Below are 70994 nucleotides of genomic sequence, written 5' to 3' on the forward strand. Positions count from 1 at the left end.
TCCAGTGATAGAGGGTCAGACTGCTTAGAGCTCAGGATCAGATGGTGATGCTACCCTGTTTCAGATCGCTCACCGCGCCTCTACTCCCGACTCATCTGCTCCAGCCTCACTTTTGTGCGGTAGAACATTATAAACATATTCTAGGCACAAGGGGTGAAGTGGGCTAAGTGTAGGGTTTAACTATTACAAAGAATTTTAGAATTAGCCCAATTCACCCCCTTCTCTTGGGCATCTCGATCCTTTCACCCTCATGACACTTGTCTTCATTGATACCCACATGAACAACATGTGTGCTGCACACCCAGCTCTATGGCATCCTCCTCCTTAGTGGCGGTGCAGCTTCAGCCTCCCCGACGAGGAGCTCGAGGTCATCGTCCTCATCTTCGCACGCAAACGTGACAACCACGACGACAAAGAAGAGGGCCTCCTCAAGTGCTCCCATGGGGTTAACTTCAAATGTGATGAAATGGTTTATGTTAAATGTTTATTCTTTGAATGATATTTCACATGATAAATATATTTGACTGGTCCCCAAAATGGTTTTCTTTGGCCATATACAACCAACTTTCCCCTTTTATTTTAGAATGTACTAGCAAATGTGCCCCTGCGTTGCAACGGGAGAGGAAAAAAACTATCAAATCAAACGTTAATGTTAATGTAAATCGAAAACAAAATATACATGTCTATATATATTTTTTCTCAGTATATAAAATTTGAAAAGCTATATTTTATTTTATGATGACCAAGCATGCATAATATATAATAAGTTAATATTGACAATAATATGGTAATATCTAGTAAAGTTTGTATCGAATTAAAATACAACCTTAAATCTTAATAGATGTTTTCTTCCGTTACAAGGTACAAAAATATTTATATGTAAATATATTGTAAGTTTAATTGTCATACTATTAATGTCTGGTGAGCTAGATATCTAGTTTCATGAATTCATTTGAGGATCCATAAAAATATTTAATTTTAATATCTGATTAGAATATCCCTCTATTAATTTCTACATGGCAGTCCTTATCAAGCATTACACTGGTACATGCGTGCAACACGGGATACATTTATTTTGATTAAATTATTAGATGACAAACTAATCAAGATTTCAGTCCACAACTTGATTAGTTGGACTATTGACTAATCAATATTTTAATAATAATAAGTTTTATTTTTAATCAAAATTATATAGTGATGGATATTTATATATTGAGAAAATGTAAAAATTTCAAAGACTCATAATACCATATTTATTATTTATTTTATAAGAAAAAGGAAACAGACAAGAACAAAATAAATCTCGTTGGGCATCCTGAACCGAGGCGGGCACGTGATGACCATGTGCCTTACCCGCTGCTCGAGCCGTCGAGGTCCTCGCGACGCATCTTGATGGATGCCACCGCCGGCGGTGCTGGGAACGCCGCCTCCACCCTCGCCTTCGCCGCGGCCGCATCCAGGGCCGTCGAGGAGGCGTGCGCCCGCTATTGCCCGACCTGTTGCCGGACTATGACGACGAGGATCTCGAGGAGCGCTCGTATGAGGCGGCCGAGAAGGTCATTGTGTCCATGTTGGATGGCCAGACGGGCTGCACACGGAGAACGGCGACGACGTGGCGCTCTGCTCCTCCACGGAGTCGGCCCTGCCGCCCTTCTCGTGGCGGAGCGAAAGCTCTGGATTTTCACGGGGCCTAGACGGTCAGGAAATAGAAATGCATTCGAGTTTTGGTGCGCCCACGTGGACACCGCGGGCTCGCCGCGGGCCGCTTCTCCTTCGCGCTCGGCGTGCCTCTCTCCGCGCGGTCAGGCCTCTCCACTAGGAACTTCGTGCACGCGTCCCTCCTGCTGCTGCGCTGTGGCTACCTCGCGCTCCTCTTCACGGCGCCCTACAGCAAAACATACGCCACCACCGCGCTGCCTTTGTGCCCTTCTAAGCCTTATTGACATCCTCCTAGTAGTTCTATAGGATCACTAGGATCATAGATCTAGCCGGTAGAGTGATTCCATTCGGGATAAAAGACGCAGTACATCCTAATACATGTCGAACTAGAGAGACAGAGAGGGAAGGGAGAAGGTGTTGAACCTGACACTGCAGGGGGGGAGGATTTAGAGGACTCCATCACGTTCGTCGGTGTAGTCTACACACGAGCAGGGACGGCCGGTGAAGAGAGCGGTGAAGATGTCGACGTCGATGGAGCGGGCGGCGCGGCTGGTGGCTTCCCATCACTGGCTACGCCCCTCTCTAGATCGGGTTAGGGTTCAGGTGTCGGTGGGGAGCTCGGCTCAGGCGAACCTCATGATCAGAGCCGTCGGTCCCCACCTCTTTTTATAGCACAGTGTGACAGGGGCCCTCCAGCCATGGTGGGCTGGGCGCCCCCGATTAGGGCGTGAATCAAAGGCCCAACTGGGCCGTTGGGTCCAGTTAGGATTAGAGATCAATCTAACAATCTCCCCCTTGATCTCCTTCCATCTTTCATTTTTATATCATTTACTTTTGTTCATTCCATTACAGATTAGCGCATAGAGCATGTCTCATCGTCACGGTCCATTGCCGATAGATTTAATAACTACAACACACCGCTCTATTTTGAAATAGATACTTATCTTTAGGCCTTCTTTTGTCCAGGAATTATAGTCTTTCCCTTAAACCCATGCCGGCTACATGTTCTCTGAACACGTTGGGTGGTAAGCCTTTTGTAAGCGGATCCACGAGCATCTTTTTGGTACTTATATGCTCAAGACTTATGATATGATCCCGAACTTTATCTTTCACAACATAATACTTTATGTCAATGTGTTTGGCAGCACCACTTGACTTATTATTGTGAGCATACTATATTGCCAGATTATTATCGCAGTATAACTTAAGTGGTCTATAGATGTTGTCAACCACCTTCAAACTGGGTATGAACTTCTTTAGCCAGTTCACCTGCCCCATTGCCTCATAACACGCTACAAACTCGGCATACATTGTGGACGATGTAGTGACAGTTTGCTTTGAGCTTTTCCATGAAATAGCTCCCCCTGCGAGAGTGAATACATATTCAAGCATGGATTTTCTATCATCTCCTGCATAATCAGAATATGAATATCCCACTATATGGAGTGAATCAGATCTTCTATACATCACCATGAGGCCTTTCGTTCCTTGCAAATAACGCAAGACTTTCTTTACTAATTTCCAGTGTTCTGTTCCAGGATTGCTCTAGAATCTTCCAAGTAACCCAGTAACAAATGCCAAGTCAGGGCGTGTACATACTTGAGCATATTGCAAGCTTCCGACAGCTGAAGCATATGGAACCGCTTTCATTTGATCGATCTCATATTGGTTCCTGGAGCATTGAAAATGCCCATATCTGTCGCCCTTGACTATAGGAGCAGGTGAGGGACTACATTTGTGCATACTAAATTTCTTTAAGATTTTTTCTATGTATGCCTTTTGTGACAGTCCTAATACCCCTTTACTTCTATCTCGGTGAATCTCGATCCCTAGAACGAATGAAGCTTCACCAAGATCTTTCATATCAAATTTTGAGGATAAAAACTTCTTTGTCTCCAGTAGGAGACTGAGATCACAACTAGCAAGTAAGATGTCATCCACATACAGGACAAGGAAGATAAACTTTCCATTCTTAAACTTTGCATAGACATAATTATCCTCAACATTCTCTTTAAACCCAAAATTCCTTATTGTCTGATCAAACTTCAAGTACCACTGTCTTGAAGCTTATTTTAATCCATAAATGGATTTCTTTAGGAGGCATCCCATTTGATCTTTTCCTTCCACGACAAAACTTTTCGGTTGTGCCATGTAAACATTTTCCTTCAAGTCACCGTTGAGAAATGCCGTATTTACATCCATCTGATGTAATTCTAAATCGTAATGTGCCACTAATGCCATTATAATTCTAAAGGAATCTTTGCATGAGACTGGAGAAAAGGTCTCATTGTAATCAATCCCTTCTCTTTGCGTAAAGCCTTTTGCCATGAGTCGTGCTTTATATCTCTCTATATTCCCTTGAGAGTCAAGTTTTGTTTTATAGACCCATTTACAGCCTACTGTTTTGGTTCTTTTAGAAATTATTTCCAAGTCCCAAACTTTATTGGCATTCATAGATTTCATTTCATCTTCCATGGCCTCAAGCCACTTTAATGAATGATCACTTCTCATGGCTTCTTCAAATGAGGTGGGATCATCCTCCATTTGAAATTCCTCAGTATTGTATACTTCATAGTCAGCAGGAATAGCTGATTTTCTAACTCTTTGAGACCTTCTAGGGGCCTCCACATTTGGCACATCTTCTATTTGAGGCTGTTGTTGCTCCTCCTTGTGTGTGGCAATAGGTTCTATAGGATCCTAAAGAACAGGTTCCTCATCATCATTCATTGTTGCCACAGGCGGAATAACAACAGGTGCTGGCACTACAGTATCTTGTACTGTTGGTGCAGCGATAGCATGTAGTGAGAAAAATGGCTCATGAATCATTGCAGTGGGCGCATACACCGCTTCTCTTCAAGGTCAATTTCTCGAGCTACTATGCTCCCCCTCATCATTTTATCCTCTAGGAAGACAGCGTGTCTTGTTTTTACAAACTTTATATGTCTGTCTGGACAGTAGAAACGAAAACCTTTTGACTTTTCTGGGTAGCCAATGAAATAGCAACTTACTGTTTTGGGATCTAGTTTCCTAATGTTTGGGTTAAATACTTTAGCCTCAGCAGGACTCCCCCCCACACGTAAGTAGTTTAGTGATGGTACTCTCCCTATCCACAACTCATACGATGTTTTGGGCACCGACTTACTTGGTACTCTATTGAGAATATGAATGGCGGTTTTTAACACCTCCATCCACAGGCTCAACGGTAAGGTGGAGTAACTTATCATACTGTGCACCATATCCATCAGGGTACGATTGTGCCTTTTAGCTACTCCATTCTGCTGAGATTCGCTCGGTGTAGAATACTGGGCTACTATGCCATTCTCCTGTAAGAACCTTGCAAAAGGTCCAGGAACTTGGCCATATGGGGTATGCCGACCATAGTACTCCCCCCACGGTCGGACCTGACTATCTTAATCTTTAAATTGTGTTGGTTTTCAACTTCTGCCTTAAATATCTTAAATTTATCCAATGCTTCTATTCTTTCTTTGATTGGATAAATGTAGCCATAACGGGAGTAATCATCTATGAATGTTATGAATGAATCATAACCATCCACACTCTTTACAGGAAATGGACCACAGATGTCTGTGTGAATAATCTGTAAAATTCATGCACTTCGTTTGGCATCTTTCTTAATTTTCTTTACATACTTTCCTTTTATGCATTCTCTGCATTGTTCTAAATCTGAGAGCTCTAATGGAGGAAGAATATCATTCTTAACTAGTCTTTCTATTCTCCCCCTCGAAATATGGCATAAACGATAGTGCCATAATTTTGACATCGCATCGTGAGCTCTCTTTCGTTTTCTGTTTACATCCGCAGACGAGGATACATTCACATTATCGCACGCAATGTTCCCATCATCGCATACAATATTTACATCATCACGTAGCGATAATAAATAAAGCTCATTTTGTAAGATAGCAAGACCAACACATGCATTATTAAATGTTATCTTACATTTGCCATTTCCAAAATGGCAATCATATCCATCATTGTCCAAGCATGAAACACTAATCAAGTTTCTCTGTAACGAGGGAACATAAAGAACATCTCTAAGTATAACTATGAAGCCATCAACAAGCTCTAGAGAAAGATTGCCAATGGCTTCAACATCTGCTCGGACTCCATTTGTAACTTTAACGTGTCTTTCGCTTCTTTTCGTAGTCCTCGTCGAATGGAATCCCTGTAAAGAATTAGCAACATGAACAGTTGCACCTGAGTCAATCCACCAAGTAGATTTTAAATATTGTACATACAGGGATTCATTTATGAACGTAATAATGTTCTCACATTTCTTTGCCATGATCATCTTTAAGTAATCGAGACAATCTTTCTTATAATGTTCCGTCTTCTTACAATAGAGACACTGGTCTTTCTCTACTATGAACTTGTTCTGCTGAGGCTGATGCAGCATGGGACCCTTTTCCTTTGACTTTGAGGAGAAGTTAGTATTATTATTCTCTTTCTTATTGTCTTTCAGATAATTGATAGTGCCACCATTGGCAGCTTTCATTCTCTCCTCCTCTTGCACACACATAGCCATGAGCCTTTCCATGTCCCATTTCTCGGGCTGTATGTTGTAGTTGACAACAAAAGTGTCAAACTCTTTTGACAAGGAAGCAAAAATCAAATGGATAAGGAACTCTTCCTTGAGAGCCAAATCTATTGGCTTTAGCTTGGATGCCAAATTGCTCATCCTTAGTATGTGCTCTCTTATGCCACCATTACCTGAGTACCTCTCTGTCACCAGCTGCTTTATCAGCTGGGTAGCATATGTCTTTAAAGAGCCAGTGAACTGACTCTTTATTCTTTCGAGGTACTCGGTGATGGTGTCACACTCTGGGATTGAGTCCACAATTACAGGCTCAATCGTGTTCTTTATCACAGCTAAACATTTTTTATTGGCAGTGACCCACTTCCTATCCTCAATGTCATAGGACATTCTTTGGGATGCAAAATCCCTCTCTTTGGTTGCCCAAGCGGCATCAGCCTCGTTTGTCTCCCTCACTAGTGCCACAGGCTCAGTGGGACACGGTGAGGTGACTACCCAGTCCACCTCAGCCAAGATAAAGGCCAGGTCAATCTTTTTCTTCCACTCCGTATAGTTATCACCTTTGAGAGTGGGGATCTCTTTGATACAACCTATCAAGTTATATTTGCCTGAAAACACAATTCATATAGAGTGAGAACATAAATAATAACAATAACAATTGTATGCCTTAGTTCCAACGTTGGTCAAAATTAAAACATACAATTGTCCTCTACACTAATTCTACATCACCGTTGGGCAGAAATAAAATTAATGCATGACAAAACATCATAATATTGCCATTAATCAATGTTGGTTAGAATAATAACAATATTATAATCAATTAAAACATATCCATTTTCAAAATTAAATTCTCCCGTTGGTTCGAATTTAATAATGAAAATAACATCTTTAAATATATAGCGGAAAAATAATCTCAATTTAGTGAATTTTACCCATAGGAAAATTCTCTTTTCTATTTTCTTTAAGCCATTAATCAATTTCTAGGAAATAAACATTTACTGGAAAAAGAAAAAGAAAAACTGATTCATTTCAGCACCCAGCCGGCAAAACGGCCCGACCCAACTTCTCTCCGCGCGTGCTGCTCGCACCCAGGCCACAACCTGGGCCTAGGCCGGCAAAGCCGTGCGGCGTGCTCGCCCGCCTGGGCCGCGGAAAGGCCCGCTCGATCTGAGCCGTCCGTGCCGATCCGACGGCCGAGCGACGATATCGCACGAACAAAATCGTGGTCGCGGCCGTCTGACCCGAAACCCTAGCTCATTCTATTCTTTCCTCTCTCTCTCTCTCTTCGCCGCGCACTTGTCTCTCCTCAGCACAGCAGCACCGAGCAGCCGAGCGAAGAGCAAAACGACGACGAGAGCGAGCAGAGAGCCCCGGCGCCGGCGCCAGCCCCCTCGCCGACGTGTGCGCTCCCCAGCGGGTGAGCACGCCGTCGTCGAGCGGCCTGGCCACGGCGTCTCTTTGGCCAGAGCCCGGCAGCAGCGCCCCCGGCTTGGCCTTCTTCTCCCCACGCGCCGGTGAGGCAGCAACGAGGTAGGCCTCCCCTTCCCTAACATCCCCCTCTGATTTGCTTGTTTGTTTCTGTTCTCAGATTCAACCGATTGGGGATACAGATTGAAGTTAGGGTTAGGGTTCCACTGTTTATCTTCCCATGAAGTCTTCACGGGTTTAGGGTTCGACTCTTACCTTCTTAAGGCCGAAATCCTCTTTTTCTTCTCCTTTCCTTAACCCAGTTAGGATTAGGGTTCAACCAAACCATCTGTTCTTCTTAGACCCGCATTGGATCTAACCTTCTACTTTCTTTTCTAATCGATTTACCCGTTCTAGATCTAATAACCCTAGAAACCGATGGCTCTGGTACCATTGTTAGTTCTATAGGATCACTAGGATCATAGATCTAGCCGGTAGAGTGATTCTATTCGGGATAAAAGGCGCAGTACATCATAATACATGTAGAACTAGAGAGATAGAGAGGGAAGGGAGAAGGTGTTGAACCTGACACTGCAGAGGGGGAGGGTTCAGAGGACGCCATCACGTTCGTCGGTGTAGTCTGCACACGGGTAGGGACGGCCGGTGAAGAGGGCGGTGAAGATGTCGACGTCGATGGAGCGGGCGGCGTGGCTGGTAGCTTCCCGTCACTGGTTGCGCCCCTCTGTAGATCGGGTTAGGGTTTAGGTGTCGGTGGGGAGCTCGGCTCAGGCGAAGCTCATGATCAGAGCCGTCGACCCCCACCTCTTTTTATAGCGCAGTGTGACAGGAGCCCTTCAGCCATGGTGGGCTGGTGCCCCCGATCAGGACACAAATCAAAGGCCCAACTGGGCCGTTGGGTCCAGTTAGGATTACAGATCAATCTAACACCTCCGCCACGCGGCGCTTCGCGGTCAGCCACGGCCTCGCAGTGCAGGCCATCGCGCTCTGCATCGCCCAAGGATGCCTTCTGCCCACGCTGCCTGCGGGACGGCGGCCTGGGACGGAAGATGCAGCAGCAGCGCCAGGAGAGCTGAACGCAAGTGAATGGGCCAGGCGCCAGCGAGTGGGCTGGACGGTTGGTCTAGATTAGAATGGACCAGACGAAAAATGGTCTAGAAAAAAAAAGGCCGAAATTTTGCCTTTTATTTATATGTATATAGATATGCTTTGGATTGATTGCCATAAAGTAATCAGCTAATAAGCAACACCATGACAAGAAATAATGGAATGAAAATAACCATAGGGAGTGTTATTAAAAATATAGGCACCACAATATTACTTAGTTTGGAACACATATTCTAGTTAGTGTTTTGAATTGCAGGCTGTAGCGATTGAGTAGAGCTTCTCACGAAATGCTGTAGGCCCCTTTAGTAGAAAGTTGTGATAAACTAACGAGAGCCGCTATAACTTGTTATTTAATATACGTGATCCTAGTACTACCAAACTAAATTGGCATGGAATTAAAAATTTTAGGACCATTTGTTTTATCGGTGTTTTAAATTGCAGGTTATACCATCTAGCGAAGGGTTTGCTCAGGCGCTATAGTATTACTATAGCCTGCTATTTAGTACTTTCTTGGTTCTAAATTATAATACATTTTGACTTTTCTAGATACTTGCATTTGCTATACACAAGTACTATATGTAGATACGTAGTAAAGATAATGTATCTATAAAAATCAAAATGTCTCGTAATCGTAATTTAGGATGGATTTAGTACAACGATATTGTTATGGCTGCCGCTATAACTTGCTATTTGAAACACTGTTTTTTTAACCATTTTGTGGTTCGAGATAGCACATCCACATCCCGCTTTCTGCTATACTCAATCCTGAGCGCTCATGCGGCAGCGAACGGACGGGTACTGCGATGTGGTGCACACAAACAGAAGATTCTCAAACCTGAAGCGAAACGACTCTGTCCCCCATAGCCCACCCAAGCTTGCGGACCCAAATGGCATCCACCTCGCCGGAACCCGCCGCCGCCGGCGAAACAAACGATCCCATCCGTATCCGTCGCCTAGAGCTTTCCGACCACGAGAGGGGCTTCGTTGCCCTTCTCTCCCAGCTCTCCGCCTGTCCGGACCTCACCGCATCCGAATTCGCCACGCGCTTCGCCGAGCTCGCGGCGCAGGGCGACGACCACGTCATCCTCGTGGCCGAGGATCCCTCCGCCTCGGACCGGCTGATCCTCGCGACAGGGTGCCTTTTCGTGGAGCGTAAGTTCCTGCGAGGCGGCGGCAAGGTGGGGCACGTGGAGGACGTGGTGGTCGATGCCGCCGCGCGCGGCAGGGGTCTCGGGCTCCGCATCGTGCGCCGCCTCGTGGAGATCGCCAGGGACGCCGGCTGCTACAAGGTCATCCTCGACTGCACCCCCGAGCTGCGTGCCTACTATGCCAAGTGCGGATTCGTGGAGAAGGGTGTTCAGATGGCCGTCTACTTCTGAGTTCTGATCAACTGATCCAGAGGTATATTACTATGCATTGGTATTACTCCTCTGATTAAGTGCTGAACGAAATGCTGTAGTTGTTCATTGGCAAATAAACTGGCATCTATAGTTTTTAGTAGTGTGTCTTAGGTGGATCAAGATTTAAGCCTAAGACTCAAATGCATTTGAACTAAAAGCACAAACACTCCGAACAGTAAGGGCATAACATTTCTTAGCTGTAGTCAGCTTGGTTTGCTGCAGGTAGCTCTGTCTGAAGAGCTACACTAGTTGGTGTTGGAAGATGACCTTCGGCACTAAGCTTGTGTTTTGGGTTCAAATCGAACCAGTTGAGATGTTTGGTGCAGTAGTCACATGTAGTTTCTTATATATGCTCTTTATTTGCAGGCAATAATTGTTAAACAGTTTTGACCAATAATTGTTATGGCACTACTATTTGTTTGTAACGAACAGTGACGCTAAAAGGCTTCGTTCGGTTACCTAAGAATAATTCTCAGCCACACAATTCCTTCATTAATTTACATAGTGTGGGAATCATTCCTAGCCGTTCCAGGCCGGAAAACACCCCCCTTGCGTGGGAATTATTCCTGGCCGTTCCAGGCCGAGAACGGGCTATCCGAACACCCCCTCAAACAAACAGTTGAGTTATTAGGACGAATGGAGATGATACCGATTGCACAAACCCGCCCTTTCGTGCATCAAGAACTCGAAACACAGATGACCACGATAGGGGTTGTACAAGCACAGATTGACAGACAGCCAGGCAAAGTAGTCAAAATTTCAGGCACTTGAAAGGAGCAAAGTCTCGAATCTTCTATCACATAAGTCATCGGCAGTAGATAACAATAATCTGAAGCAGCATTCTTAAATTTGCTCTCACGGAATGCATTAAGTGCTAGATGATTGAATCCATCGAGGACTTAATCCTCATCCTCAACAACCTTAGTTCCCAAACCTTTCAGACCCTCCGGAGGGATCTCAGCAACTGTGACCAGAGAGTAGAGTTCCTCCTTCGCGTCTTCCTCGTCGTTCCTCTTGCGGGCAACTCTGACACGTACTCTCCTTGGCACACTCCGGATACCACTGCTCCAGATGTGCTTGTTGAGCTTCACATCGATCCTGACATCAGTAGTACCCATGGCCTTCTGGGCGAACTTCCTGATCTCCTTAATGGCATTTGGGGCCTTCTTCTTGAAGGTGCTGTATACAATTGTAGATTGATTAGTGATCATTAAACTGACAGATCAATTTAAGCCTGATTTGCAATACAGCATATGATAAAATTTTGAGTGTCCAAAAGAAATTCAATAAATAAGAAATGAAACATCAAGATATTGTACTTCTGCAATATGCATGTAGCACCCAAATGGAACACATGACAGCATGTAAAGGCAACATGTGTAACGATGAATGACGTCTTTCTACCGGACATGTAACTGTATCAACCACAGCATTGCATTTGACAGATACCTGACTATGTCCGGACAATACATTGCAGCCATATTATTGGGTCACATAGTATTTCTAACCTATAGCGGACAAAATTATACAAGAGCAATATAGAGCACTCTTAAATTGATGTAGCACTCAGATGTAACACATGACAGCAAGTGAAGGCAACATGAGTAACGATGAGTGACATCTGTGTACCAGTCATGTAACTGTATCAACCACAAGATTGTATAAGACAGATACCTGACTATGACCGGACAACCCAAAACATATTACTGTATCATACATCTTTAAATAAATACTATGACCCAATGAGACTATCATGGGAGAAAAATATACTGCCCAAATGGAACACATAGTAGCATTACGAGAAGCAATATGTGTAACGATGAGCAGATTACATATCCCGGGCATGTAACTGTGTTCAGCCAAAGAAATAAGGCAGACACCTGACTATACCCGCGTAGCACCTAATCGAACGGCACCCACAAACAAAATGACATATGCCACTACTCACAGAGCAAATCAAGAAGTCAAACGCGAGATAAATGTGGGATCAGATACAAGAGCAAGATCAACTATAAGCTATTCCCGCTCGGTCAGGTGATCCCGACTGTACTCTAGCTGGTAAAGGATACTTGATCCAATCAGGTGTATCAACCATTCGCAAGCCCACATAGTGCTCACAGGCCGCAACCCTCCGCGCCAGCATCTCACATACAAGCCCAGCACAGCTATAGAACAACGCTATGCTCTCCAACACGCGGATCTACCGGATCTACTCTGCTGCTACCGCAAAGCTTCGGAATGGAAGAGAAGCTTGGGGGCAATTACCATCCGTGGAGGCGCTTGTGGAGGTTGATGGTGTACTCACGGGTCACCACCTCATCCTTGCGGGTGCCGGCGCCGCGCTTCCTCTCCGACATCTCCGCTCCGCCGCCGGCGCCGCGTCCGCCTTTCTTCTTTGCTCGGGCTCGAGGGAGGTTGCGGCGTGAGATAGACCCTAATTGCGGCCGCCAGAGTCGCCCTTTTATAGCGACGCGAGTTAGGGCTACCTAATGTTTCGGGCCTCCCCGCGCACATACATGCCCAACCCATGTGTACTGAATTAGGCCCATTTAGGTAAGGTCCCGATCTCTATTTTCATTTATTTTTTCGAATCGTCTCTACTAGACTCCTAGTGTTATGTTGACTACTTGCGACGTGCGAGCTATTATCGGTAAAGAGTTGGCTGTCCCATCTGTTTCGTTTCTTGAGACGTTGGCTTCGGTGGCTGGTTGATCGTGATTTTCAGATTTTCAGTTTGGCTTTGATAAAGCAGTTCAGTTCCAGATAGCTGCCGAGTTGCCATCAACCGAGCAAGAGGCCTTTAAAAAAAACGAGCAAGAGCAACACAATAACTGTAACACAAACACGATCAGATTTTTGTGCATTATAATCATCTGGAACGGGGAACTATGCAAACTGACTAACCGAATTGCGACTCCTCCGAAGCCAAACAGAAAGCGCAGCGTGTGTTGTGATCCTGGAAGGTACTGATAACATTCGACAGACGAAACGACTACTATAAAATATCATCGAAGCCAAGTCAAGTCTCGGTCTTCAGAATCGGAAAAAATAAAAGGTCACGATCTTCAGAATCAGAAAATAAAAGGTTATTGATTAGCTCATGACCGCAAACGGCAATACCCTAATCACATCAGCACATACGGAGATACCAGAGAGCCTCAGGCAATAGCCTAATCACATATTCATATCTGCAGATACCAGAGAGCCTCACTCCGCCCAAGCCAAAGGCAGCATTGAAGCATTGACCATTACAATTTACAACCGCAGATATTACTTTATTTTACCACTGTTTATCGCACAAAACTAGTTCACAAATGTTGATAACAGTGGCCAATCATGTAATGTAATAGAAGTTGATACATATCACTGTGAAAACGAAGCAGCAGTCCCTGTGATAATAAAGCAGTGGTCCAAATTTCAGATCACCGCCTCGTGAAAAATTGTAGCCAGGGTCAAATATGGCTAATAATAAATTCTAAACAAGCATAGACCGCACAGATTTCATAATCTGAAAGATGTTGCAACCATAAAGTTCAGGGGGAACAAACAAGTGAAAACCAGTTGACTACAGTGCTAAGAAGCCAGCATGTTGTTTCACAATTTCCTGCCAAATGAATAAGATTATAAAAGCAGCCTAAACCATTCCAGATTTCTGAACTAGCAGTTGCCCACAACCACGTTGTTACTTTGTAGTAAAGATTAAAGAACTACGCTCTGAAAGATGGTGAATAAAAACATTTAAAGTATCTTCACGATCTATGGAGTAAGATAAACAGCAAGAAGAAAGTTGGAGCTTCAGGTAAAGATACATCATACATGGGGATGCAGTAGCTTGGTCTATGAAGTACAAATGTGGTTGCAAGACGGCATCAAAGTGATATCCATGCTGGCAGAGAGATTCCATACTTATTAAAGACTTTACATGATTGAAAACACAGACCTAATGAAATTTGTTCGAAATTAAGAGCATCACATAATGGATTAGTTGGAAGAGGTATTATTATAGTTACTTAAGCTATGACTGGCATAGTGGCTTAAATCAATTCTCAATTTATGCCAACTGAGTAGATTAACTGAAGTAGTTGAACCCCACTACTCATCCACAATAGTACAAGCACAAGCAGCCTATAATATCTAAGTTCATAACCCCAGGAATCCACGGCTCCAGGAAGCAACAGAAGGCTAATCTTATGGTAGTTAATAGATACATGACTTAGAAAAACATGGAGAAACTTATGATATGTTACAACTGTAGATTTGTAATGTTACAATATGTTACAACTGTAGATTATATGTCATGCCATTCTCACCAATAAACCAAATGCACAAAGGAGACAACTACTGTGCGCAGCTTCAAGAAGGACACATTGCTTTACTTTCTGGTTTCTCCAGACATGGCCTTGAATAGATCAAAGCACCAATATTCATATAGCTTATGCAATATCTCAAATTTACAAGAGCAAGCATAAAGTTGGAGGGGGAGGGGGAGGGGGAGGTTGTCAAAATGGTTCCACAGATAAAAGAATTACCGAAGTCTATGACAAAAAGCTATGCGGGGTATCTACCATTAAACAGTACGTACCCAGCTTCAAGAATGGCACAGTGCTAGACCTTCTGTTTTCTATAGACATGGCCTTGAATAGATCAAAGCCCTGACATTTATAGCTTATGCAATATCTCAAATTTACAAGAGCAAGCACAAAGTGTTGGAGGGGGGAGGACGAGGTTGCCAAAATGGTTCCACAGACATAAGAATTACCAAAGCCTATGACAAAGCTACGCGGGGTATCTACCATTAAATAGATATGGAACTCAAATGGTGCAATTCAACTGTCAAGAAAAAGCATTGTATTTCACGATGTCATATACTATTCTTACCAATCAACCAAGGGGACAGTCTGAACAACAGAACTAGGTACCAGCTTCAAAAATCAACAGATCAATGACCTCGCCTTTTCTATGAATAGCGACACCTATTAAATCTAATCAAAATCAAAGCATGAGCATTAACCATTCAGTCAACCAAAATAGCACAATAAACACCAGTGATTTCATGGCAGAATATAATCTTTTTGAAATTATTGGCAGATTAGAATTTGGCAAGGTGCATGATCAAAATCAGGGGGGTTTAAAACGGTTCCACAGACAACAGAAGGAGTAAGTCTATGGCCACAAGCTTTATTCTATTCCGAATTCAGATCATCATTTCATCATACACAAGAAATAAAGAAAAGTAAAACAAGCGCCTAGCAGGCGGGGTTCGATTTGTCCGTGCGCACACAGCACAGATCGAGGAACCCTTGGATCCGTTCGGATCAAGTAAGGATGCGCAAACCAGATCAGATTACGGAGGGCGCGGCGCCGGCGGACTCGGCCTCGAGGTACCGGCAGATACGCTCGACGACCTCCCTCCCCTTGGCGCTATTCTGCAGGAACCTCTCGGCGCACCGGGTCTCGACCTTCTCGGCGACGGCGGCGAGGGCCGCGAGCGGGCGGCACCGGATCGTGGTCTCCTGCCTGAACTGCGTCCAGTCGTCGGGCCGGTCCGGGTGTGGCCTGTAGGAGGCGCGCTCCTCGACCTCGATGAGGCCCCGGAGGCTGACGTTGCGCACGACGACGTCCATGGCGCGGCGCTGGGCGTCCACGAGCGAGGTCTCGACGCAGTGGCAGAGCGCGGCGCCGTTCGGGGACGCCGCGGCGGACGGGAGGATGCGGCGGAGGATGAAAGGGAGCGGCGGGGACCGCACGGTGATGGAGCGCGCGGCGTGGAGGCGGCCCGTGTCGGAGTCGAGGCGGCGGTGGAGGGTGTGGACGTCGGCGACGTGGGAGAGCGCCGTGCGGGAGGCCGGGTCCGTGAACTTGCGCCACGCCGCCGCCGTCACCCGGTCCCACGGGTGCCTGTACACATGCTCCTGCGTGTACACCACCATGGCGATGGGCTTGGCCCTGTGGGGTCGGGAGGTTTTGGTTCGATTTGATTGACCTCTTCTTTCTTTCTTGCGGCGAGGGTTTGAGGTTGAAGAGGAGAAGAAGGTAGGAAAGGGGGAAGTGGAGGAGGAGAGGTGGTTTTTGTAGGACCGAGGCCGAGCCGTGCGGCCGCCGCTGGATTGGGGAGGAAGGCAGCCCGAACCTGCCGGCGAGCGTGGAGCTTTTTGAGAAATAGACCATCACGGCAAGTGGGCTTCGGTGACAACGGCGCTTCGTCAGTTTATGATTAGGAACGCGACTCATCCGCTAAAATATCATCCGATGTTTTTAGGCTCTTTTTATTTCTCTTCTGCCCCTGCCCCTTATATTTTCTTTCACTGGCCTCGTGCCTGGACGGAACGGAGGTAGTCGGAGAACGGATCGAGCGGGGCGCGGTCCTCCTGTCCCACTCCGACGCGAGCAGCCCCCACGGCGAGCGCCGCCCACGGCAAGCAGGCCCCCACGCCCCCCTGTCAGCTCCCCACAGTGCTGCCCCTCCCCGCGCTCCCTCTCCTGTTCTAGACTGTTGTGGCTGCTTCTTCTGCAAGCTAGACTCATCCATGACCTTCCCCAATGGACTGCAGATAGAGTGACCTCATTCGGTATGATTTCTCTTTATTTCAGTGTTTGTATTTCTCTAACTGAGTTTGAGAAATTAATACAGTGACCTCGTCCAATAGGTTTCTAACACTATAATTTTTCCTAATTTCTCCAGGCTCCATGAGGAGTCTGACGTTAGTGTAGATGCAGCAGAAGAAATTAGAGATGTTGGTAGCAATAATAAGCCTGTAGAATAGGAAGCATATGATGTCTTTGGCAGTTCACAGGCTGTAGAATGTTATGGAGGTGTTGATTGGGACAGACTGTAGATTGCTGATACAGTTAATGAAGAGGGTGAGGGTGTGCTATATATAATTGATGAGGATCAGTTGTTCTGTCTTCTAGGTTTGAGAACTGATGATAATCAGCATGATAGGCCTAGTGAGGCTCAGGCTCAGGCTGCTGCTGAGAGGGACAACACAGCTAAAAATAGAACTGCTGACATTGATATTAACACAACTAGTGCTGCAATTCCTGTTGATGATCTTGTACCGAAGGAAAGACTCTATGCTTATGATCCTAACAAGCCTTGTATGGATATTGGCACTGTGTATCCTATCCAAACATGAAGCAGTTTAGATGGGCTATGAAACAATTTGCAATAAATGAGGTGTTTGAATTTCACTTAGTCAAAACAGATAAGAAGAGGTACATTGTTGATTGCGCTGATGTTGATTGCCCATGGCATATTAATGGGTGAACACAACCTGATGGGATGACCGTTGTCGGTGTTTTGAGTAAACACCAACGAGTAAATTTGTATTATTACGCGTTGGGCCTGGATGGTGTGCTAAACGACACAAGATTTATACTGGTTCGGGCAGAATGTCCCTACGTCCAGTTTGCGGCTACTGCTTGTGTTATTAGCACGGAAAGGTTCGTAGTAGGAGGTTACAAACGGGAGAGAGAGGGACCATACCCTGTCAGTACTTTCCTGTAGACGTGCAGGGTATGGTCCTCGGTATTACGGTTGACTTGAGTGTTCGGCCTTATCTACGCGCGTAGTTATGAAGGAGCAGCGCATAGACGTCGGGCGAGGCGGAGTCTGCCCCCGGACGTCGGGTGAGACGGAGCCTGTCCCCGAACATCGGGTGAGGCGGAGCCTGTCCCCGAACGTCAGGCGAGGCGGAGCCTGCCCCGGACGTCAAGCGAGGCGGAGTCAGCCCGCGGATGTCGGGCGAGGCGGAGCCAGCCCTCGGACATCGCGCGAGGCGGAGTCTACCCTCAGATGTCGGGCGAGGCAGAGTCTGCCCTCAGACATCGGACGAGGCGGAGTCTGCCCTCAGATGTCGGGCAAGATGGAGCCAGCCCCCGGATGTCGGGCGAGGCGGAGTCTGCCCTCGGTCGTTAGGCAAGAGGTGTAGTCGCATTCTTATATGTTCGGAAGTATCAACGTTTGATGGTTATTAGCTCCTCTTTTTTGGGTACCCCAGTATTCGGTCCCTGACAGTAGCCCCTGAGCCCCCGGGTGATTCGAGTAGAATTGCCTGGGGGATTTTTGACTTACCAGCAGGTGCGCGCGAGCGCACCTGGTGGGTGTAGCCCCCGAGCCTACGGAGGAGTAGGATACTCCTTCGGAGGGTTTTCTAAAAGAGAGGATTCCGAGAACCCTGGCCCTCCATTATCGCCCACGGCGTGCCCTGAAGATGTAATTTCTTCTTCGCCGAGGTCAAACCCTCCGCTTGTATGGTCCTGAGATTTGGTGGTAATTTAGCCGGATAGCTTAATTAGGATCCTCACATCCCATTCACGGGGATCCGGTCAGAGTCAGCCCAGCTGAGACTCGATCGCGGGCCGAGACTCTCATGAAGCTTGTGCGCCTGAGTTTTGGCCAATCGTGGGCCCATCCTTCTGTCGTAAGGGTGCCTTGGGACGACTATCGAAGCGGTTGATGGGCTAGCCCTAAAACTCCTGGGCCCAACCAGGCTAGAGGAACGCTTTTTGACCTATACCCTTTTGCCAGTAAAGAGTCTTGGTCTACCCCAAGGGGGCGAAACATCCGGTGCGATTTTAGAGGGAAATGATAGGGATTAGGGACCCATATCCCATGTGGTGACGTGGTGGTGAATCATGGTAGGCACGGAGATCTAGGCGGACGGTTGCCTTCCTCGCATCCGTCGCCCCTATAAAACCAAAGGGTTCACCCCCGGGGTTTCACACATTGCCTCCTTACCTTTGCATCTACAACCTCCGCCGCCAATCACCTAAGCCTCCTGCATCCGCATCTCAGCCGTCGTCAAGTTTGCATCCACCCACCCCAATCATTCAATGGAGCCATGGTGCAAATCTGATATCACCCTTCAGCGCCTAAAGGGCCTCGTTCGCAGTGGCCTTCTTTGCGCGCGGACTACCACCGAGGAGTGGTGGCTGCCCGGCGATGAGGACACGCCGTCGCTGCCCAATGGGTATGTCGTATCCTTCGCTCACTTTCACGAGCGGGGATTCGCCACCCCCGCCCATAAGTTTCTTCGGGGCTTGCTGCACTACTACAAAGTGGAGCTGCGGCATCTTAATTCCAACGGAATCCAACACATTATAGCGTTCGTCGCCCTATGTGAGGGGTTCCTGGGGATTAGTCCCCACTTTGACCTGTGGTCGTACTTCTTTGCCGTCACCCTCCTGAAGAAGCGAGAGAAGAAGCAGGAGCTAAACATGGTGATGGAATGCGCCAATATTCAACTACACAACAACCGAGTCAGCGAGTACCCGCCAATGCGTCTATCGACCTCCAACAAAGTGTGGCATTCACATTGGTTCTACATCAAGAACGATGCGAACGCCCCTTTGCCAGAGTTCATCGGGTGCCTCATCGAAGAGGTCCTAGAATCATGGAGGAGGTGGGGAGTCCCGAAGAAAGACAAGAAGAAGATCTAGGACCATCTCGCCACCATTTGAATTCTAAAGGAGAGGGGCGTGAAGGGGTTGGGGATCATAGGCGTCTATCATGCATGGAGGGTGGCGCCGCTGATGAGGCACGCGCTTCCCCTGCACATGATGGCGCCTGGGGCGTCACTCGATGGGACGTCGCTCGTCGAGGGATCACTCTCCCCCTCTGAAGTGGCGCAGTGTATCAAGGAGGCGATGGAGCCTCCGCGGGATGATGCTGGCGCTATCCTTGACTTTGTATATCCGGTGCGGGGCATCCTCCAATGCGGCCAAAACTAGGATACATTGTTTTCGTAAGTTTTCCTTCCTCGTGCCTCCTTTTTAATTGAACTCCCGACCTCTTAACGCTGATATTGAGATAGGGGGACTAGCCAAAGAAGCTCATTCTTATGGATCTTCTGGCTCCGCTGCCGAAGGATCCGACCTTGACGGTGGCCAACCGCATCGTGTCCGAGCGGTAGCGGAAGGCGAAGGAGGAAAAGAGGAGGAAGAAGCAGCAGGAACTGTGTGTGTGGGAGCACAGGGAGGATACACTGATGAAGAAGAAGAAGAGGTAATTGCCGACACCGAGTGGGGTGACCTAGAGAGCGAGGATGCACTGACCGGTATCCTATCATCCATGCATTGACTCTTCTCATTTCATGCGGGGAGTGAGTCCGTAAGGATGGTGGAGGCAGGCCGAACCATTGGCCCATCCTTAGAACAAGTAAGGACAGGTGGATCAGCCGCTGAGCCCGAGGTGTCAGCGGAGGGGAGCAGCCCCGTCGTCGTGCCTCAAGAGTCAGTGGGGGTGGGCGGATCTGCCGTCGCTCCTGAGGTGCTAGCGAGGGTGGGTGGACCTGCCACCGCGCTCGAGGTGCTGAGGGAGGGGGATGGCTCCGTGCCTCCGTGCCCCCGAGCGCAAGGGAGGCGAGCCCCTCGGCCTAGGAGCAGGGGGCGGGCTCCAAATGGCCCCGTCCCGAGGAGGCAGAGTAAGGACCTAGGGGACGGTGCTGATGTAAATTATTGACTTCTCTGTTTTCTCTATTTTCAGCGTGACTCATGCCTTCTGTTTTCTTGTAGCGTTCTAAGATGAGGCCACTCTTTGGTGCCGGTGCCCAAGAAGAGTGTTGCCATCTAGGCGAGACGTCAGTCATCGCTCAACGTTACTCTTACTTTGGGCAGGAGCGGAGCCAATGTCACAGCCTCATCGGCCGGTCAGGCGCCGCTCGTGGTGGTGCTCGTGCCCTCGATGGGACAAACGATCACCAGGGCTAAGGGAACCTCCTCAGAGGTCACCGAGCAAACAACGACGAAAGCAATTCCACTGTTGATGTTGGAGCGAACGGAGCTATCGCTCGCACTCGTGGCACCGATAGCTGTGGGCATGACATCGTCGGTCAAGGCCCCTCCAACGTAGATGGAGGTGGCAGCGACTATGACAAGCTAGGGCTCAGGCGGACGCAGCTGTGGTGGTGCCCGAGGAAGCGGCGAGATCAGTGCCACCGGCGACCTAGATGATGGCACCCGACATGGGCCAGACGGAGGGAGACATGGCTAAAGGGTCCTTGGGTGTTGTGGCGGTGGTGGAGGGGACCAACGAGGGGTCACCCTTGGCCCTAACATTGGGGTGTAGCCGCTCACCCATGCGGGGTGAGTCACTACTCCAGTGGATGGATCCTCAAGACCCAACGTCGATACTCTTCTCGCTCGATGATGCTACCGAGAGCATAGAGCGAGAGAGTCTCAACGAAGGGATCTCAGGCATGATGGAAGTCCTGAACTAGGCTAGGGGCGTCCTACGCGATGTCATCATTCCTACTAGCCGAGTATCCACTTAATCACTCCTCTTGCTTTCTTTTTTTTCATGTATTTTTGTTTTTGACATTGATCTTCTCTTTAGTCCCTTATCGCTCGTAGCCGAGAGAAATCCTGGTTCCTTTGTGAGCAGAAGGTAAAATGGGACCGCCTCATCGAAGAGGCCTGGCTGCATGGAGATGTGAGCGCCTAGCTTGCTGTTGCCCAACAGCGGGTGGCTGAGCTGACTCCCCTGGTCGAGGAGGTGGCCGAGCTCCAGCAGCGGGAGGTAGAGGCCCGTCGGGACGCAGAGGATGTCGAGAAGGCATTCCAAGATCTATCGGCGAGGGCATAGCAGGATGAGGAGGAGGCCACTAGAGTCCGAAAAGAGCAGGATGAGCTACTCCAGAGGGATGCCGAGGCGCACTAGTGGGTCCTCGACCTCTTGGTCGAGGTGGAGAAGGAGCAGGAGCTCAAGATGGGAGCCGAGGAGAGGTCCACGGCCCTGCAACAGAGGGCGAGCCTGGATGCCAAGGCGATAGCCTGGCTATGTAAGGATTGAGATGAGCTATGCCAGACTAAGAAGAGGATCTGCTCGGAGCGTGGCGCGGCCCGCAAGGAGTGCAACTAGGTCATCCAAGAGCGCAATGAGGCGCGGCAGAGGGTTAGCTCCCTCTGGGCTGATCTTAGAACCATGGTAGCCTAAAGGCTTGAGGCCGAGAGCGTCTCCGCCGGGCTAGTCATGGAGCTTGCCGAGACGCGGGGGATTCTTCAAGTGGAGAGCGATGAGCATGACCTCCTGTGCACTGCCATCGGGGTGGTCTTCGATGACCTAGAGGTGGCGCGGCCGGAGGGAACCAGCTCGCTTGTGGCCTCTGCTGCCGTAGATATCACGGCACGGGTGCGCCAGCTCGAGAGGGAAGCTCTTCGCTCTAGGATTACCCAAGCCTTCACCATCGCCCGCTCCCACTACACCAACAGTATCTACTTGGAGACAATGAGCCTTAGCTTCACGCCTGGCTATGAAGCCTCTGAGTTGGATGAAATAGAGAAGGCGGTGGCTCCTATCGCGTAGAACCTGGTGACAAGGCTGAAGATATAATTCTCCCTCAGAGGGGGTAGTTAGACAAATAGGCTAGATATGCATTTTTGTAACCTGTGGACAAGTGCAGATCCTTATATATCATGAAAACAATTTCATAACTTGTTTTATTTGATTGAACTTGTTTTTCTTCCCTTTTTATGTGCGGAAGAAAGGCTCACGCATTCTACCCCCTCCGTTTGTTAGGGCTCGAGGCATAAGAGGAAAAAACTTCAAATCATGCTGGTGAGCAATGATACCGTAGCCATCGAGGCGTAGGTTTTTTACGGTTCAACTAGGCACGCATAGTTTATTCATTTCTGCAAACTTTGCTGCTAGGCTTAACGTGAGGAAGAGGTCTAATGCGACGATTATTTTAGAAAAGGTATACTTATACCTTTATCAGCCCCCGAGTGAGATTCGCCCCTTTGCCGCTGCTGGGGTTGGATGTCACTAAAAATCGAGGGGAGGACAACGAAACTTAGGAGAATGCATCTCTTGTATTCGCATGTACCCTCGCCCTAGGATCTTAGCTATTATTCTACGACCGTGCGTTAGGTCTCCTTGTAAGTCCGATCTTCCTCGAGCCCCCACGCGTGGCGGGGATTCGGTCAAGGGTAGGCTCATTTTTGTGACTGTTGCCCCATCCATGGTTTTCACAACCAGAGGGGTTGAGTTAATGCCACCTGCCTTGATGGCTCAAGTGACGTGCTTGGCGAGCTCGCTAGCGGGCATGTTCGAACGGGATCTGGTTCCATCACTTGTGATAGGATCGACAAAGCCCTCGGGGGGCATTCCGTTGCTCCTTAACCTGTCTTCCAACAGATTTTCCCTCAATGGGGATTCTATGGGCTCGGCTAGAGGCTAGGATCGAACGAGAAGGTTGAGACGGCCTTGTTCACTTCTAAGCGGGACGGGCACAGGCTACTGAGGCTCATCTACGTTTTCCCCCTAGCTCTTTGTTCGACATGAGGCGGCCTCAGGGCTTCTGTGACTTGGCCTTCGAACCTTGGCCTCTCGATCTAGGATTGTGTGGCTCGAGCCCCCAAGCCTCGTGGGGTACGGTAGGGGTCGGCCGTCAATCATGCATCACCCCATCCTCAGTTTCTACAACCAGAGGGGCTGAGCTAACGACACTTGCCTCGATGGCTTGAGTGTCGCACTCGATGAGCTCGCTAACGGGCATGTTCGAGTAGAATCTGGGTCCGTCATCCACTGACGGGGTCAGTAGAGCCCTCATGTGGTGTTCCACTACTTCTTAACCCACCCCCAGCAGATGCCCGAGTCGTTCGATAGGCTCGGGTGGCCCGTTGGCCTCTCCTCGATGGAGATTCTATGGGTTGGCTCGAGGTTAGAATCGAACGAGAAGGGTCAAGATGTCCCTGTCCGCTTCTGAGCGGGGTCAGGCAAGGCCACTAGGGATCATCTTGGTTTTTCTCTCCTGGCTCTGTTTGACATGAGGCGGCCTCGAGCCCTTCACAGGCCGGCCTTCGAACCTCAGTCAATCGCCGTTCACATCGAATGAGATGACTACTACTTCATGACGCGACGCAAAGCATTGTGATGCGGCAATCGCATGTGCAATGCTCGAATGTTCGAGATGATTGAATAGATGAATGTATAAATGATCATAGTTTAAGAAAAAGTAGGGTCGATAATGTTACCTCGATGGCATGAGTGACGGGTTCTGGGAGCTCTTTACCAGATATGTCTATGCAGGGTTTGGGTCCGACGTCTGGCATACAGTGCATGAGACTCCCATTCCTCCGTATCTATCATTTGGCAGCGGCACAAGCCATTCAATCAATTTGGGTGACCTAATAACCTCTTTCTAATGTAGATTCTATAGGTAGGCCCCTCCAAATCCTTCTCGTGAAGGTGGAGGTTAAGGTTTGGAGTGCGGAGACAAGGGCTCTAATTGTGCTGGTGGATAAAAATGCTGTGGTAGTTGGGGTGTAGGGTCTTAGCGGTCCAACCAGGCTTACTCAAAGTTTGTACCCGCACACCATGCCTCTAGTTTTTAAATGTAAGGAGGGGTCAGGCAAAGAGAATGTCTAGCGAATAGACACCCTCACCAGCCCCTGAGCAATTCCTAACCCTCTACCGTCGCTAGGGTCAGAAGCTCGGTAATGGAATTAATACATAAAGTAAGCAAGTGAGAATTCTTATCTTTCGGCAGTGGTGTTGAGCCATCCGATCGACCTGGGCACTGGTTTTACCTCGATGGTAAGAGTGATGGGTTCGGCAGTGGCCAAGCCATCTAGTCGACTTGTGTTTCCTATTGAGACAAGATTTTTCTATGGGAGTAGAGGATGAGAGTATCTCACGCAAGAATTTAGTTGGGTAGATAAGCCAAACAACGAACTTATGCAAAAATGGACAAGTTCTCAAATTTCGTTACAGCAAATAGCTTTTTAGCTCTTCCCTCCCTTCTTTCTATAGAAAGGTTTAGCGTGTTCTGACCCTTTCTGTTGTTAAGGCCATAAAAGCTCAGAGTGCGGGCGAGCCAGTTCTGATCACGCTGGTGAGCAAAGGCGCCATAGCCGCTGGGGCATAGGTTTCACATAGTCTAACCAGTTATACTCAGAGCTTGTTCCCAAAAACCTAGCTCCTAGGCATTAACATGAGAAAGAGAGGTTGGCACAGAGAATGTTTGCAAGGTAAATACACTCATATCAACCCTTGGGTGAGACCTGACCCCTCGCCATTGCAAGGGTTGGATGTCACAAAGGATAGGGATTTCGATAACGAAACATATAAGAGAAAGTATGCGTTTCTTTAGGGATAAAAGTGACGTAGCTGCTCAATGTTCCAGGCATTAGTGAAGACCTCATCGTTGATGGTTTTTAGTTTGTAGGTGCCTGGTCGAAGTATCTCTGCGGCAATGTATGGTCCTTCCCATGGTGGGGAGAGCTTGTGGTGGTCCTTGTTGCTCTATACGAGGTAGAGGACTAGGTCTCCGACGTTGATGGCTTGGCCCCACACCCGTCGACAGTGGTACCTTTGCAATGCCTGTTGGTACTTGGCCGAATGGAGGAGGGCGACGTCGCATGCTTCGTCCAGCTGGTCCATGGCATCCTCAAGGGATGCCTTGGCTCCCTGTTCATCGTATGCCCTGATCCTTGGTGCTCCATAGTCGAGGTTGGTTGGGAGGACAGCCTTAGAACTATAGATCATGAAGAAGGGCTTGTAACCGGTGGCTCGACTAGGGGTTGTCCTCAGGCTCCAGAGTATTAAAGGAAGTTCGGTGACCCAACGCGCACCGAATTTGTTCAATCAGTTGAAGATCCTAGGCTTAAGGCCCTATAGGACCATGCCATTTGTGCGCTCAACCTGCCTGTTCGTTCGGGGATGTGCGACTGTGGCCCAATCGACCCGGATGTCGTATTCATCGTAGAATCAAAGGAACTTCTTTCCGTTGAATTGCGTGCCGTTGTCCGTGATGATGGAGTTTGGGACTCCAAAGCGATGGACGATGTCAAGGAAGAACAGCACGGCCTACTCGGATTTGATCACGGAGATTGGTCAAGCTTCTATCCACTTTGTAATTTTGTCTATGGTGACAAGCAAGTGGGTGTAGCCCCCAGGTGCCTTTTTGAGTGGTCCCACCAGATCGAGTTCCCAGACCATGAACGACCAGGTGATGGGGATTGTTTGGAGTGCCTAGGCCAAAAGGTGAGTCTACCGAGCGTAGTATTGGCACCCTTCGCAGGTGTGTATGATTTGCTTGGCATCGACTACCGTTATAGGCCAATAGAAGCCCTATCAGAACATGTTTCTGACCAGGGTTCTGGGTGCGGCATGGTGACCATAGACCCCACCGTGGATATCGCTCAGCAAATGCTTCCCCTATTTGAAGGGGATGTAGCGCTGCAGGATCCCGGTGTGGCCTCACTTGTAGAGTTCGCCCACCACAAGAACAAAAGACTTGGCACAATGTGCAAGATGTTGGGCCTCTGTCCTATCTATCGGTAGTGTGTCATGGAGGAGGTAGTCGAGGTAGATCATTCTCTAGTTGACCAAAGGGTCAGGTTCTATCGCTGGATCTTCTTTGAGCTCCATGACTTCAGAGTCAGATGTAGCCGACGGTTGTTCAACCCCTGGGCTAGGATTGGATGGACCATCACCGCCCTGTTCTGACTCCTCATAGTGAACCATGGGCTTATGTTGGTCACTGGTGAAGACACCCATTAGCATCGACTCTCGGCCGAATGTAGCTTTTGCATGCATGTTAGCTGCCTAATTGAAACGCCTCAGGATGTGATTGAGTTCAAGTTCATTGAACTTGTCTTCCAAACGGTAGACTTCTTGGCAATACGCGATCATCTTGATGTCATGGCAACTTGACTCCTTCATGACTTAGTCGACGACTAGCTAGGAATCCCCTCAAACGTTGAGGCATCGGACGCCTAGCTTGATGGCAATGCGTAGGTCATTGATGAGCGCCTCATATTCGGCCACATTGTTATAGGGGGAGAAATGGAGATGGACCATGTACCTCATACGTACCCCGAGGGGTGACATGAAGACCAGCCCTGCGCCGATGCCCTTCTTCATCAGGGATCCATCAAAGTACATTGTCCAATACTCTTGATCAACGACTGCTGGTGGCATTTGACCTCGGTCCATTCCGTGATGAAATCAGCCAACACTTGAGACTTGATGGCTGTCTAAGAGGCATACGCAATGCCCTGACCCATCAGCTCAAGCGCCCATTTCATGTCCTTCCTATGGCATCCTAGTTTTGAATGACCTCACTGAGGGGGAAGGACATCACGACGGTCACTGGATGTGACTCAAAGTAGTGGCATAGCTTTCTCTTGGTGATCAGGACAGCATATAGAAGCTTCTAGATTTGGGGATAGCGGGGTTTTGAGTCGAACAGGACTTCGCTAATGAAGTACACAGGGCACTGTATTTTGAAGGCGTGCCCCTCTTCCTCCCGCTCCACTACTAGGACGGCACTGACCACTTGCGTGGTGGCCGCGATGTAGAGAAGAAGGGGTTCTCCCTTGATGGGAGGAACCAGGATCAGAGCCTTTGTCAGGAGCTGTTTAACCATGTCAAGTGCTTCCTAGGCCTCAGATGTCCATTTGAAGTGATCGCCCTTCTTTAGAATTCAATAAAGGGGGAGACCTCATTTGTCGAGGCATGAGATGAAGCGGCTGAGTGTGGTGAGGCATCCTGTAACCCACTGTACCCCCTTTATGTTCTAAATTAGGCCCATCCTTGTGATGGCTAAGATTTTCTCTAGGTTGGCTTCGATGCCACGCTCGAAGATGATGAAACCGAGCAGCATGCCCCTCGGGACCTTGAAAACACACTTCTCGGGATTGAGTTTGATGCCGTTCGCTCGAAGTTTTACAAAGGTCCACTCAAGATCAGCTATGAGGTGGTCAGCTAGTTTGGATTTGACCATGATGTCGTCATCATAGGCCTCAACGGTCCACCCGACAAGGTCCCCAAAGCACTTGAGCATATAGCGCTGGTATGTGGCCCCAATGTTCTTTAGACCGAACGACATTGTAACGTAGCAGAACGATCCGAAGGGGGTGATAAAAGATGTCGCGAGCTGCTCAGACTCTTTCATCGCAATTTGATGGTACCTGAAGTATGCATCAAGGAAGCAGAGGGTTTCACACCCCGAGGTAGAATCAACTATCTGGTCTATGCACGACAAAGGAAATGGATCCTTTGGGCACGCTTTGTTGAGACCCATATAGTCAACACACATCCTCCATTTCCCACTCTTTTTTCATACAAGAATGAGATTGGCCAACCACTCTGGGTGGTGCACCTCCTTGATGAATCCGGCCACCAAAAGCTTTGTGATCTCTATCCTGATGGTCCTATGTTTCCCCTCGTTGAAGTGATGTAGGCGCTGTTGCACCGGCTTGGAGCCTAAATAGATCTTCAATGTGTGCTCAACGACTTCCCCTGGGATGCCTGGTATGTCCGAGGGTTTCCACGCAAAAATGTCTTTGTTGGCATGGAGGAAGTCAACGAGCTCGTTTTCCTATTTAGAGGAAAGCATGGTGCTAATGTGCACCACCTTGCCGTCAGGGCTGTCGGGGTCTATGAGGACCTCTTTAGAGCCCTCTGTAGGCTCGAAAGACCTAGGCGACTTCTTGGGGTCGGGCGCTTCTTCGGTGACCTCCTTCTTGATGGCGGCGAGCTCTTCGGAGGTGATGATTGCTGTGGCATGATCGTAGCACTCGACCTCGCACTCATAGGCACGCTGGAAAGAGGTGTCGATGGTGATGACCCCACTGGGGCTCGGTATTTTTAGCTTGAGGTTGGTATAGTTGGGGACGGCCTTGAACTTCGCGTAGCATGGACGTCCCAGGATGGCGTGGTAGGTTCCAGAGAACCCAACCACCTCAAAGGTGAGGGTTTCTGTCCTATAATTGGATGGATCCCTGAAGGTAATGGCCAGATCAATCTGCCCAAGTGGCATGGCCTGCTTTCCGGGCATGATGCCATGGAAAGGCGCTTTGATTGGGCGGACACGTGTTCGGTCGATGCCTATTTCATCGAGCGTCTTGGCATACATGATGTTGAGGCCACTGCCTCCATCCATTAGTATTTTGGTGAGCCGCTTCATGCCGACCATGAGCGGATATCTCCCTGAATGTGGGACGCTCTCTGGGTGGTCGGTTCGATCGAAGGTTATGGCGGACTCGGACCACCGGAGGAAGGTAGGTGTGGCTGGTTTGATCATATAGACCTCATGGTGTGTGACCTTCTGACGGCATTTGGAGTCGTAGGCAGCCGATCCTCCGAAGATCATGAGGCAACCGTCTAGTATCAGAAAGCTGCCATCTTTTTCCTCAGCGTCGTCTGTGGTGGGGTTAGGGTCCTTTCCGTGCTCCCCTTTGTTGGAGCCTCTAGATAAGAACCGCCTCATCAAGCTACAGTCCTTATACAGATGCTTGACTAGGAAGGCATGGTTTGGGCATGGCCCCCTCGAGTAGTTTTTCAAAATGGTTTGGAGTGCCCTCCATGGGCTTCCAACTACCCCGGTGGCCACGAGCGAGCCCTCACGCTGATGCTTTTAATTCTTCTTTTTGGCAGAACGATTGGATGCGCCTTCGTCGGCATCCTCGTCTCGTCTTGCCTTGCCATCGAGGTGATCGAAGATTGCTTCGATCACCTCTTCGCCCGAGGTGAGGCTGGTGGCGATGTCATGGAGTTCCTTGGTGGATCGAGGGTCTCTTCGCCCGAGCTTGTGAACTAGAGACTCGCAGGTGGTCCCAGATAAGAAAACTCCTATAACGTTAACATCGATGACGTTAGGTAGCTCATTGCACTACCAGGAGAAACATCGGATGTACCCATGGAGGGTCGCACTGGCTTTTTGTTGGTAGTTTTTGAGGTCCCATGTGTTCCTAGGGTGCTTGTAGGTGCCCTAGAAGTTCCCCACGAAGATCTCCCTTAGGTCCATCCAACTCTGGATCCTGTTGGACGATTGGTGTCACAACCATGTTCGTGCAAAATCGGCTAAGAACAGTGGAAGGTTGTGGATAATGAAATCGTCATTATCCGCACCACCGCTTGGTAGGCAAGCTGATAATCTTCGAGCCATAGTCTGGGGTTTGTCTCCCCAGAGTACTTCAGGATGTTGGTTGGTGGCCGGTACCTTGGTGGGAAGGCAGCATTGAGGATGTGTCGGCCGAAGGCCTAAGGCCCCGGTAGGCCGGGGCTCGGGCTTCGGTCCTCGCTGCTGTCGTAGTGTCCGCCATGACGAGGGTGATATCCATGTCTGGCTCCCTTTCTTGGGTCGTCGTAGGCATGTCTATGGGCATCAAGGGTGTTGCATGCATCACGGTTGTGGCCGAGATGCTGATGCACCGGGACCACGGCGTGCTCCCTACTTCCTTGTGGTTCCTAGTGGACCGACGCATCCCTACCGGGGCGTTCTGAGAGCGTGCGCTGGCTAGCGTCAAGCACGCGTTGTCGAGACAATGAGCTCTTGGCCTACTATGCCACCGCATGCTTGAGCAGTGCGCAAATCTCACGATGGGCCTAATGATCCTGAGGCATTGCAGCCTCTGGAAGGCCATGGAGCAAGGCCACAGCAACGGTGATATTCTGGCTTGCCCAGGCAAAGCGAGGGAGGGTTTCTTTGTCTGTGATGATCCTCCAATTCACGTCATAGGCCCTGGCACATGCGCCCACTGTCTCCGTGGCGCTCTATCTCCTGGTCAAGCTAGAGTCACGCTTCCTTAATCTCTCAGTGTCGGGCTTTCAGCGGCTCCACCGGCATGCATGGCGAGGCTGCTGTCTCCCTCTCGACCTCATCGCCGAGGTTGTTTGTTGGAGTGGCCTCCCCCTCGTGGATGCTTTCGATGTGCCCCTCGGGGGTACCTACCATGAAGCATTCACGAGATGGGTGATGGCTTCCCCTACTAGAGTCAGAGCTAGAGGGCGACCCTAGATCCTCTGCCAGGAGGTCATGGAAAGATTTTGCGATGTGTTCGATCACCCCCATGAACTCATTATTCATGGGGAATGGGATCATGCGTTGTGCCACAAGGTGGCTAACGGTCGCCGTAGCATTGCAGAGACCAAACAGAAGCACTATCGGGCCGCTCTATGTGGGTTGTTCTAGAGAGAGGGTGAGGTGGCGTGGGTCCTCCTTGGACGGCTAGGGTCCCAGGAAGACACCGAGCTGGCGCTCAAGCCTCTCGTAGTTGTGGCTGATGGAGGGTAGAGGTTGGATGGTGGCGTGAGCCAATGCCAACTCTCCTCCCATCGTGACGATGAAGTCCAGGTCACCAAAATGCACGTATGCGCCTAGGACCTAGCTAATTTCATGGCTAGCCATCTGAGGCTCAATGTTAATGTCGGAATGCACAAAGGTCCCCAGCCTGGCGCGCCAACTGTTAGTGTTTCGAGTAAACACTAATGAGTGAATTTGTATTATTGCGATGGTGTGCTAAAAGACACAAGGTTTATACTGGTTCAGGTAGAATATCCCTACGTCCAGTTTGCGGCTGTTGCTCATGTTATTAGCACTAAAAGGTTCATAGTAGGGGTTACAAATGGGAGAGAGAGGAATAGGTCCCAAGTCTTTGATGGAAAGGTTGAAAGGGCGCTGAGAGCTTGGTTGCTGCTCAGCTGTGCGTTATATGATGTGTGGTTTGTTCTATCGATCTGTCCCTCTAGTGGGGTGCCCTGCCTTCCCTTTTATGGGCTAAGGGGAAGCAGGGATTATAGATGGGAGAAAGGAGAAAAACCAAAGGCCAAGAAAGTCCTTCGAAGGTGTCGGGTCTTCCTTTTCCTCTGAGCCAGCCCTGCTAACACAACAGACCATGCCAGGGATAATTCCATGCTAAGCATCTGTCCATTGATGATGCCTCACTCTGGCTTGATCAGCAAGTGGTCACGTCCCATCCCACCTCGGTGGGCGGCGCAACGGACCGAGGTGTTGATCCGCAACCCTATGGGGAGCGAATGGTGTAGTGACTGCATGGTCGTCACTGTAGAGGACGTGAGTCTCCTCTTAGACTATAGTGGTTGTCGTATGGTTCCATTAGGATCCACACCCAAGGGCCAATAGCGGCACCCACAACACTATAAAACAAATGTCAGCGCCCACAACACTGTTTAGACTCTGACATGCTCGGAAGGGCCTTAAAGCACCCATCTTGTCATATATTGTTGGTACTTTCCTGTAGGCGTGCAGGGTATGGTCCTCGGTATTGTGGTTGACTTGAGTGTCTGGTTTTATCTGTGTGCGTAGTTATGAAGGAGCAACGCGCAGACATCGAGCGAGGCGAAGCCTATCCCCAGACGTTGGGTGAGACGGAGCTAGCCCCCGGACATCAGGTGAGGCGGGGCCTACCCCCGGGGGTCGAGCGAGGCAGAGCCAGCCCTCAGACATCGAGCGAGGCGGAGTCTGCCCTCAGACATCGGGTGAGGCAGAGTCTGCCCTTAGATGTTGAGCAAGGTGGAGTCTACCCTTAGACATTGGGTGAGGCAGAGCCTGCACTCAGATATCGGGCAAGGCAGAGCCAGCCCCCGGACATCAGGCGAGGCGGAGTTTGCCCTCGGTCATTAGGCAAGAGGTGTAGTCATGTTCTTATCTATTCGAAAGCATCAACGTTTGATGGTTATTAGATCCTCCTCTTTGGGTACCCCAGTATTCAGTCCCCGACAACCGTGAAGGTGTATAACTATTTGCTAACCATATGTCATCATTTTTTTGTTATAAATATCTAATATTTTGGCTATTGGCTTGTTACAGGTAACAGCTTTGATTGCTCTGCATACCTATACTTCTAGCGCAAGGAGGAAGACCACCACTCCATTAGCTGCATGGGTGGCATCAAAGGCCATTCATCACCTTAGGAAGGATTCCACCATAGGCACCATAAGCATGCAAAAACTGCTACAAGATGAGCACAAGTGTCAGATTCACTATGACACTGTATGGAAGGGAAGACAAATTGCCATGGAGGAGTTGTTTGGCAGCTGGCAATAGAGCTTCCAAATGTTGTTCAATTGGAGGGTAGAGGTACTACAACGATTACCTGGAAGTATTATTGAAATTGACATAAAGCAGGTAGATGGGCTTAAAAACCATCACAAATTATTATGGATGAGAAGTGGCTTCAACCCTGAAATCAAATGTGATTATGTTACCAACAACCTTCCATAGAGCTTCAATAATTGGATCAAAGATTGGAAAGACCTACCAATAGTTGAGCTTGTTGACAAGATTAGAGAGATGATAATGACACTATGGAACAAGAGCTGTGCAATTTCAGAGAGGCTTCATGGTAGGATCCTACCTGTAGTACTTCGACAATTGAAAGCAAGGACTAGGGGTTTAGGAAACCTAACAGTTGTGAAGGTAGGTCCTTTTGCTGCAAAGGTACATGACACAACCAGCACATATAATAGGCATGTTGTCAAGTCACATTTGCATGAATGTACATGTCTTCAGTGGCAGCATACTGCAAAACCTTGTCAGCATGCCTTGGTCCTCATAACAACACAACAAAGTATGAATGTTAAGATGGAAGACTTTGTTCATGATTATTACTCAGTAGAGAGGTTCAAGAATGCTTATAAGAGACTGATAGAGCCACTTCTAGATAAGACCCAGTGGCCTAAAGTTGAGCTTGACTTTGCAGTTAAGGCACCATTAGGTAAAAGACATGCTGGAAAGCCTAGAAAACTATGAATCAAAGGATGTTTGGACGGGGGAAGTGTTGGCATGAGCAAAAAAGATGCAAAGGATACTGCCAATTAGGCCGATAAAGATGCAGAAATAAAATCTGAGGAAGCTGCTAAGGGAAAGAGGCAACTAATTATGGTAAAAAGGAAGTGCAAGCGGTGTGGTGAATTAGGTCATGGACAAACTAGCTACAAGTGCAAGTTTAATGGGACAAAGAAAAGGTAGCATCTTTTGTTCTTCATTTTATTTAGTGACTGATTGTACCATGTTGTTTTAAACATTTGTTTAATGTTTTTCTCTACAGGAAAAGGAAGCCTATGAAAAATACTACTAAATATGGGCCAAATGCTAAAATCCCAACAAAAAGGGCAAAGAAGTAATATAAAGAGCCTGAAAATCCTACTGTGCAATCTGACCAAGCAATTGTGCAAGATGAAAATGCAACTATGCAATATGTGCAAGCTAAAAATGATAATGCTACAGTCTCATTTGTTCTAGAAAACTCAATTATAGTAACTAGCCCCACCAAACCGACTAAGGAAATAATCTTGCAAGAGAGCCCAATTAGGCTAACAAGAGGGTAAAGACAAGAATGACAACCTTCTATATTTCTCGAAAGTTGCAATGTTCAATTACTTAATTTTATTCTTTTTTCAGCCGCTTGGCATTCTTGATGGGAGAAGGATCAGATGACCAGTCTACTGATGGGTCGCCTAGCACCACTCAAGGAACACCAAGAAAGAAGAGAATGACACGGAAGAAGTTGGTCCCAAGGAAAATGAAAAAAATCTAAGAACCTGTGTCATTATTTGAACCCATGTGTTTGTGAACCTATCTTGTATGAGTCTAAGAACCTGTGTCATGTTTCAAAAAGAACCTATGTTAGCCTACTGATGGCTCTTATATGTGTTTGTGAACCTGAACATGTATGCTACTAGACTTGTATGTGTTTGTGAACATGAACATGTATGCTTTTCACCCTATGCCATTTGAACCTGTGCCAGTCTACTAATGGGTCTTATGAACCCTATGCCATTTTAGAAGAAAGTAGTTTTTGTCAATTGAGAACATAACATGTTATTTTCATTGAGTCATTGGCATAACTGATACATTTTGATAACAAGTACACAAGATTCACCCACTCTTGACAATTGCATACACAAAGCTAACTAACACAAGTCCACAAATAAGAAACAAACATTTCAGCAGCATTACTATCTCCCTAAGCTGCTTAACTTGTTCTTTCTCGCTTGATTCTCCATAGTTCAGCTTGTTTTCGACAATTGAGACTTGTAGCAACTTAGTAGACTCAAAAACAGGTTGATAATCTGGAGGCACCAATTTATTGTCAACCAAGTATTGCTCATATCCTTCTTCCTACTCCCAAAATGGACAACCGACACCATCCCTCTATCGCCAAATAAACAGAAATCAATCAAGTCAAAAATCACACAAAATACATCACACAGAAATTTGTAGCTAACTGTTCTCACCAACCGAGTTCGACAAACATAGAACTGGCGGTCGTAGTTCTTCTCCGTCTTCATTGTAAAGACCTTAAGAAACTGGTACTTGCAGTTCTTGCAATGAACAAGATGTAGTTCATCATTTGAAATCCTTCAGCTTCGCGGTATTGAGTACTTGCTGTTCTCCATGGCCGGCCTTGAGGACGTCGTTGCAGTGGTGTGCTCCATGGCTGGTGTGGAGGCGCTGTTGTCATGCCAAGGCGAGCTAGGGACGGCCATGGTGGGCGAGCGGGTCATGCAGGCGACGCTCGGCCGGTGGGCGTGGGGGAGTGGGCGACAGTGGCGTGGGGAGGCGGGCGGGCATGGGGGAGCTGGCCATCGGTGTGACAAAACCATCCAAAATAGCACGCTTTCAGAGGCGCTCGTCTTCCACCAGACACTAAGCACCCCGAAAGTAAGCTACGTTGGACGGTTCCATAGAGCAAACCCCAAGGGAGAACTCGAAGAATCCACGTTTCTCCTCTAGGATCCAATAATGAGAACGAGTTTATAATACTTAGCCCATTTCATACAATAAGAGTTCTTAGAAATATATTATTACAATACCAAGTTCAGAGTGTAGAATTTAAACAGCGGAATTAAAATAAATATCTAATGATAAGATACAAGGATCCATCTATGCTCACCAGAAGAATCCTCCACACAACAGTCTTAGCTCAAGCTGCACGTGCAACAGGGATAAATAAACCCTGAGTACACAATGTACTCGCAAGACTTACCCGACTGGTGGAAATAATTTCCCGACTTCAAGGATATGATAAGTTTTATGGTTTGCTGGGTTTTCTTTTTGTGAAAAGCCTACTAGTAGTGCATCCTTATGTATGTTTCTTATTAGTAGTCATGATTAGTTCATTATCTAACCATTCTATGTGAGCACCTGCTCTACTTTCAAGCAAGAATTAGGCAATCTGGTCTATTTTTCCATCTTTCATCTTCTAGTTCTTACTACGGTGCTAGATCATAGATAAGTTGTACTGTATTACGTGCTGATTCGCGAATCAATGTAGCCCAACTAGGTACCCCAAAACACACGCCCTACTTGTACCCTAGGCACAAGCAGGACCAACCCACCACTCTCCTATCAAGGGGTCCAGGTCCCCGTCCAAACTTGGACTCCAAGCCCCCACACCTATGTCCTAAACTCAGTGTGGTACTTAGACCTCCACCATCCCTGCCTCCAATCAGTCGGTCCAAAAAGAGCCAAAACCCATGACAAGAGAGCAATGAGCCTTCCCTGCTCCCATAAACAAGTATGTGCTCAAAATAATAAGTCTGTGACCTGACTAGAATCCAATGCAACGGTCGGTACTTAACCGACATGGATAGAGAAAATAGAGTAACCAAGCTATGCCCCGTTGGCCGCAGGACACAACCTCTTACACCCACCAATACCCGTACCATATCCCTGCCCGGTCGCCATTTCCTTTCACCATTTTATCATGAGAGTGATAATAACAATCACCTATTGTGAGTAACGGTATGTTACTCACGCTACCGAAAAACCTAAGCATAGCAGCTACTCGAACTAAGCTAGTAGGACTCATTGGTAGGTATCTATGCATGTACTTTCAATAATAAGCCTGTAACGTAAATGCACATCACATATATATTTCCAGTGATTATTCAAAATAAGGGTTATGCACCAGGGGTTGCCTTGGGTAGGTGGGGTGTCAGCTCAATCAGTCAGTGGCGGCTCTAGGACCTCCTCCTAAATAAGGATCTCCTCCTCATACTCCTCGATCACCTCCTCAAAGTCGTGACATCTGATGGTCACGATCTCCGCCAACTCGTTCTCTACATGCATGCGATGATGATGCAACACTTAGTATTTTAGCAACACCAGCTCCTAAAATAAGAATATACATGGTAAACTACTAAGCTAGCTCTAATGACTGAGATACTAAGCTAACTATCACCTTCATCAAATAAAGTTTTGGGTTCAACTAGCAAACACCTAGCTTTACAATTGAAGGATATATCTTTATTTCTACTAATTATTTAATATATATTTGAAAAAAGGAGCATTTAACTACCCTTATGTTTAGTTTATTCTAAAGCTACAAAAATTACAGTAAACACATAATAATACCATGATGCTGCTATAAAAATTTTAGGGTTTTTGCTATCACCATTCTACCACAAAAATTCCTACAATAATTAATCTAATAATATTAAGCACTCTCAAATGATTTAATAGATCCTGATATCGACAAGTATATATATGAACTAAATACACTAGCAGATAGAGCATAATTTTAGGAACCTAACAAAATTGGTTTCATAATTTTTGGATACCTACATGATTTTATATTAATTACCAAAGTTTAACTCAGAAATACAAATAAAAAGCTATTTCTATTTTTCACAAAAAGCTAGACTGATTTTGGCCCAATGCGGCCCACACACGCGCAGCGCGCGCGAGCGCACGACGGCCCACGGTGCTGCCCACGCGGCATCGGCCCACGCATGCGAGGCGACCCACGGCGAGGAAGCCTACGCGCGCTGGCACATTAGCAAAGACGCCCTAGACTATGAGCAAAATAACCCGCAGTCCACGTTACTATTTCTATAGTCAGCGACATTGCAACAGAACCCTCGAATCTTCTTCTCTTTACAATGACAAGGCCCTCGACCATTCCTGCGTGCGTCGGCACGGCGAGCGATGGCACTGGCACTTACGCCGCCCACACTAGACCCACACTGACCTATCTACGAGGCCAACGCTCACCTAGGGTTCGACACGAGACGATGGGCGGCAGTTGCATGAGTCGGGACGCCGTAGAAGGACCTCTCCATGATGGCAGGCACCCTGCGGCAATGGCGATGGTGTTTTGGTGAGCCATGGCAATAACAAGGCGGTAGGGATAGCGGGTGAGCAACGACAACTCACCAGTGACCCTATCGAGAAGCCGGCTCAGCCGGAGACGACCCGAGCGAGGCTGGCCACATGCGCGCGATGAGGTGAATGGTGGACCGCAATGGCATGGCTGCATCGACGATGAGGCAGTGGCACTAGAGCTTCGACTAGCATGCACATGACAAAGAGGGATCCATGACGAGCTAGTGGTGTAGAGGAATTGGCGTAGGGTGAAGTGGTGCAGACTGGCCACAACACGGGTGACGACGGGCCTTAACGACACAACGACGACAAAGCTCCAAAATTGGAGCTTGGCGTGATGCGTGCCAAGGCAGGGTGGGGTCAGCTGGAGAGGAGACATGAAGGCGGAGACGTGAGCATGAAAAATTGATGTGAGGTGCTCGCTCTCTGGCTCACCGTGATGCGACCCGACGATGGCGGAAAATAGAGGAAGAGAGAGACAATGCGCGATAGTGGGTTCGGCTCGTCCACGCCTTGGCGGGATGCGGTCGACCGGAGTTAAGGCGGCATCTGCGCACCCGCTACATGACACTGTAGCCAAACCATGTGCCCGTGTAGAGGTAGGTAGGGGCACGGTAGGCGCGGCCGCAGCGCCATTAAGGTGGGACAACGACGCGGGGCAGCTCACGTGCGAACAAGGACAAGGCAAGCGACAGCAGTACAACATCGTAGTGACGTCGGTAGCGGCAGCGTCGCGACACGAGGCGGGTCAGTAGTGTGGATGCGATGGCGATTTGATGGCACCGGTAGCGGCTTCGTCGCGGCACGTGCGGGGCAGTCGACGGCAGCAGTGGCGGGGCCAGCGGTAGCCGAGACCTGGCCAGGCCAAAGGCGGCCACAGCTGGTCGCACGTGGTAGTGCGCGCATGCACACGCGTGACCAACGCGGCGACGCCGAGCGCTCGAGCGTAGTGATCGTGGTCACGTGGCCAACCAGCCCAAAACTGTGACACACACGAATTTTAAAGCGCTCAACACGACGAAACGGTTACTCCTAAACCTAAACCGTCTTTACCATGCGCAAGATGACACATGAGACTACCAAATCGAGCTATAACACTATACCACTCTTTAACCCAATCTCTCATAATAAATTGCTAAATATAGCAGTGTCTAACTGTTGGCAGACTAAAAAATTTCTAAGTTTTTGAGCTAAATTTGATTTCCATTTGCAATTTCTAAGCTAGTGGAAATATTAGCTAGTAATATCATTTCTCGACCGCACGTATTTCATTGTCATCTACAAAGTTTGTACTTCAAACTTCATTTAAGTACCACATACATGTTCTATAGTATTTTTACTTAATAAAAAATAGTTTTAAACCCTAAGTGATATAACATGACTATTGAATCAACTTTCGTTTCACATTTTAATTGATCGTTTTGAGTTATAGAAATTGATCTACATACTATATTACATGCATTAACACATAAACATGATGCTCATGACATGTTTTAGTAGATGATTTACGGTGTAACACCGAGGGTGTTACAGTGAGGGCTCGCTGTGGGTAGGGGGCTCACCGTGGGTGCGACCTTCCGCTCGCTCAGCGTCGGAGAAGAACGAGCGTACCCACGCTCAATCCGTTTTGCGTGCCTTTGTTCCATCCTAGCGGCTGCTCGGTCAAAGAAAAAGATAAGGGACAGGTGTAGAAGAGGAATAAAAGGATCCCAAAGGCATCGGATGGCATTCTAGCGGGTGGATCACGTTCCATAATAGCAAGCTGGCGAAGCCCCATTGCGAAATGACGTATCACGGAAACCCAACTCCCATCTCCTACAACTAAAAAGAATAAAAGTAAGATAATTTTTTGGTGTGACTTTTTTTGGGGTCGCTCCTCCCTTCCGGCCCTGCGATACCCCACGCGATAGAAAAAAGAAACTGCCATCCATGCGATCTCTGCCCGCTTTGAAGGAAACAAATCGATCGCCTGAGACCACATGCATGGAAGAAAACAATAATCATGCATGGAAGGAAACAATCATACCGTGCCCCTCTCTCGCTCGGTCAGATATCTTTCATCTCCACATAAACTAAATCGTTGATCGACGCCAGGCCAACATCGACGCACCCCTCCTGTCCTTCCCGTGGTGCGCTCTCGCAAATCCACGCCACCCCACAGAAGACGCTGGACACCACAATGCCCTGTTGTTGCTGCACGCCAGGCACTCGTCGGTCGGACGCCACGACGCCAATTCGGCCCTCAGACGCCGCTGGAACGCCCCCTCCTCGTCCGACAGCCATGCCGTCAACGCCGACCGCCGTCGAACAACTGTGAAGAGGCCCTCAATGATGCCGTGCTAACAAAAGGCGACTGCAACTGCTTTATCAGGTGTGGTTTATGATTTTATCTTATTCTGGATTATAACTTTTTTTCTTCAATTTTCTTACTCAGTCAATGATTTCATGATAATCATGAGAAACACTACTATAAGATGATCGCTGCATATTTGAGATTATGCAAATTTTATTTAATCATGTTCCTGTGTGAACGAGGTGCTATTGGAACATGCTCATATGACTGCATCCTACCTCTCCCTATCCTCACCGTTGCTATTAAGATCTCCGGCGCCGTCCTCCTCTGCGATGCCCTCTCCACCGGGGCGAGGTCCATAGGATCCAGTGGCAACAAGGTTGAGGGAGTCACGTGGTAGCGAGATCCATCAGCAAGCATCCTGGTTCTGGTGTATTATTTGATTTATTTCTTGATACACTGCTATGAGGGACTACTAAGTCGTGCGTTGTTGCAGATGGCTCCTGGTGTATTCTTGTTCGATCCTGCTGGACAAGAAGGCCTGAGTGACAACAACTCAGGCGACAGAATTGGTCTGCCATCGTGGAAGTTTAGGATCGATGTCGACTTGCTTGACGTAAGTGTAGCCATCGTTGCCCTTTTGTTTCAATTCTCAGACTAATGGTTGTTTGTTAGAGTTTAGCAAATTCAGTTCAGTTGTACAATAAATTTAGTTTTTCACTATCATTAGTCATTAGATATTCATAATTCAAATCTGAATATAAATAATATTAGGAGTCTGTATACTTGAAACAGTGTGCAATTCATTTTCGTTCAGCATTGATACTCGTCAATCAAGGACTCCACAGCTGGTGGCGGTTGCGGAATAAGTGGTGGCACCAGCTCAGGTGCTCCCCGAGGATGCTAGGGTGAGCTAGATGGGCCGGAGAATCTAGATGTCAAGATGTCCACGCGCAGGGTCTCCGACAGCTAACCGTTTTTTACTAGTATTGAATTGCATAAACTGTTTTTTGCCAAGAAAATGAAGTTAAGACAATTAGTTGATTGGGATTATCATTTACTCTTTTTTTAAATAGTGGTCTTCATTTTGGAGCCCTTCATGCAGTTTAGTAATGGCTGGGGAGCTAGGTTTGCGAGAACTTACTTTTAATTGGGTTGCGAGCTAGGGATGTAGCACTTCAATGGGTGTCTTGGTTGAGTTCTACAATTGCCAAAAATTGATGGTGCTGATAAGATTGACAATCCTGTAACTCTGCAGTACCTTTCTTTTTTTAAAAAAAAGGAGGGCAAATGCTACTTATGGTCGAATCCATGTTCTTTTTGTTGTTTTGATTTGATGCCCACAGTCCACATGTTAACTTTCATATATGTTTGTAAAGAATCAAAAGGAGTTGGCCTAATGCCAATATTTTTTGTCGTCTTTTTCATTCTTTATATTTATATAAATTCTCACCAACAAATACATAGCTGGGTAATAGTCGTAATGCTGCATCCTTTAGCCAGTGTGCCCCTTGAGATCTACTTACTGCTAGCTTATGCATATTGTCTTTTATTTGCAGGGTAGAGAGCTGTATAGGAAACATTCAATTGTTATTTCCAAGCTATATCAGAGACTTTAATTCATGTCTTTTATTTGCATCGAAGAAAACTCATCCGAGGATGAGATTGTTGGCCTGACAAAAATGTTCAAAACACGATATGAATTTTTAAACAATGTCTCTGATATAGCTTCTTTCTACGACAGTGGAGTGATGTATCATATTTACCTTTTCCTTTCTATTTTTTTATAACCTGTTTGCCATTTAGGATTTAATCACCAGGTCTACTTTCCACTTTTCAGGCAGTGAAGCAATGTTTGTTGACCTTGGTCATTTTACGAGTGCATCCATCAGATGTACAGTTAGATCCACAAGATATTTAGAATACGATACGTCCATGCTAATATCCTTTACTACTTTATAGAAAGAGATTTTACTGTAATTGTAATAACATTAATCATGGTCCATAGAGATGGATGAGCCTACATTTTAAGAAGACCATATCAGCTAACTGAACTTAAGCAGTTATGGACCGTTAAATGGGCACAATAAAATTCTTCAATTTGCTTGCTAGCTGTACAAATGAACAAGTAATATTAGTTCATTTTCTTTATTTTGCCACAGCTCAACTAGATTTACGTGCTATCAGATTTCATAAGCATTGTAGAATGCATGTGTGTGTTCAGTATGATAGACTTCACTAATCTGAATTTGAATATACAATTATAGCCTTGATAGTTCTCAAGCACAAAGAGATGTACTTGAGACCCATAACAGGTACAATCTTCAGCATGTGTATTTTATCTCTTTATCATACATATGTTCTTCCTATCTGAATGATTGAGCGAAGTTCCTATTAGGTGAAGAATCTGGTTGTGTTAGTCCTATTGAATCTGAGAAGTTCCTGAGAATCCTAGCATGAAAGGGGCTATAACTGAGGAAGGAAATCCATGTCTCACTACAGAGCAAGAAGTGTAGGGCCGCCGTCGCTATCGGCGCGGTCCTAACTCATGCGCGAAGCTAGGGTGTCGACACTGCGGCAGCCCGTAGTTAGGTGAGGTGTGGCCCACGCAGCGGGCGGAGAAGGCGGCATGCGGCGCACATGGTTGAGGCACGGCGGCTGGCGGCCCTAGCTGATGTGCTACGGAGGTGATGAAGATGGCGACACGCGCGCGGCAGAGCTGACCCGCAACACAATGACCTGAGGCAATGCGAACGCCAACAGCTCCCATGTCATGCGGAAAGGTCTATACAGTTTGTGAGTCTGCGACGCCGTGTTGTGCGTGACTGTTAATTTTATGAATTTTGCTTTTGCGTATTTAATTTTATAGTATTACTATTTTATCATGTGATCGGTATGTTCTTGATAAAAAAAAATTTAATTGTCCCGTAACGATGCACGCATACGGAGAGGTCTATTTTCAAGAAGCTCGCGAGCGTGAGTGTTGTGCGGACGGCACGTACTCCGTCCGCCGTTTCCATAGTAGCGGTTTCCTTGTGATGCCGCGTGTGCTAGCAAAACATACTCCGAGTTCAAGGAATTTACGCATACGAGGGGAGCAAACGTAGTCCAAGTTTACGCCTTGACTCCTTGGGAAACGGGAGAAAATACTTCTCAGAAATCCGATTCAGGCGAGCAGACGGCAGCGCCCACCGCGACAGCGCGACCTTTCCTCGTCAGGCTCCGATGGCGCTCTCGCACCTCTCCCGCCGCCTCCTGAGCCCAACGGCTGCCGCCGCTGCCGCGCACCTCCCCATCCCTAAGACATTCGCCCATGGCCGCGACCCCTTCATCCTCCTGAATCCCGGCCGCCGCTTCTTCTCCGCGTCCTCAAACCCCAACCCGAACCCCAACCCCTCCTCCTCCACGCCATCAGAGCGCAGCCAGGGCGCCCCATCCGCGCCCGTGTCGCCGGATGAGATGCGGCACCAGGAGATCGAGGGCCCCACGGTGGAGCGCGACACGTCGCCGCTGGCCGACGAGACGCGGCGGGAGCTCGACGCGCTCCGCCGCACCGTGCAGCGCCTCAGCGGCTCGCTCGCGCTCCTCGGAGGGGCACACCTCGCCGCCGGCGCGTGGATCGCGTACGGTGCCCCTCCGGTCGGTGTCGGTTCCGCCGCGGCGGTGCAGGGCGTGGCGGCGTTCGCGTTCCCCTTCGCGGTCGCCCTGGTGCTGCACCGCGCCATCAAGCCCATCGCCTTCTTCCAAAAGATGGAGGCAAACGCGAGGCTGCAGGTGCTCACTCTGTGCCTCCAGGCTACGAAGAACGTTAACCTCATGCTGCTCCGGACGCGGGTGATGGCCATCGCTTGCGCTCTTGGGGTGTCTGTCGCATCAGTTGCTGCGGTGTTGATGCGATGATTTTAAGTTCATTCAGATCTCTGCGGGAAGGATAGTTAGTTTTCAGTATCTAAGGAATAAAAATGCGCTGGTAATATTCAAGTTGACTAGGAACTATGACATTTTGGTGCTTTTGGATGTTTGTATCGGGCTTAGTTTTGGTGACTGTACACGAGAGAGAAGATTACAATGTGATTGCTTGAGATATTTCTATTCCAATGATATTACTCTTCAGACTTCAGCTTATCGAACCAATTGGTAAAATTTAGCATCTTAATAACTTGGCTACAACCACAGTTCTTTATTGCTGCTTTCCTCTTGCCACTGAACTGTGTTTTGGATTCATTGTGATTTGGCAAGGTTGTTTTTTGAAACAAGATTTGGCAAGGTTGTGTTATCACCTTACACTAGAAGAATACCGTGGCTGATTCAGTTGTTACTGAGATCAGAATGAACTGTGTTTTGATACCTTTGTGATTGGCACTTGGCAGTCTAGTTATATGCTCAGTTCAGAACTCCAATGTGATCAGATGTTTTCTTCAGGGTTGGCTTATGTAAAGTGGACTGAATAGTTTCTTACAATATGTCGAATAGAGTAAATTGGAAATAACAGTATCCCAAATATGATAATGGCAGCCAACTAGAGAACGACCTGCGCTTTATTGCGAGGTTTACCTTGATTGAAATGATTTGAAAAAATGGTTTTAATAATCTTTCAATAGTATAACCAAACAGTACTCATGCTTTCCTTTGAGACAATTGTCTAATTGTCTAGTTAGACATCTATAATTTACTATATTTTTAGCAACGAGGTCGTTGCGTGTTGTCCTCAACCAGTATTATAAATTGTTGTGGCCTTGTGGGATCTCTTTTCCCTCTTTAATCCTGACTTACTTTTGCAAGATTTAGAAGGAGAGGGCATGTATGGTCCTGATATGATAATCTAACATCTTGTAAAAACATTTTGATGATGTGGAGTATCACAAATTCTTCTGCAATCAGATTTAGTATCAATTTTAAACCAGAAATTGATTTGGATATCTGAAGACTCATATCTCTATCAAAAGCTAGACCTTTTGTTGGTAGTACGGTATTCTTCCACTTGCTGTATCCTCTGTTTGAATTCACCTTTGTATTTATCTATGTTCAGAAGTAGTGAAGTACTATGTTTCTATCGTGCCTTGGTTATTCTTTGTCCGAAATTCGCAGATAAGATTTGCTTGTATCCTGTTTGAACGTGTTATTTGTTTGTCTTTTGTTGAATATAAGTGAGTTTTCTTAAAATTTAGACAAGTTAACTCCAAATTGATGTATTATTGATCTGATATCCTATACCTACTGCATGACTCTCTTATAGCAATTAGTGATTAGTGAATCATTTGATAGACAAGTTAACTCCAAATTGATGTATTATTGATCAGATATCCTATAGTTTTAGCTTACCTACTGCATGACTCTCTTATAGAAATTAGTGATTTGTTAATCATTTGATGAATCTAACCGCCAAAGGGCCTCTAGTCCAATTGGTTAGAGGGTCCCGGCGGCACTCCTCAGGTCCTGGGTTCGCCTCCCGTGGGAGCGAATTTCAGGCTGGGGTTAAAAAAATCCCCTCGTATGTCCCACGACAAAGCACAGGTCTAAGGACCGGCCCATTCTCACAGGGCGACGGTGCCGCTGTGTAAGGGTGGGGCAGGCCCGTTCTCACAGGGCGACGGTGCCGCTGTGTAAGGGTGGGGCAGGGGTTCGGGGGTTTTCTGGGCCTGCGTGAGAAGGTCTTCTTCTTAATGCAATGCCTGGGGGTGGTCATACCCTCGCAGGTCCAGTTTTTTTGATGAATCTAACCAAATAATCCCTTTGTGATATTATATGTTTATGAAGTGATTATAGGTGAATTCTTGTCTAACTGCACCCTGTACAGTAGACAGTTCAATTTGTTCCTCTGCAAGTGTGCTAACAAAATTCGGATAGTTTTTTTTTAACTAAGTTCCTTGTTAACATGGTTGTAGGGATAACAACATGAATGGATTGTCTATTATTTTTACTGTACTGGTCTCTTATGATATTACCATGAACTAAGCAGTTGGATATTTTTCCTAATTGCTTTTGAAAATTGCTGAGCTGTATAATTTGGTTTTTTACTATTTACCGTTTTCTGATGGATACATCGTGGTCATGCTTTATGTTGTTTATACTTTATATATAAGTGACACTATGATAGTATAACACTAGTGGGCCATGAAAAGCTGTGCTCTTGATCTTTTATTAATTCTTTAACACAGGGATCCGTCGCTTCCTGTTGTCTCCGAAGAGCAATATTTCATTTTAAGATCCCCAATTGTCATGTCCCCTTTTACTGGTCTCTGGTGCCTGATTGCCTGAGAAGGGTGGGATATAGAAAGAACCCTGTGGTTCTATGAAAGGCCATTACAGATGTCCATGGTTTCTAGAAAGCAATCCTGATTACCAGAGTACATTGCACTGTGACCTTGTACTGCCTTGAAATATAATGGATTTTCAGTTTTCCTAAGTCAAACCATTCTAAGTTTAACAAAGTTTGTAGACAAAAGTAATAACATGTACCATATCAAAGAGGGATATTATGAAAATACATTTCATAATATATCTAACAGTGCTCATTTGATATCGTAAATATGATTGTTCTTTACTATAAACTTTTTCAAACTTAGAATTGTTTGACTTAGGACAACTGAAAATCCACTATTTTTCATGACAAGAGAGAATAAGCTTGCAGCTTAGGTCAAAGAAAAATGTTTTGTACAGGATATGCACTAGACATTCTCAGTAGCTATGTAGCCCTTGTGTGTCTTCTGAAGTACACTGTTTAATAGCTTGTCTTGATGCTTTTGGATAGTGCAGATTCACCGGCAGCATTGCCATCACCAATAGATAGGCATTAGCTGCTAGATAAATTAGCCCTCATCTCAGAAACTGCATAATAGTTGCCAATTATTGGTGCTCTTTTTCTCCGTTATAAATAGGTACCTGCAATGGAAGGATCACACATATCACTCTCAATCACCTTCAGATTCCACTAAGTTTCAGGTCTCTTTTCACTCAAGGAAGGATGCAATCCTGAACCATCAGCAGTTCGGCACTGCATGTCAGCATGTGGTTCTTCAACCCTTGTTTGGTGCTGCTATCCTCCTTGATCATCAGATCAAAGCTTATGCAAACATTGCTTATGTTCTTTTTCCTGCACCAGGATGCGGAAATCCTTATGTTATTGATGTAACATTCTTGACCTTGCAAGGCCAAGGTGTACTTGCTGCAAGCTTGAGAGGTGTGGCGGCTGGTCCCTTAAAGTGACTCCTTTTTTTTGTTCAGTGTCGGCCCTTCTCAGCTTAATGTCTGTTCAATATGCAGACTACAGTATATTATCTTTCGCATGTATAGATTGATCTTTTCCTTCGGGTGTTGGGTGGATGTGTTTTGTGCCTTTCCAGCTGGTAAATCTAGCATGGATGCCTGAAATAACATGTAATTTACTTCTGAAAGAAGTTGGTGCTACTATTCTACATTGTTGCTGTGTCAATCTTTCTCTGAAGTGAAACTTAGAAATCACTTGACGCCATTGCCCGCACATGCTACTTCCACTAATGTTCAGAAACATCACACAAAGTTCAGTGTTGCTGGCCACTTGGGGATGCAAGTTTGCAGCCTTTCTGGAGGTTTTTTTTTTTGACCTTTCGGAGCGTGCAAGTTGCAAAGTAAGATGGCCTGGAATGTCGATGCTGTAGTGAGATACTTATCTGCTTGTCTTTGGCGATAGATCTATATTCGTTTCCAATTCTTTTTGCAGTCGATGGATCTAAGTTGCTTTGCTCCTCCATTTTTTTCCTCGTATTTGCGTAAGATATGTACACAGTTCTCAGGAAGTTACTTCCTTGAAGTTTTCATATGATTTCTGAATGTTAAAGCAGTTTTCTACTCCATGAGAGCTGGGCCTGCTGGGGCCATTTGGGTCCTCGCCTAACATTTACTATATACTGTAATTCTGGAGACAACCATCATGTTGCATTTTTTAGTTTCGCAACTGCGACTCTGCGAGCTGATTGCAGCAATCAGAAATTGCAGTGCGGTTCTGTTCGGGATTTCGGATGAGTAAAATGAGAGAAGTTCGATTAACCCTGGACCTCCAGGGCCAACAGTATGCCAGTATCAGCTTGCAAGTTCATTCATTCCTTTATCGGGAACGATAGGACGAGGGCGTCCGTCCCGCTCGGACACCGTGTGCCTCGATCTACGGACAAGCTGGCCCACTAAACTTCACGTTCGTCCCCTTTCGTTGCTTGCTTCGCGCTGCTCCTGCTTCTTCTCCGCCGGCTGTGCCGCTCCTGCCGCTCATCTCGCGCTGCTCCTGCTCGTCCGCCACCCGCCCCGCTGCTTTTGCCACTGCTCCTGTTCCTGCCCCGCGCGCCCGTCTCGTTGCTCCTGCCATTGCTCCGCCGCCCGCACCCGCTGTGCGCGGAAGTCCTCCGGCCTGCTACCGCTGCGGTGCTCCGATGCAGGCGGCAGAGGCTGCACCGAGATACGATATATATTGCAAGCTTAAATTTCAAATGTTTTAAGGTATGTTGTAAATATTTCATATGAATATTGCAAAAGTAGATTGGGATGTTGCATATATTGCAATGGTTGTACATGTATGTTGCAGGATTCTGACTCCAAATGTTTTTATACATATGTTGCAAGTGTTTTATCTGGATGTTGTATATGTTTTGCAATAGTTTTTAAATATTTTTGTAAGTATTTCAGATGCATATTTTAAACATTTTATTTGTATTTTTTTTATATTACCAGTATTACATCTGAATGTTTTTGAAAGTAGATCCGGTGCACGTAGAATACGCGTGGGAAGCTGGAGGGCACGCGAGCAGTGGCGCGGGCCCCACGTGGCCACGAGCAACATCCGTCCAGTGCGGGCCCATGCACGGATGCGGGAGCGTTCGTTCGGAGATGCGGGCGCTAGCACCCTTCCATTATTACTCTGTAGTGTGTACTGACGTCTCACGTTGAGTCATTTTAATTACAAAGATGATTGCCCATTCCTTCTTTGACCAGAATGTTGTTCTAGTTTATCGTTTGCTCCTATATTTCTCTGAACTTTGCCGGTGCGGTAATTCTTTTTGCCTTAACACCAGTAAAAAAAACTGAAAAAAGAAGAGGGGTTAAAAAGCAGAGCATTGGTAGCATCATACACGGGTCACAGCCTCACATGCCCAGCGCCCCAGCACATCCTGAACCACGAACAAAGCGCCATGAACCGAAAACCTCATCACCATGCGGGCAACGTTCATCCAAGGCACATATACACGCGATGGTTAAATCGAGAATTGTTGAATTGATCCAAACAAATGGCAAGCAATGGTACAAGTGTCGATCCCTCTCTCAAGGGAGAACAAATAACAAGGCACCAAATCAAGCTGGTGCATCAGCGACATCAATCAATTCGTTAACTTAAGGAGAAGAGAGGAACAAAGAAAAGAAGACAAAGGCGTGTCGTCGTCGTGTCGAATCAGAACACGCCCACGCATCGGAATGCGCGCGCGTGTTGGGATCAGCGCAGCCATGTCTCCCCTTCGTCTCTTCCTCCTCCTCCTCCTCCGGGCGCGGCCGGCCGGCTCACTGAATGTAGTAGGCGAAGAAGGAGGCCACGGCGGCCCCGAGGGCTGCGCCGACGGCGGGTGCGACGGCGGAGGAGCCGCTGGTGGGGGCCGGAGCCGGAGCCTCCGCGGCGAGCGCCACGGTGGCCGAGGCGGCGACGAGGACGGCGCAGGCGATCTTCTTCATCTCCATCCCTGGATGCGGCGGCGGCTTAGCAACCGTAGAGACGGCGCGGCGGAGGGGCGGAACGGAGGCGAGGAAGAAGGCGGCGAGCGAGCTGGCTGCTTCTCGGCTGCTGGCTGGCTCTGTGCTCCCGTCGCTTTGCCTGGGGATGGAGGCCACGGCGGGGCCGGGGATTTATAGCGAGTCGGTGGCCGCCATGTGGCGGCGCCTGCTACGTGCCTGCATGTGCATGCGAAGCGGTCCAGCGAGTGGCCGGGCGGTCATCTCGCGGGGAAGACACGAACGGGTCGTGTAGCGTGTGGTTTGCGTCTCACCATTTGAACGAGTCCCTCGGTCTCGGCAGGCGCGCGCGCACGTTTGTTCGCGTGTTCTTGCTGCGTGTTAGCCCTGAAACAATTTGGGCTCATTTTGTCAAACTGTTTGTCACGTGTCACTCTCACCTCCAAACAACAATGCTGTGTGTGTTCATCGTCTTGGTCTCCGTCGCCAGCGAAACAGCGCGGTAACTTGCATTCCTGTGCTGTTGGCCTGTTGCAGTGCGCCACGGTTGTTCAGAAGGTTCAGAAGACCATCTAGTTTTCAGTCTTCACCGAGAGGGGAAGAAGTCAAGAAGATGAATGATCGTGCGAAAACTAATAAGCAATGATAATCTCCAAAATTTTAGCGATTAGTCTATGGAAGCAACAACAACAAAGTCGTCCGCCAGCTCCTCGATGAAAAAGAAAGCTGCGCTGTTCAGACTTTCAGAAATAAAATGCAGGCTGCCGACCGGACGTTTAAAATTCCCCTGGTCCATTTCGTGAGCTCCGCTTTACATTTGTAATCGTGTAGATTATGTGGTACAACATGTGTTAAGCTGGCAAGAAAAGCGATCGACAACCTACTTCAACTAGCAAGGCGACGATGACAGGGAGGAAACTTATACCAGCAGTTTGGTTCGTTGTGGCATGCAGAGACACAACGCATAAAGCTGAGGCAATGCTCAATCTGAGCCCTCATGGCGCCGCTCGTATCATCGAGCCGCTCGGCACCGGTGTCGTCTGTCTCTGTCATGGGACCCATGGGCCATGGCGGGGCGCACCGGCTCGTCAAGCAACCATAATGGTTATGTTTCTTGCCTTATGAGTTGTACTATTCCAACGAATAAATCGTGTTTTTCTCTCTCAATAAATCAGCGAACAATATTTTTAGCCATTATTTTTTAGCAAAGCGAACAGGCGAGTGTTCCACGGCGGTGGGCCCGGCACCACGTTCTCGCCAATGATTTCGCGGTTTTGGTATAAGGTCAACACACGTGGTAGAGGAGGAGAAGGCATCTGAAAGTTCTGCACCCGATTGGTTTTTGTCGACTTGTTCTACTTCTTCAATCAAATTCATTTTGGAGAACGAGGCTCCGTATGATTGGCTGCCGTTGTAAATATCTTATATCTTACTAACTGGCAGCCCAGGCTCCGTATTCACTTATTCCATCAACACTAGAATGAAAAGTGTGGATCGGCCTTGTTTGGATGGGTTAGGACTAACAATTAGTCCTATTAACTTTTAGGTGTGGACTAACAAACTAACAACTGGTTCATAGTTAGTGGATCCTGTTTGTTTGAATGTTTAGGGACTAAAAAATAGTCAACTAAAAATCCCACATCAACTGTTCATATCATTCGTGTGGTTGGGCTGCTACCTCATAAGATTCCTAAATCATCACCTGTCCAGCATGAAAGAGAATACACAAGCACTCAAGCAGAATATTTGGTATGAACTCCAAGCATTAGGTAGCCACCTAACGACGCTACGGGCGATCAATTGTTAACCTGGAATCCTGTTATTATGGAAGATGAATTCTCTAATCGCCGAGCTCAACCGCAAAGGAACTGTTGCGGCAACTGACAAGGTCCCTGTGTTCTACGGTCCTAATGCCACTCCAGCAAGGCAGCAAACAGCACGATTCAGCTCTTGTTTGATCGACTGCAATCCACGGTTATAGTGATGGAAGAACGGAGTACTACTGGGTGCGACAGAACATGTTCAGAGGCCCTTGCATTGTGACATCGATCCGAACTCTGAATCTGAGCTCTGAACCGATCGGGTTCAGAAAAAAAAAAACCATCATTTCAGCGCTCCGGCGACCGGGACATGACACCTCCGCGCGCGCTGGGAGATTCATGCATCCACCGCACCGACTATACCGAGGGGAGCCGTAGAGGAATGGGAAAGAATGCCGCCGGTGTTTCGCTGGCTCGCCACTGGCATGCATGTCGACTGTTGAGGCGGACGGCTTCTCTGCCTGCAGCTGAGGCCTCCCTTTCGTTCCATCCTCTCCGCTACCGCGCGCAACGCAGACGGCGCCGATCTGACTGACACGCACACGCACACGCTCTCGCCTCGATCCATCGCCGCCACAAGCCCACAGTGATGCGGCTGGCCGGCTGGCCGCTGGCCTTTGTTCATACAGAACACCGGAGTGCCGGACACGCACGCCCTTACGTTCTGGAACACCGTGATCAGCTCCGGCGTGTGGTGGTCGGGAGAGAAGCTCAGTACGCATGTATCCCTGGAAGCCGGCGTAGGCGCAGAAAATGCATAATACATTTCCTCGGAAATTCTGCCAGATCGACCTTAAACTGTTCTTCAGGTGCGCCTAGAAGGTTCCCATTTGGCCAATTCTCCGACCGGCTAGCTTGGTTGAAGCTGCAAACTAGGCAAACGTGAGTTGATTTGGTTGATCTCCGATCCCTCGATCGGTCCCTGTCGATGAACATATACCACATACTCCGTATATACCTGCCATCTTCCAGGGCACGCCCGGCGGATACCGCGCTTGCAACCGAAGCGTTGGTGTTGGTGAAGTAACCGTGAAGACTTTGGAACGGAGCCTACGGTACGTGGCCCTGTTGCTGCCCGTAGTCGGCCTCTCGTACGTCACCCTACACCGCATGTGCGCTGGCTTTACTGCGTCCGGCCGGCCCTGGGCTGGGCAGGTGTACGCACGCACGCGCGCACGTACCGGAGTGTACGCGTACGGCAGCTGCCATTGACCCCTGAGCAACGTAGGCAATACGCTACGTGATCGGTATACTAGTCGGCAAGAAGGAAAAATCAACACGAGCGTCCATGCTTATCATTTATCAAGGGAAAAAAAATGAACGCTCATGGCGAGTAATAATGCTTAGAGAGGGCACGGTCAATAGTTTAGCTGGTTATACGCTAGTGTTATATCACTTATTATAATAGTTATATTATTACAAATACAGAGAGTCTATCTCACCAAGTTTCTTGAAACCAATGTCTCGTTAAGGCTTAAGCTACGAGTTTACAGGCTGCTTTGTTTTCTCTTTTCACCCTGTTCTCTGATGCTAAAATTTTGTTTATGCTGATGCTTATGTTGAAATATTACGAGAGGAGAACGTTGTTCCATAGCTGAAAAGTAACTCTGAATAAGCTCAAGCGAACAGAGCTTTTATCTCATGCGTTTCAGCATAAATCTGATGTGATAACTTGTGCAGCCAGCTTATATCACCTTTAACCTTACTAATCTTGCTTTAATTTTACTCGTCGCCAGTTACGGGTGTGCTGAGGGTGACGTGACGTACGCGATGGCGTACATGTACCGCATTCGTGACGTTGCATACCATGTCGATCGGTCGCGTAGCCGGTGTGTCGGCGGTGGCGTCGTGCGGCGGACGCGTCGCGGTTGCGCGCGCGCCAATCAACGCCGGTTGGGCCGTGGGCGTCACCCAGACCCGAGGTCGTCTGGTGCGGTGTGGTGGGATCGATGGAATCGCGTTCGCGCGCCGAGACCCAGACGGCCAGACCCCCCCCCCCCCCCCCCCCCCCCCCCCCCCGCCCCCCCCCTCGCGCCGCGCCACCACGTGTCGCGCCTCGGCACCCCACGCGTCGCACGCGAGCGCCCGGTGCCCGCGCGGCCGCGACCGTGACCCGCGAACATCACGCCACCTCGTTATATACCCCGGGGCGCCTGCCCATGCCGCTCCCGTCTCACCACACTGCCCCCTCCTCTCCTCTGCCTCGCTTAGCTTAGCCGCCGCTGCTACGCGCTCTTGCCGTCCTCGTTCCCGCCTCGCTCTGCTCGTGATGGCGTCCCGCGCTGCAGTGCTGCTCGTGGCCGTGGTGGCCGTGCTGTTCGCCGCGTCGGCGTCGGCGCAGGAGATTGACCTGGGCGTGCCGCCCGCGCCGGCGCCCGTCACGGGCGCGGCAGCGGGGACCGCGGCGTCGGCCCTGGCCGTGGCTTGCTCTGCCGTCTTCTCCATCCTCGTCGCGGGTGGCCTCATGCAGTAGGCGCTTGCCGTGGACGCGGTAGTTCGCTGCTTATTCGGGGTCGGAGTTGGACCCTGTTCGATCGTCTTCGTCTTAGCTAGTAGGTGTACTAGAAGTAGCAGTGATGGGGTGTGTGATTGTGTCCCTGTGCCCCGGGTGGGCGTTGTGATCTGTGCTATTGCTCATTCTTTTGTACCATACTGCATTGTTTGTTGTATACCTTGTGTTGAGGCGTCTCTTCTATGAATAAAGACGATGGATCGATCTCGTTCGTCATTAGGCTTGCTGGTCTCCATGTTCTGTCCATTTGCGTTCTAAATCTTCCTAGCATTATTCGCAAAAAAAAAAAAAAAAGAACTTCCTAGCATTTGTAGACAAATACCGTGTACTTTGTGTTTACGCGCCTTGCATACAGTTTTGGATTTTGGAGAATAGGTAACTACGGCCAGCAAGAGATCGTTCTGCAGTCATACGACCCAAAAGGATCTACTCTTAACCGTCCCGTCGAAACATCTAACATTCCATCAACAAAGCTGATGAGAGGTGTATGTATATTGTCCTCTCAATCGCAATGAAGGAGATGAAACGGGGCGACGGTCTAATGTTCTCTACAGGTGCGTTGGTGACCAAAAGAGAGGACGACGAAATATTTATATCGTGGTAAAGAATACCCATAGGCGGGTTTAACTGAACTTAGTTCCACGCGCTATAGCAGGCCAGCAGCTCTGCAGAACGAGATAACATTTCTCCAGTCTTCAATTACAGAGCATTTCGGTAAGCTTGTTTGAAATTTCCGGAAGCAAGCTCAATTTTTTTTAACGACTGGGCTGGAAAAACGAAATGCTAGAGATGCTGCAGCCAACGAGGATCACCAGAGTGTAGTGAGTATAATTTAGTTTGGTCACAACCACCAATCAACTACCAACCCGGACAGGAAATGCTAGCTTCCAAGTGGCACGATTTGGACTGCTTCCTTCTGGATGACTTGAACATTCAGCAAAAACATAAATTTCAGAAATGACTGCCCTCTTTTCAGGATGTTTTTTTTATAATATTCATTACAAAGCCAAATCCAGGATTGCCTGTCTGGTCAACGAACTCCAATGAACTCAGCATGTTTGCTCAACGATACGTTTGGGTTTTCCCTAGACATGCACCCGAGTCAGTAAGTACGACAACCTGGGAAATAAACAGGAGGTTCATATCAGCAAGCGAGGCAAAAGCTTCAAATTTTGTAAAGGAAGCTTGGTAGGATATAGAATACCCACCTCATAAGTCTGGCAATCGCCGCACTTGCATCGTCGGCGTCACGATGATTCAATAAAGCGTCTTCCAAACGGCCATCATCGTAGGCATGCTGAAAACGATGCAATTACAGGTGTGAAAACAATAGATCATAACACCACGGGAAACTGACAATACGGGCTACTACAAAAGGAAACGCATATTACTCTATGATATGAAGTATTATAATCGAGGACTTGAGCCCTCGTGGAGGAAAAGCCAGACGACCATCAAACGAGACACTGTAAATCCTCTTACAAGTTCTAAAGGGCCATGTCCTGTACTTGCATTTTACTCAAAAAGGAAATCTCCAAATATCATAATTAACAGGCAGATGTTTTCAATAGATAAATTGGTACTTGTATGTACTAAGAAATGGACAAATGGTAGCAATTCACTGTGCAAATTTCCGGACAAGGGCTAGACTCTCTTTAACCTTTGATCTATGGATCCAAAATTTATCGTAAATGCTCCTGCTAGTTTAATTTTTTTCTCCTTTCTTTCTTTGTTCCTTAAGTTGTAATCGGACTGGCTTCCCTTTTCTGTTTTATTTTTAATAAATAGCCTGTAGGGGCCAAAAGCCCCTCCAGTTTCATAAAAAAAAAATCACTGTGCGAATGGGGACGTGCTTTTGAAGGACCACAGTGCAGCTTAAACCTACTATTGAATTCGAGCAATGATAGCAATCAGCTTGAAATTGCAAGCTGCTATATAAAGGTTCCAGTTTCAAATTACAAAGATGTACTAGGAACAAGACTTGCATTGTCAGATTGAAAATATCTCCTATGATAAGCTAATTATGTTCCACTCAAGAATGAAGATAAACAATACATGCTTTGAAGCATGTAATAAAACAAATAGGCATTTAAATGACCAAAAAAACTGTATTATGTACCTTGTAAAAACAGCTGCTTCCAAAGGGACAAGTGCCCTTTCCGAAGTCAAAGTGCTTACAATCAATAGACCTGCATAACATATACAACTAGTGAATTAAGTTCTGCTTTGGCAGAAAATACAACAGAAGTTTTATCTATGCATCCCTAATAAGCAAATTAAACAGTACAGATGAATTGCTGTTATTAGTCTGGGCAGCTTGAAAATCACATAAACGATGTGCCTAAGGATAAAGCAAATTTTCAAATCAAGTATCTTACCTGAGCTTAGCCTTGTAACTTTCAACAATTTCTTGTTTTTCTTCCTTTGAGGAGTACCACGTAATGCTAGGAACTACATAGTATGACAATTTGCGGCATATTGGACAAGCCCTGAGTGTAGAGTTGACATCCATGCCAGACGTAGGAGAGGTGCTACGCCAATTCCTAATGCATGAGATGCAGAAGGAATGGTCACAGTCAGATAGCAGCCCAAACCTCCTTTCTGCTGCCGTAGGTTTTGAAAGCACACGGTCCAAGCACACACCACATTCTATGTCTTCACTTTTTCTCATGGCCTCAAGAAGTCTGTTGTTTTTCTTGCATAGCTTGACATGTACCCCCCTTTCGTCAGGTTGATTAGGATTCAGGCACTGTCTTTCACAGAATGCACATAGATCTCCATGCATCTGAGAACAGTCTTTCCCATAAGGACAAGTGCCAGCAGCAGCAGAAGAGCAATTTGACAGATGAGCAGGATGTTGTGATGTTTGATTTTGCACAGCTTGGTACGATGGCCAGCTTGTGGTATCATCTGGAGTGTCATGGTCATGATAATCAACTGCCCATGCAGGTTGATGTGCAGAAAGTGTTGTTGTTGACTTGCATATCTGCTGCGTTTGGTCACACAAATCCGTTTGGCATTCGCTGCAATGAGGATCTCGCTGAGAAGAATTGGAGGATGCACGTGCTGCAGTGGTTGCTGGTTGGGGGCAGTTACGATGAACTTCAACATGTTCATTTCTGCAACGGTTACCAAAGGAGCACGCCCCTTTCTGGTAGAACGTGCAAACCTGTAGGTGAGAGCATTACTGTAAGAAATACAGGAATACTGTTACTGGATCATGCAAATGTAAATGGGAGATGCTACGGTACATTCTTTACTTCCTAGGAGGTAATATTTCAAACAAATCTGAGCCATTGATTTCTTAATTTTTTTGAATTAATTAATTGATTAATTAATATGAGAAAAGAAAAATATATATTCTCAAATCCCCCTTATCACGGCATGCATAAGTGGATGTGCAGCTATAAAATCTCCCCTCATCACGGCATGCACAAGTGGACGTGAAGCCATTGATTTCTCAAAGTCTCCCAACTCTATTAATTATGTATAATACAACTATCACTCCGATGGTACGATGCATATGAATCTGTATTTTAAAAAAAAAAAAAATTGTTCATTATACATACAGTGTGATGCTAATGTACATGTTTTTTCTTTAAAAGTGATCAAAAACTTTTATGTGCTGTTACGTGAAGTCACATTAAAATTGTACACCGATCACGTTATATAATCAATTAAAAAAACTCTTATATGTGCTGTCACGTATGTAGATTAAAAAAAAAACTCGACCTGCGGGGGGTTATGACGGCCCCCGGGTTTTCCTTTTAAGAAGAAGATCTTCTCACACAGATCGAGAAAACCCCCGAACCCCCGTCCACATCCTGACGCAGCGGTATCCTTGGCCAGTGAGATGGCGTCTGCCGGACCTGGGCCGTGCGGTCACGTATGTAGATTTAGGAACAAGAACTTATACAAGCATAAAAAAATGATCATGGTCATGTACGCACATGGATTTGGATACGAGACATTTACGGTCACGTACACGTGATTTGAGAATGAAATTACATGCACGAAATAATGCTCACGGCAGCTATGGCTAATTAAATTATTCCATGTCTAAAGTTACAAAATAAAAAAATTACTATATCTAATAGATCACACATGCATCAATTAGATCTAGAAAATAAAATTTGTATCTAAAACTTTCCTTATGTATTCTATTTTACCAAATTTAAAATCAAATAAATATATATTTCATCTGTTACCTCCTAAGAAGTAATAGATGATTCTAACCGTCCGATCTAACTAAATGAACGGCTCATAGTCATTAGAGGGTACCACAGCAAAGCCCAATGTAAATTGGATAGTGCAGGGAAACTGGTCTGGAGTTAGAAGTACGTAGGTTTACATTATCTGGTTGATCATTGCAGTCATGGGAGAATTCACAGTAATCTCCTTTGAAGCAAGCTCCATGCAAGAAGAATTTGCAAGGGACCCTGGTGAGAAAAAGAAAGAGGCAACATAAGGGAACACTCTAAATTGTTATAAGTTCTACATGGACACAACCATTAACATTTCATTTGCTATGCCAACGGATACAATCCTCAATAAGAGACAGCTAAAGTCAGTATAGATATACAAGGATCCCAGGATTAGTTACCCTAGCTTTTGGGGGCTTGAAATAAACATTCCATCCCCAGAAATGTGTTTCTGATGTGTCACAGAACTGACAACATGACAAACATAGTTCCATTCTCTTCCTAGTACTTCATTTCACTTCAAAGTGTTCTACTCGCCATCTCACCACCATATAAACCATAAATTGTGATGTCATTGGCAAACATTTCCACTCATCCTATTTTTTCATTAAAGCCTTAAAGGTGTACCAAACTACCAATACAGTCTTTAATTCAGAGTTTACCTCAGCAGTCCTGTTATTCTAAAATCTACACCTCAACCTACACTTCGGAATAAGCTTGGGCCTTTTTTTTGGGTAAAAATAATGGACCCCCCCCCCCAGGCCCACACAGAGAGGATATATTGCATCCAGCAATTGTCGAGGACATTTCTGTGCCACTCGTACTAGTCCCGTGATTCACAACGTATCCAGATGATTTGAATCCGTGATGTAGTTCATAATGACCTCCAACTGACCACCACACGTGATCTAATTTTTGCACAAGGGCAACCAAACGAATTCGAATGACAAAGAGAGGTCAATTTAGTCGCCTCGATGGTTCCATACCATACGTCCTAAATCCGAAATTGCAACCTTCATAAAGCCAATGATATCTTATTTTTACCAGAAAATATCAAATACCAAACAGTATGCCGCCCAAATCTAGACCTCCACACTAACAGTCAGCTCCATTGCAGGATGACCGCACTGCGATGGTATACAAATGCTGAAATACAAGCTAAATCCAAACTGAAATTACCACAGCAACACGAACGCGATCCACCTCTAAGCTCAAAAGCATCCCATCCAGTTCGAAATCGCTAGAATTGCAGTTCTGCTGAGGCAGCCGAAAGTATTATTACCTCCTCGACATGCTCGACGAGGCGGATCGAGCTGCACCGTCGACGACTTCGGGGACACCAAGGCGACGCGAGGCACCCGTCTTCGCCGCCGTGGTGACGCCCGCCGAACGCCTAGGGTTTGGTCGGTCGGTGCAGCGCGCAGCTTCGTCCAGGTCCGTTTCGTCCTCCTCGCTCTTCCGCAGGTCAGCTTTGTGGTGGGCACCGAAGCGGGGAATCGGTTTTCCTAAAAACGGGGCGGATGCGGAATGACTTTTCGGCCCCCAGCGACGTGGCGAAGCGAGCGGTGAGGTTTCGGGCAGAAGCGTGAATTGGGCGCGGGGAAGGGAGGGGAGCCTGGAACTATGTTGCCGCCGGATTGCGTGGGCAACCGCCTCTGCTTTGCTTGCGCCCGCCTTGCGGACGTAAATGGCGAACAGGAGTTCGCTGGCGGAGCACGTGGAGAAGGAGAACGTTAATCCGTATTTTTCAGTTTTTTTTTCGGTTGGAACTATATTTTTCTCTCGCTACAAATTAGCCGGAACAATATTTCGACTTGTTTTTTTAGCGAAGCGAACAGACAGTGCCGGTCCTGAGATTTTTAGGGCCTAGAGCAAAACTAAATCTCAGGGCCCTTTAGTATAAACATCAAAATAATATATTAATATTACTAAACACATGTATAAACAGAATATTACCTATAAACAGTTAAAAAGAGTATCAAATGCAATATTCATATCAAATAAATTATAATATTAAATTACTTTAAAATTTTCTTCAATGTCTTCTACATGGTTGATTATCTACATTAATAGCAATTATATCTAATTCGTATGGATTTCTTGATGTGCTTATATGACTTTTAAAGAATTTATCATTTGATACTCTCTATGACTGCAACAATTCATCGACTTGTTTTCTCTTTATTTTCTCACTGCCGAAATTTGGTATGAATAAACTAATTGCAATTGGAAGAAAAGAAACGATGCTGTAATTTTAAAGAGAGAAATGAAACGATTACTAATGCAATTGGAAAGGCACAAGCTCTCAGTTTATACCTGCAGTCTTCTTCCTCGTTGAGGGGCCGTTTGCCGGGCCCAAATGCCCAATTGACAATGAATTATAACTAATAACTACTCCATCCGTTCATAAATGTCTGTCGTTTTTGTTTTCCGAGAAACAACTTTTACTAATTGTATATTAAAAAATATTAATATTTATAGTACATAATTAGTATCATTGGATATATATTTGAATCTAGTTTTTTAATAAATTTATTTGGAGATACAAATATTGCACGTATTTTTATAAATCGAGTTAAACTTATTGGCACGTAAATCGTGGCGATACACATTTACGGACAGAGGGAGTAGTAGCTAGCTTCCTAGGTGCTACAATAAATATATACTAGTAACTAATAATACATACATATACATACTATATACCAAGTATATTGCTACCTACATCACTACATGTACTAGTATCAGAGGCCCCTTGGTTCCAGGGGGCCTAGAGCGGCTGCCCCACTCACCCCCCTCCAGGGCAGGGCCTGCGAACAGAGCCTAAGTATGGCTGTGTTTCTTCGCCAAACTTTGCTAGCAAAATAAATCTGGTAGCCCAAGAGCATAAAGCAATGCAAGAAATGGTATTTGGTATTTTAGTTTGCTTTTACTGTGTATGTGTCATGTATTGTTGTATAAATCTTGTTTGGTTGGCAATATAGTTTTAGTAGAACCACATCATCTTTGTTAGGGTCACTTTTAGCTGCATCAGTGCCTACCTCTCACCACCTATCTATTTATATCAGTATTTCATCAAATAGATAGCGCTCACCACCGACCATCACTATCGGTTTGTGTCACCACGTGGTAGAGATGGGCTCCTCGCCACCTTCGGCTCACCATATGAACCGGTAATGAAGACAATTTTCACTGCCATATGCTAGCAAAATATTAATAATTTTTTCAAACAAAGTTGTATGAAGATAAATTTTATATATAAGTTGTAGATCTCAATGAGATATACATTTATAGTTCATGATTTTTTCATTTGAAATTATTTATGGTCCCAGAATCATGTTTAAAGTTCTCATATTTTGAACCTCAGATGGAAAAATGACTAGAAGCAAAGTTGTACATTTTGATGAAATCTACAACTTTGTAGTTGATAACTTTTCATTGTATATCATGTCTCAAATTTCTATTTGAAATTCTAACATTTTGAAATTCAAAATTTCCAAACGACTTTCGATGGAGAAACGTTAAAAACCAAACTTATAGATCTTGATGAGATATACAACTTTATAGTCAACAACTTTTTTATTAGAAATCATTTATGGTCTCGAAATTCTATTTAAAGTTCTAACATTTTGAAATTCAAAAAATTTAAATGACCTCGGATGGCGAAACAACCAAAACCAAAGTTGATCTCGATAAAATATATAACTTTGTAGTTAACAATGTTTTCATTAGAAAAGTCATTTAGGGTCCAAATATTTATTTCAAAATATAGAAAAGTGAATACGAGGAAAATGGATATGCCTTTTAGAGGAACTACGAACAAGACCACAAGCCTCAGGTTTGAAACCCGCTGTCGCGCAGTGCGTGTATTTTCGCGTGTCTTGTAGCTTGCGATGGCTGGCTAGTGGGAGCATCTCGGGATTAAAAGAATTTTTTTGCTACTTTTTTGCCCAAATTTAGCATCATCACAGATAATTTATGTTTGAGATCCAAAATCTGCAGTGATAGCTGATAGGGGATTAGAACCGGCTAGTGACCTTTTTGTAGTAGTGAACTAGTGATTGGTGACATTATTACGATTTTCTTACTTGAATGTTTTCTATGTAGAAGCCTATTTGAACACAGCAGTATACTCGTGCTAACGCTACGGTGAGAAATTTCATCTCAGATCAAAGTTTTCCCCAAATTTCGAAACCCTGACATCGGCGGGGATCAGAAAACTCACGGCCCTGTTGCCATAGTTGCCACCGTCGTTGCCTTGCGTCATATGGCCGCTGCCGCTCGCCGCCGTCGCCACCAGCACGACACGGACCATCGTTGCCATGGGGGCTGTCAGCGTTTCGTTGCCGTTGCGGGTCAGCTCCGCCGCGCGCGTTGCTGTCACTATCACCTCCGTGGCGCCTCAGCCATGCGCGCCACACCCCGCCTTCTCTGCCCGCTACACAGGACGCGCCTCGCGCGCAGAGCCATGCGCGCCGCACCCTGCCCTAGCCTCGGGCGCAGAGCACACATCGGAGCAATAAGCTAATCACAATCGAGCATGCTTCAGAGTTTAGAGTACTAACCGTAAATAGCAATGAAGGATTTGGGACACGATTGCATAAAGTACAATAGAGCAGTAATAATAAAGATCCCGTTGGGCTTATTCCATATGCGGTTTGTTCGTCTTTTTTTTTCTAGCCGTAACCATGTTTTTCTATCACCTTTCCCGTGTTTTTCAGCTAATTTCGACCAACAATAGAAATTTCGGCGCAGCACACAAGTTGAATGATATTTTGTCCAAATATTCTTGCGGGTCAAGCAGAGGCGTATTAATAATATCGATTGCTAATCCCATCCTATACTCCAGTAGTAACGAATTGCAGTCTTGTAGAGCTCACAGGATTCATGCGCTAGAGAGGGTCACCAAGGCAATATAAAACAACAAAATTGACAAAATGAAGCCTATTGCATGGGTACAAAATTGACCAAATAGCTTGACGAATTCGGGCGCCTTGGCCGCACAAGGAACGACCTCGGTTTCTGGCCGCTTGGCTTCCGCCGGAACAAATGAAATCGCCGATCAAACCCCGATGGGAACCAAACTGGCCCGGATCGGGGACCCAAAGCGATCGTCGGGCCGTCGGGGGGTTATGGAGCGAGCGAAGGGATGGAGGTGGGCGGGGAGCCTTCGCCTGGCGCGCGCCGCAGCGGCCTAGGCTGACCCTCCGCTTCTTCTCTGTCGCCGCCGCCTCGGCGAGCGTCGCGGGCTCGGTCACCTCTCCCGCGGGGGCAGCTCGATCTGGAAAAAAATAGAAACGCAGGCGCTGAGTGCGTGTGGGATTCGATCCCTAGCGGCGGAGGGCGTGCGGGGTGGTGCCTGGCGCGGTGTGCGCCAGCTGCGTTGCCTGGGATCCTCCAAATAACATACACTGGCCATCAGATTGGTCAGAAGTTTTTTATAGATGTTTTTTTAGTCTTTAATTTTGACGAAGACGATTTACTGAGTTTAATTTATTTGGTGTACAATGGTTGGACTCTCAGCGAATGAATTATATTTGGGTGTACAAGTGTGAAGTGAAAATACGACAATTGCATCATAAAAAGATCTTATCGTGTGTTATTTTTAATTTGTTGCTACAAAATCTACCCTAAGATGAAACTTGGTTTAAAACTAGCGGCGTTGAACTTCGTTAAAGTGTACAGCTATTCCTAGGCGAATCCCGTAGTGAGTAACTCCTAGTCCAAAATTTATTGTTGTCAACTTCTATTCAAACTGAGTTTTTCTATCATGCAACTAGAGAAATACACAAGAGGAAAATTGGTGCAGCTGTGACAGTAACCCCACCAATTTGTGTAACAGTGATCAAAAAGCCCTATGTGTGGCTTTAGATAATTGAGACAACCAAGTGGACTAACCTCTATCCTAATGTTGTGTATGAGATAAGTTATGTCCACATCCAAGGATGAGCATGGATGGCACACATGGTGATGGTGTTGACCACATATGGTGATCAAGTGCTTAATTCTTGGAAAAGAAGAAAGAGAAAAACAAAATACGAGGGTTCAAGGCAATGCTATAAGCTAGGGTATTTTGTTTTGCCGATCAAGACGCAATAGAGTACGTAATCAAATTTAGGATAGACGACCGTACTGCTAATTTGGTCATAAAATGCCACTAGGTGTTTGAACTCTATCTATGTGCATTTAGGCCTAGTGGCACAATGGAGAGCAAGCAGAAATGTTTATATAGCTGAGGGTGAGAGAGTTTGAGAGTTTCCAGGAAGCCTAATGTGGCAGAACCGTCCGAAATAACACGTTTTCGGAGACGCTCGTCTTCCACTAGACACTAAGCACTCCAAAAGTTAGCTACATCGGACGGTTCCGTCGAGCACACCCCAAGGGAGAACTCGAACAATCCACGTTTTCACCCAAAATCCAATAATGAGAACGAGTTTACAATACTTAGTTCATTTCATACAACAAGAGTTCTCGAAAATACATTATTACAATACCAAGTTCAGAGTGCGAAATTTAAACAGCGGGATTAAAATAAACATCTAACGATAAGATACAAGGATCCGTCTGTACCCACCAGAAAAATCCTCCACACAACAGCCACTCCTCAAGCTACACCTACAGCAGGGGTAAATAAACCCCGAGTACACAATGTACTCACAAGACTTACCTGACCAGTGAGAATAATTTCTGACTCCAAAGGATATGATAAGCTTTAAGGTTTGTTGGATTTCCTTTTTGCGAAAAGCATTACTAGTAGTGAATCCTTATGTAGGTGTTTTATTAGCACTCATGATTAGTTCATTAGCTAATCATTCTATGTAAGCACCTGTTCTACTTTCAAGCAAGAGTTGAGCAATCAGATCCATTCATCTCCTTTCATCTTCCAGTTCTTACTACGGTGCTAGATCGTAGCCAAGCCATACCGTATCACACGGCGATTCATGAACCAATGTATCCTAGCTGGGTACCATGAAACACACGCCCTACTTGTACCCCAGGCATAATCAAGACCAACCCACCACTCTCCTACCAAGGGATCCAGGTCCCCGTCCAAACTTGGACTCCAAGCCCCCACTCCTGAGTCTTGAACTCAGTGTGGTGTTTAGACCTCCACCATCCCCGCCTCCAATCAGTCGGTCCAGAAAGAGTCAGAACCCACGATAAGAGAGCAACGAGTCTTCCCGCTACCATAAGCAAGTATGTGCTCAGGATAATAAGTCTGTGACCTGACTAGAATCCACAACAACGGATGGTCCTTAATTGACATGGATAGAGAAAACAATATAACCAAGCTATGCCCCATTGGCCATGGGACACAACCTATTACACCCACCAATACCCGTACCATATCCCTGCCCGGTCTCCATTTCCTTTCACCGTTTTATCATGAGAGTAATAATAATCACCTATTGTGAGTAACGGTAGGTTACTCACGCTATCGATAGCCTAAGCATAGCAGCTACTCGACCTATGCTAGTTGGACTCATGGGTAGGTTTATCTATGCATGTAGTTTCAATATAAATCATATAACGTAAATGCACATCGTATATATATATATATATATCCAGTGATTATTCAAAATAAGGGTTATGCATCGGGGCTTGCCTTGGGCAGGCGGGGTGTCAGCAAAGTCAGTCACTGGTGGCTCCGAGGCTCCCTCCTGTACGAGAACCTCCTCCGTGTACTCCTTGATCACCTCCTCGTTCTCCTGCTCGCCCGCGGTCATGAACTCCACCAACTCGTTCTCTACATGCATGCAATGATGATGCAATACTTAGTATTACGACAACAACTCTTAAAATAACAATACATCTACCAAGCTACTAAGCTAAGAATAATGACTAAGATGCTAAGCTACCCATCCTTTCCACTAAATAGGTATGAAACATTCAAGTATTATCTTAGCAACTAAAATGCATTTCTTATTTTATTAACAATTTAATGTATATTAAAACAAGGAGCACCTAACTACCTTATTTCTCGGTCTATTCTAGGGCCACAAAAATTATAGTGAGCACATAATAATACAATGAATCTACTGTAAAAATTTCATAAATAAAACTATTACTATTTTGCCACAAAAATTTCTACAAATATTAACCTAAATAATGTTAAACACTCTCAAATGATTTAATAAGCCTTAGCATCAACTCAGACCCATATAATCTAGTCATACCATCAGATAGACAACATTTTTAGGAACTCAACAAAATTTATTTCACAAATTTTGGACACCTATGCGAATTGATATTAATTTTCAAAGTTTAGCTCAGAAATTAAAACATAAAGCTATTTCTAATTCCTCAAGAAAAGCAAAAACGAATTCACCAGATCAGCCCACAACCACGTGGACTCGGCCCACTTGCGGGCAGCGTGCATGCGCACGCGTGGCCCACGCACACAGGCCGACCCACGGTGGGAGACAGCCCGCGCACTGGCGCTTTTGTAGAGACATCCCTATGCTACCTAGTATTCGCACAGCGCTGTTTGCACTATTCCTATAGACAGTAACTTTGTAACACCCTCGTAATCCCCCTCCTTTACAATGATATGGTCCTCGACTATCCTCGCGCGCGCCGGTGCGGTGAGCGGTGGCATTGGCGCTTGCGCCGACCACACGGGACCGACGCTGACCTATCTACAAGGTCGACGCTCACCTAGGGTTTAACGCGAAGCGATGGGTGGTGGCTGCATGAACTAAGACGTAGTAGAAGGGCCTCTCCACGACGACGGGCACCCTACGGTAATGGCGACGATGTTCCGGTGAGCCACAGAGTTAACAAGACAGTAGGGATAGCAGGTGAGCAACATTGACTCGCCACTAACCTAGCAGAGGTAATGGTTCGGCTAGAGATGCCCTGAGCGAGCCTAACTGCGTGCACGCGGCGAGCTCGATGGGGAACCACAACGACACGGCCGTGATAGTGGCGAGGAGGCAATGGTAGAGGTGCAGCTTAGGTGCGCACGACGAGGAGGGGTTCTAGGCGAGGCTAGTGGTGCAGCTAATTCGGCTCGAAACATTGAGGAGGGAGCTGGCCACAGTGAGGGCGGTGATAGGTCTTAACGGCGTGGTGGCGGGGCCAAGCTCCAAATTGGAGCTTGGCCTTGCACGGTTCAAGTCTAGGTAGGGGCGGGCAGCGGCAGGACGTGAGAGCGCAGGCAAAGGCACATGGAATTGATGGGGGATGGCTTCTTGCATGCAGGCAGGCTGGCGTGGCTCGACGACGGTAGCAAAGAAGAGGACAGGGGAAGGGCGGGAGACAATGGGGACGTAGTCAAGGCTTGGCCTATGCTTGTTTGGTGGGACACGGTTGACGCGACCAGAGCAACCATGTCCGGCACTAGCCGATGACACGGGCTTGAGGTCGGCATGGCCCACGCATTGCAGTGCTATAAATGGCATGGTGACGGCGGTTCGGCCTCATGCATGCAGCGTGCAGGCGGACCAGTGGCGTAGCACAGCGCAGCGATGCGACGGCAATGGCAGCAGCGTTGTCGTGGCGCGACACGAAGGGCAGTAGCAACACGTGACAACGGCAGCAGGCGGGGACAGTGCGACATGGTGAGTTGGGCAGCCACGGCTCCGCGCGGTGGCCAGTGATGCGGCCAGAGCACGGGCAGCTCTGGCCAGCCAGCACACAGCCACGTGCATGCTTGCACGCACCGAGCGCCATGACGTTGAGGCTGCTCGACATGGTGATCATGTCCAGCCAAGAAAAAAAAGCCTGAGAACACGCTGTGCATGGATTTTAAAGTGTTCGAAACAACTACACAGTTGATCCAATCCCTAAACCACCTTCACTACTCTAAAGAGGGCACCTTAGGCTATCAACAAGAGCTAAAGAATGACATCACTCCTAAACTCCATTTTATAGAATAAATTACCAAACATAGCTTTGTTAATCTATTTTTAGACTTAAGAAAATGACTGTCTTTTGTTGGATTTGCTTCAAATTCGATTTCCAAGCTATTAGAAATGTTAGCTAGCGTTATTATCTTGTTAAAACAAAAGTTGCACTATCTTCTATAAAATGTGTACTTCAAACTTTATTAAGGTGTCACATATATGTTTTATAACGTTTTTGTTCAATAAAAATTAGTTAACATCTTTACTTGCTAACTTTATAAATCATGAATTAAGTTTTCGTTTTACGTTTTTATGACTCGTTTAAGTTACAATGCTTTACCTATCCATCACACCACATGCAATATCACTTAAGTATGATGCTCATGACATGTTTTAGCAAGTGATTCACCATGTAACACCAAGGGTGTTATAGCTCTCCCCCCTTAAACAAAATCTCGTCCCAAGATTTCATGTGCCTAGTGTGGGAAAAAGTATAAGAAATAAATTTTGATTTAAACAATTACCTCAGTGAACTAGAAAGAAGGTGGGATAATGCTTCGAGATATAGCTTTCTTGATCCCACGTTGCTTCGTCCTTCGAGTGATTTTGCCACTGAACTTTATAAAACTTCACCACATTGTTTCTAGTCACTCTTTCTTTTTCATATAAGATCTTGACGGATGCTCAATATAAGAGAGATCTAGTTGAAGAGGAAGGTCTTCAATTTCCACCGCTTCATCAGGGACTCACAAACACTTTTTCAACTAGGAAACATGGAAGACATTATGTACTGCTGACAAAATTTCTAGAAGCTGGAGACGATAAGCAACAGGACCACATCGCTCCAAAACCTTATAAAACCCAACATAACGAGGAGCTAACTTCCCACGGACATCAAATCGATGCACACCTCTCATGGGAGATACCTTAAAATACACATGGTCGCCAACTTCAAATTGCAAAGGCCTTCTTATGACAGAACTGTCTAATCTAATGCCTCCTAAGAGTGCTTGTCTTCCATTAGACACTAAGTACTCAAGGAAGAACACCAAATTACACAGTTCCGTCGAGCACACCCCAGGGGAGAACCCAAAAATCCATATTTTTCCATCAGGATCACAAATGAGAGAATAAAGCTTACAACATTTTAGCCATTTCTTACATCACTTTTCATGCAACATCAGAGTATAATATTTATTGTTATAACAACAGAATGTAACCATGTTATCAGAGTTATGAACAATTTAATTTAACAGCAGAATATTAACATGTGATCAGAGTTACAGCAGAAATAAATATCTATTCCTGACATGATGAAGCATTGATATATAAACTATGACAACATATTATAAAACTTCCATTATAAAAATATTTAGTGAGAGTTATAAATAAAAACTATGATCACAGCGTAAAGGAATCCTCTCTGAGCCCACCAGGAGGAATCCACACACAAGGGTCAGCTCTAGCATCCGCCTGTTACCTGCAATAGGGGGAAATAAAACTCTGAGTACTCAATTGTACTCAGCAAGACTTACCCAACAGGAGGAAAGAAAAGACTCCAAGGATATGTAAGGCTATCTGGCTTGTGGGTTTATTGCATCTGCAGGAAGCATTACTAAGCATGCATCCTTATATTCCATTTTATTAGCAATCAACATTAGTTCATTAATCAACCATTCTACGTAAGCACCTGTGCTACTTTTAAGCAGGTGGTAAGCAATCAGAATCATTTTACCATCTTCCATCTTCTAGTTCTTACTACAGTGCTAGAATGTAGACAAGCAGTATCGGATCGCTCGCTGATTCGTGAATCAATATGCCCAGCTGGGTACCACGAAATACATGCCCCGCTTGTACCCTAGGCACAAGCAGGACCAACCTGCCACTCTCCTATCACGGGGTCCAGGTCCCCATCCAAACTTGGACTCTAAGCCCCCACTCCTAAATCCTAGACTCAATGCGGTGCTTAGACCTCCACCATCCCTGTCTCCAATCAGTCGGTCTAGAAAGAGCCGGAACCCACGACAAGAGAGCAACAAGCCTTCCCTGTGCTCATACACAAGTATGTGCTCAAGATAATAAGTCTGTGACTTACCTAGAGTCTAATGCAACAGCCGATCCTTAACCGACACAGGCGGAACAAATACAATCCGAGCCTCGCTCGAATGCCAAACCAAGTCCAGATCCAAAGTACCATTCCGCCTGGTCTTCAATTATCATTCATATATATATATATATATATATATATATATATATATATTCTAGGTGATAATAATATAGTAACAACAATAATATATTTCCTATCTCTCGCGAGTGACAGGCAATCACTCGACTTCTACCGGAGTCCTGTAGGATAGCAATCTACACAATCCTGTCATACTAGTAAGACTCATAGGATAAAGATATATATATATATATATATATATATATATATATATATATATATATATATATATATATATATATATATATATATGCAAGTGGGTTTCATTCAACTCCTTAAAACTTAATGCACAAATATAATTTAAAGTGCAGAAAAATAGGAGTTATGCACCGGGGCTTGCCTGGATAAAATATAACCAAAAGTTAGCATTCCATCTTCATGACATGACCTCCAAAAGTACCATCT

The 70994-nt window shown here is 46.6% G+C and overlaps 7 protein-coding genes across 9 annotated transcripts; 3 read left to right on the forward strand and 4 right to left on the reverse strand.

Annotated features, from left to right (window-relative positions):
- Nucleotides 1-9382: 9382 nt before the first annotated feature.
- LOC136464276 (probable glucosamine 6-phosphate N-acetyltransferase 2) lies at nucleotides 9383-34545 on the forward strand. 3 transcript variants are annotated; one of them, XM_066463240.1, is made up of 2 exons: nucleotides 9383-10147; nucleotides 34299-34545. In XM_066463240.1, the coding sequence occupies exon 1, from the start codon at nucleotides 9634-9636 to the stop codon at nucleotides 10123-10125; it is 492 nt and encodes a 163-aa protein (XP_066319337.1). In that variant the 5' UTR covers nucleotides 9383-9633; the 3' UTR covers nucleotides 10126-10147; nucleotides 34299-34545. The 3 variants fall into 3 exon arrangements, with proteins under 3 accessions (XP_066319337.1, XP_066319339.1, XP_066319338.1); XM_066463242.1 differs by lacking the exon at nucleotides 34299-34545 and adding an exon at nucleotides 17059-17227; XM_066463241.1 differs by lacking the exon at nucleotides 34299-34545 and adding an exon at nucleotides 10513-10533.
- On the reverse strand, nucleotides 10895-12720 carry LOC136467577 (large ribosomal subunit protein eL31). The gene is made up of 2 exons (XM_066466337.1): nucleotides 12412-12720; nucleotides 10895-11325 (listed from the first exon to the last, which is right to left on the reverse strand). Exons 1-2 carry the CDS (start codon nucleotides 12501-12503, stop codon nucleotides 11046-11048), a joined length of 372 nt encoding a protein of 123 aa, XP_066322434.1. The 5' UTR covers nucleotides 12504-12720; the 3' UTR covers nucleotides 10895-11045.
- On the reverse strand, nucleotides 15274-16339 carry LOC136467576 (uncharacterized). Its single transcript, XM_066466336.1, has one exon. It carries the CDS (start codon nucleotides 16074-16076, stop codon nucleotides 15486-15488), a length of 591 nt encoding a protein of 196 aa, XP_066322433.1. The 5' UTR covers nucleotides 16077-16339; the 3' UTR covers nucleotides 15274-15485.
- On the reverse strand, nucleotides 28473-29060 carry LOC136466068 (uncharacterized). The gene has a single exon (XM_066464560.1). The coding sequence runs from the start codon at nucleotides 29058-29060 to the stop codon at nucleotides 28473-28475; it is 588 nt and encodes a 195-aa protein (XP_066320657.1).
- Nucleotides 34546-43425: 8880 nt separating the features above from the next.
- On the forward strand, nucleotides 43426-44412 carry LOC136464277 (uncharacterized). The gene has a single exon (XM_066463244.1). The coding sequence runs from the start codon at nucleotides 43525-43527 to the stop codon at nucleotides 44197-44199; it is 675 nt and encodes a 224-aa protein (XP_066319341.1). The 5' UTR covers nucleotides 43426-43524; the 3' UTR covers nucleotides 44200-44412.
- A 5325-nt stretch (nucleotides 44413-49737) lies between these two features.
- LOC136466069 (uncharacterized) lies at nucleotides 49738-50166 on the forward strand. Its single transcript, XM_066464561.1, has one exon. It carries the CDS (start codon nucleotides 49738-49740, stop codon nucleotides 50164-50166), a length of 429 nt encoding a protein of 142 aa, XP_066320658.1.
- A 4552-nt stretch (nucleotides 50167-54718) lies between these two features.
- Nucleotides 54719-60174, reverse strand: LOC136464278 (E3 ubiquitin-protein ligase makorin-like). The gene is made up of 6 exons (XM_066463245.1): nucleotides 59803-60174; nucleotides 58670-58757; nucleotides 56697-57487; nucleotides 56438-56507; nucleotides 55527-55615; nucleotides 54719-55437 (listed from the first exon to the last, which is right to left on the reverse strand). The coding sequence occupies exons 1-6, from the start codon at nucleotides 59811-59813 to the stop codon at nucleotides 55404-55406; spliced, it is 1083 nt and encodes a 360-aa protein (XP_066319342.1). The 5' UTR covers nucleotides 59814-60174; the 3' UTR covers nucleotides 54719-55403.
- Nucleotides 60175-70994: the final 10820 nt, after the last annotated feature.

Source organism: Miscanthus floridulus, chromosome 7, assembly GCF_019320115.1.
Source record: "Miscanthus floridulus cultivar M001 chromosome 7, ASM1932011v1, whole genome shotgun sequence".
Taxonomy (NCBI): Eukaryota; Viridiplantae; Streptophyta; class Magnoliopsida; order Poales; family Poaceae; genus Miscanthus; species Miscanthus floridulus.

Excerpts from the sequence above, each read along its gene's own strand:
- LOC136464276 (XM_066463240.1), top strand. The coding sequence starts at position 9,634 with ATGGCATCCACCTCGCCGGAACCCGCCGCCGCCGGCGAAACAAACGAT.
- LOC136467576 (XM_066466336.1), bottom strand. The coding sequence starts at position 16,076 with ATGGTGGTGTACACGCAGGAGCATGTGTACAGGCACCCGTGGGACCGG.
- LOC136466068 (XM_066464560.1), bottom strand. The coding sequence starts at position 29,060 with ATGAAGCGGCTCACCAAAATACTAATGGATGGAGGCAGTGGCCTCAAC.
- LOC136464277 (XM_066463244.1), top strand. The coding sequence starts at position 43,525 with ATGGCGCTCTCGCACCTCTCCCGCCGCCTCCTGAGCCCAACGGCTGCC.
- LOC136466069 (XM_066464561.1), top strand. The coding sequence starts at position 49,738 with ATGCGCGCGCGTGTTGGGATCAGCGCAGCCATGTCTCCCCTTCGTCTC.
- LOC136467577 (XM_066466337.1), bottom strand. The coding sequence starts at position 12,503 with ATGTCGGAGAGGAAGCGCGGCGCCGGCACCCGCAAGGATGAGGTGGTG. Across the intron at positions 11,326-12,411 it reads CACAAGCGCCTCCACGGATG|CACCTTCAAGAAGAAGGCCC; the intron begins GTAATTGCCCCC and ends AATTGTATACAG.
- LOC136464278 (XM_066463245.1), bottom strand. Across the intron at positions 57,488-58,669 it reads GCAATGATCAACCAGATAAT|GTTTGCACGTTCTACCAGAA; the intron begins GTAAACCTACGT and ends TCTCACCTACAG. Across the intron at positions 55,438-55,526 it reads GCGATTGCCAGACTTATGAG|GTTGTCGTACTTACTGACTC; the intron begins GTGGGTATTCTA and ends TTTATTTCCCAG.